The sequence below is a fragment of the Ochotona curzoniae genome, unplaced genomic scaffold (genome assembly GCF_017591425.1).
Source record: "Ochotona curzoniae isolate NIBS_2020 unplaced genomic scaffold, NIBS_Ocur_1.0 contig_1071, whole genome shotgun sequence".
In the NCBI taxonomy this organism is placed as follows: Eukaryota; Metazoa; Chordata; class Mammalia; order Lagomorpha; family Ochotonidae; genus Ochotona; species Ochotona curzoniae.
The window spans coordinates 7,764,567-7,825,514 of record NW_024464939.1 but is presented as its reverse complement, the minus strand read 5'-3'; the positions used below and the strand labels follow the sequence as shown (position 1 = coordinate 7,825,514).

Here is a 60,948-nt window from a genome sequence, read left to right as displayed (position 1 = left end):
GGTCACTAATAAACTTAGGCTTTGACCATCAGTCAGGGTCCACAGATGTTATTATCGGCTCCGTACACCAAGTCCATCACTGCGGGACAGCGACAGGAAGGGACTATCTCTGGGAGCTTGGAAGGTGAACCCAAAGAACTGTCTGTCCTGTTGGTCCATTTGATTTGACCAGGAGCAGAGACAGAGCAGCAGATCCCAGACGGGCAATACGGATTTAACAAGCAAGCCAGCCCCCTAGAGCTGATTGGGTACCATTTTGCTTACAGAAGCAAAGGCAAGGGAAAGGACTGAGCATGCGCTGAGCTGAGCTGGGAGTGAACTCATTTCTGACTCAGTGAACTACAGCAATAGGATATTCTACAGATTCCACCCAAGACAGCTCTGGGTAGCCCTCAGACCTGACGGCCAGCAGATCAAGAACTCTAGTAGAGGCACGTCAGGCACCATTTTGTAAACTGTGGCAAAAGCTTAGGACTGCAGGGGACAACACATGTGCTGAGCTCCCGAGAACTCACTGAGTTCAGAGAATTGCACTGGCCCCGCAGGAAAAATAATACCGACGGTGGCATCATATGAGTCAAAATAGGTCCGCGTGGCACTCAGATCTAACGTCCAACAGGTTCTGGCAAGACCAGCACCATCAACATCTAAATATATAGGACACCTGGTGTCTTCCCTAATCCTGGGACCTGCTTCAACCAGAAAAAGGTTGTACAGACAACAGTGCAGCCTCAGCACAGTATCACAGGAGGTGGAAAGTGGTGAGACCATGGTGGAAATCTAACATAAGAACCCAGACCTGCAACTCACTGGAGGTTGTGGCACAAGTGGCTGCAAGCAAAAAGTTGTGTACCAAAATTGAACTGTAGACCTGTCGGTGACACAGCTTAGAAACCTGCCCTAAATAGAAGACTGCTAACCATAAATACAATGATCAAGAGCAAAAGAAGACACAAAGGCAAAAGGAATATTACTGAAGACTCTCCTGCAAAGGAGCAAAACCCTATGCCAACCTCAGAGTCAACTGACGATGACAGAAAAAATGGGAGACATAGAATTCAGAAAACTGATTTTAAAGCTCCTGATCAACAATGAGAAGCACATATGAGAGTTCAAAGAATTTAAGGAATATTTTACACAAGCAATAGCAGCAATAAAGCAAATCAAGGCTGGTATATCAGAAATTAAGAAACCAGTGGAGCACATTAAAAGTACAGTGGAGAGTCTTCAAAATAGAATGAAGCATGCAGAAGAAAGAATCTCAGAATCGGAAGATATCTCCTGTCATCAGGGGGAAGCAAACAAAAAGCTGGAAGCAGAGCTGGATCAGGCCAAAAAAAGTATTTGAGAATTGAAGGACACTATCAAGAGACCAAATATAAGAGTTATGGGAGTCCCAGAAGGGACAGAAAGAGAAGCTGAGTTTGCAAATGTATTTAATGAAATAGTAAGAGAAAATCTCCCTAATCTGGAGAAAGAATTAGGAAACAAGATCTAGGAGGGACACAGAACTCCCAACAGGCCTGATCAAAAGCAATCTTCACCACGACATATGATCATCAAGCTCTCTCCAATTGAACATGAGGAAAAGATCCTGAAATGTACACATGAAAAAAATCAACTGACGTATAAAAGAATGCCAATTAAACTCACAGGAGATCTCTCAAAGCAAACTCTACAGGCAAGAAGAGAATGGAGTGACATATTCCAGACCCTAAAAGCAAAAAATTGTCAGCCCAGATAACATACCTTGCAAAGCTTTCCTTTGTCTTTGAAAATGACATAAACTTCTTCCACAGTAAAGAAAAGTTAAAAGAATTTGCCTCTTCCAAACCTGCCCTACAAATGATACTTTAAGATGTTCTCCACAGAGAAAGGCAAATGTGAAGAACATCCCAGTAATATAACAGAAGACTAAATCAATGAACAACCCATTCCTTAAATGACAGGACCAAATTACTACCCATTCATATTAATCCTGTATGTAAATGGATTAAACTCATCAATCAAATGTCATAGAACTGGATTTTTTCCCCATTTTTTAAAATTTTATTTTTGACAATGTTTACACATTGTCAAACATTGTGGCACAGGTGTTCAGGGGCTACAGGAAAGTGGGTAAGGCTATCATTTCCACATTCTTTTTCTGTGGCTGGGGTAAAAGGGGAGGTAAGGGGAGAAGCCCCCCCAGTCTCCCACCCATCCCAGGTCCCTGATGTGGGGCATGCTCTGAGATCCTTGCTCAAGTGGTTTTAATAATTCGTTCGGCACTTGTGAATTGCTGCCTCACCATTCCAAGCACAAAGAAATCGCTGCAGAATCCACTGGTTGACATAGTCCATCTTAGAATCTCCGTTTGCCCTGTGTTTCACTGCCAACATATGGCTGGAGTAGTTGATTGATTTATTTTGTCCTCTGTCTTTTCATGGTTAGGGATCTGAGTGTGGCAGTGCGATTGAGGTGAACCCAGACCAGGTTCTTGTGTGTACTTGCAAGTACAGGTCCTCGTACAGTCCATCGCCCCAATCAGCTGGTGGGTGCAACTGCTGGGTTGGTTCTGCTTCCAGCCCTGTCTGCCACTGGAACCAATGGGTGTTGCAGTCCAGCCTGATTGTGCCCAGCACACTCTTGGCCTGAACATAAACCAGTAGGAGCTGCAGCCTAGTCGGAGTGACCGGCAATGTGAACTGGATTTAAAGAAAACATCTATTTATATTTACAGGAGACATATCTCAGCAGCACAGATTAGCGGAAACTGTATCTCATGGATTTTGATTTTTTTAAAGTTTAATCTCTTCAAATAGATCATACAGTAGCATCATTTTCTTCAAGAAGTTTCTGATTTTCTTCAGTGACATATTAGTCATTCAGCAGCATGTTATTTAACTTCATGTTGTTGTTAATTTTTTCTTCCTGTTGCTTTTGTTTTGTGGCTTTTCATTTAAGGGGATTGTATAGTAACTGTGTAATGGAGACTGTCATATCCAGATGTGAGGATACAATGCAGTATGCATCTCTACTTCCAGACCAAAAATGAACTCTAAATGAAACTTGACAATAGAAAGCTGGACTCTCTGCCATTGTCCATGCCCGCAATGATGGACATATGACTGTTTATAAAGAACTATAGTATAGGGCCCGGCGCGGTGGCGCAAGTGGTTAAAGGTCCTCACCTTGCACGCCCAGGATCCCATATGGGCGCCAGTTCTAATCCCAGCAGCCCCGCTTCCCTTCCAGCTCCCTGCCTGTGGCCCGGGAAAGCAGTCAAGGACAGCCCAAAGCTTTGGGAACCTGCACCCGCATGGGAGACCCGGAAGAAGCTCCTGGCTTCGGATCGGCATAGTATTGGCCCGTTGCGCTCACTTGGGGAGTGAATCATCGGACGGAAGATCTTCCTCTCTGTCTCTCCTCTCAGTATATCCGCCTTTCCAATGAAAAAATAATAAAAATAAATATTTAAAAAAAAGAAAATAACTTAAAAAGCATATGTCTGATAAATAATTATAATGTAGAATATGCAAGGGAACTTCAAATGTTCATGAAAAATCATATTAAAAGATAAATTTATTTTGGTACAAGTAATTAAATCTATGCATAGAATTTCCACATTTTTCAGCAGAGTTTTACAGTAATGTTGAATAAAAACTTTTCAAATACAATAACAAATATTCAAAAAATGAGCACAAAATTTGAGTACAAAGATACTTAAATGACCAGTATGAAAACATGATCAATGTTACCAATCTTTAGGGGAATGCAAATGAAAACCATAACAGCATTTTATGCACATCAAAATGACTATCATTGAAATGAAAAGAGTAACAGTCTTAGTAAGGATACAGGAAAATTGGAAACCCTGTTCCCCACTTCTGCATCTTTTACAGGCACATAAGCAGGGAGCCAGATCAGAAGTGGAGCAGCAGGGACTCAAACCAGCGCCTGAATGGGATGTCTGCGCCACCTACGGAGGCTCAACCTACTACACCTTGACTTTGGTTCCTGTTCCCTTTCTGGAATCTGTCATTACAGTGCGAAAAAAGTGTTATACTTGGAGTTTTGATTTGGATTTTTCTAATGAGTATTGATGCTGATCATTTTTTTGAAACTCTTCTTGGGTATTTGTAAATCTTATTTGGATAAATGTTTAGAGTGAATCAGTGGATGGGAGATCCCTCTGGCTCTCCTTTCTCTGTAAATCTGCCTGCCACACAAAAATAAATGCAACTTCTTTAAAAATGGGAATAAGCGTTAATAAGGATACAGAGCAATCAGAATTTTCATACAGTATTGCCAGGAATATAAATTAGCAGAGTTACTTTAGAAAACAATCTGACAGTTCCTCAAAAGTTTAAACATAGTTACCATACGACCCAGTAATTTCATCTGTAGGTATAAACCTAGAAGCAATTTTGTCCACAAAAACTTCTATGCAAATGCTAATAACAGTAATATTCAAAACAATCAAACGATAGAAGTAACCCAATTGTTCCACCAGCTGGTAAATGGATAAATAAAATGTGATGTATTCATAGAATTGAATATAATTATCAATAAAAGGAAATGAAGTACTGATGCAAACTACAACATGGAAATATTCAATATAGGGTATTTATGTAACTGAATGTAGAATGTCAAGCAGTTGTTACATTGGTGTACTAAAAACCAATGGACTATAAAGCTTATGTCAATGGACTATGTGGTATGTGACTCATTTCTCAGTAATACTATTGTAAAAATATGACAGAGTAATTTAGTAACAACAAAACCGATTCCAGACAAAAGGAAATCTATAGGGAAAACAAAAAAAAATACAAATATCTGATAAACATAGAAAACAAATCACAAACTAGCAAACATTTAATAATATCAACAGTTAGATTACTTACTTGCGCATGGTGTAAACCAAGAGCTGGTAAATATAGCCAGCAGTCCAAGTCTGCTGTTTAGACAGACACAATGCTTTTGTAGTGCAGGAGCAGTCACATGGCTGCCCAGCGAGGCCTAAAAACAAGTAGTGTTCTTTCATCTCGGTATTTTGATCTTCGACTTCCCGTTCCAACACTGTGAGAAAACACATCCTTGTTGTTCAAGCTACTCAGTCTGTGGTATCATAAGTGGTTATCCCAGGAAACTGTTTATATAAAATTGATAAACGATATTTCATCACAATTGAAAATCTTTTAATTACTTTATTAAGAAAACAAAGACAGGGACCTGGCATGATAGCTTAGTGGCTAAATCCTCATCCAGGATCCCATATGGGTGCCGGTTTGTTTCCCGGCTGTTCCACATCCCTTTTAGCTCCCTGTGTGTGACTGGGAAAGCCTTGGGACCCTATATCCACATGGGAGACCTGCATCCTGGCTTTATATTGGCTCATCTTTGGCTGTTGCAGCCACTTGGGGGGTGAACCAATGGATGGAAGATCTTCCTCTCTGTCTCTCCTTCTCACTGTAAATCTGATTTTCCAATAAAAATAAGTAAATCTTTAAAGCAAAAGGGAAAATGAAAAGAGAATATGATACAATATTTCTAAGTTGTATGTGATTAAAACATTTGAACATTTGTATCCTGAGAAAATATAAATAATGTACAATTCAATTAAAGATACAATTCAAAAAAACACAATATTTAAATGAACAAACATTTCACATGTATTATCTATTATAGCTGATAAGCCCATGAACAAAAATGTATACATCATATTACAATTACAAATATATGTGTATCTACTAGCAGTCACAAAATATACTAGCAAAAATTAAATGTAAAAAAAAATTGAATGTAAAAATAGACCTGCAAATAATTGTCATTGTAAATATCAGTCCTTTATGCTCCTTATTTCCCAGAGCAAACTGAAGGAAACCAAGAAAGTCACAGAAGACTTGGGCATCTTAAACTGATTTGGTCTAGGACATTTTACAGAATGTTCTACTCAATCACAACAGAGTACACATTCTTCTCAAGGAGATGGACCATTATCTGATAGAGCCCAGATGCAAGATAATGAAATACAAGCAATAGAAATGTGTTTTATAACCAAAAATTTTAAATTAGAAACCAATTATAGCAAAAAAATGTAGGTAGTTCATACATATATGGATTTTCTTTTATTACTTTTAATAATAAATTCATTTTTTATGATGTTTATGTAGTTAAGGATGCATGCCCAGGTGGACCAATTAGGGCGGGGAGGGTCGAGCAGTGGAGGAAAGTGTATGAGACAACTGCCTCCATCTCTTTTTTGATTCTGACTCTTCTCTCTCCATATTCCCCAGCCTAGCATGCCTCACCCCCTAGTTTCCACTTATTGCATACAACAGTGGGGGTGGGTGTTGCCACTCAGTCCAGCTCAGGTCTCCCATGTAGATGCCTTGGTCTGATGCAGGCATGCCCTTCAGTTTCTCCCCTCTAAATCACCCAGTCTCAGCTCCCTTACCTACCTGCAAGTGCAGTGGCACAGTCCATGGAAGCCCCCAGAAGTCATTCCTCTCCATTGAACATTCTCTCAGCCACTCCCACTCCAAGGGGTCCCTACACTCACTTCCCCCCATGAATCTGCACCACTCCTGCATAGGGCTGGGGTGGTGTGTGCCAGCCCAGCATTCCCTGCCTTCTTCACATCTTAAAAAAAAAAATAGGCAACTATGTTGGCACACTGCTGTCAGAGACGCAGACAGAAAGGTCTTTTGTCTACTGGGTCATTTCCCAAGTGGGCACAATGGCTGCAGCTGAGCCGATCCAAAGCCAGAAGCCAGGAGCTTCTTCTAGGTCTCCCATGTGGGTGCAGGGTCCCAAAGTTTTGGACCATTCTCCACTGCCTTCCCAGGCTACAATCAGGGAGCTGGATGGGAAGTGAAACAACTGAGACATGAACCAGCACCCATATGGAATTCCGGTTGGTGTAAGGTAAGGGTTTAGCCACTGAGCCATCACACCGGGCCCTGTATGCTCTTTCTCATAAACCAATAAAGTGGACAAAGAAGTGATGAAATAAAATTTGAACTCTCAATTCATGGATAATCTGAATTTCCTGTGGCCAACTATAAGGTACAAATTTGAAAACCAAGTCTTGGCTTTATCTGTCATATTGTTCTGCAAAAGTCATGAATGGGCAGAAAATAATTTATATCATAGAAACAGGATTAGCAAGCCCTGAAATATATCTTTTTGATTTAGCTTTTTAGCCAGAAAATATGTGCTTTTGTGTTGTAACTTTCTGAAAGCAAAAATCAAAGTCAAGCCTTACTTTTTCTAATTTAGCAGATTACAATAGTAAAACTGATACACATACGCTTTTTATAGCAGTGTGTCAGCTCAAAGGATGGCTGAGAGCTGAAAGTTCCAACCAATCATGACCTCTGAATAGATCAATCGCTTTAAAAATCAGCAGCTTACTCATATAACTTGATTGGGTTTTGTTAAGAAGCTATATATTATGGCAAAACTACACATGGTTTATATTGCTCCAGGACCTTAGTGACAATGGTCCAGGTGAAATTCCACAAGGGTTGAATAGTGTCTGTCCAACGAACCATGGACTAATAAATCACAATGTGTAATCTCTACCTCCCCTCCCTCAGCCGTCTGAACTAGCCAAGGATCTGGGTCTTGCATTCAACAAAGTTTATAGCCACCCATTTATCCCAAAAGTCAAAGAAATATTGTCCAGCTCAAATTATTGCGATATGGAACTAGACCTTTATCTTCTTGACTTGGCATGAGCCTGGATATTTGATGGAAGACATCTTACACATCTCTCTCAGAAACAGAAGAAGAAAGTGGTCATAACTGACAGGCTTTGGAGTGCTGTCATCTGTACAGCCAAAAGCATGTAGGAGTCAGTCAGATTAACCCATCACAGAAGAATTATTTATATTCTGACTTCATAAGAATAGACATGTTAAAAAAAAAAGTTGAAAGAAAGAAAGAAAGAAAAAAAGACATTAGCCATCTTTGACCCCTAGTGGTTTTCACCAAAAACACCTTATTACTTTTTGTTAGGCTATTCAGGGTTTTTCACAGAATGGGTGCATGGGAACTCTCTGGAATTACACAAGGATGCAGACAACACACCTGATTCTCCTACCAAATGCTGATCTTATCTTTGAGGTTTGAAATCAAGACTTCACATTTTTAACAAAGACTGTATAATTTTTCCTTGTAATATCTGAGAATCAGATATGTGTTTTTTAGCTCTCCAACATGAGATCTTGAAAGCTAATGAAAATGGTTGCTAATTGGTGAATATTTTCTATTCAAACCTCACCTAAGTTAAACAAATAAAAAATTCATTGTGAAAACCACAAATAACATTCTGAGCAAAACTTCAAATGACCTATTAGCACAATTAATATAAGTGCTTTGTAGAAAACCTTTAACACTGCAAATTTTAAATTTAAGTTTGCCAGGACAGTCACTTACTATAAAGTGACACTACCTGCCATGGACCAGTTGTACCTAACTAAAATGCTGCAACTCTACAGGATGTGCAACCGGGAGACTTTGACAGGTAATTAGCTTTAATGGAATTCAAAGGGTGCTGCTCTTGTAATGGAGTTAGTACCTTCCAAGAAATCAGAGAGCCTGCCTCCCTCCCCTCTTCCCTTCTCCCTCTCTCCTCTTCCCTGTCACAGGAGGGCACAGTGAGAAAGCCACCATTCACAAACCAACAACAGTGTCCTCACCAAACACATTAGGTTGGCTCCTGGCTGTTGGCAAGCCAACATTCGTGTGAGCCACCGAGTCAACAATGGGAGCTAACACGCCACTTCATTCTAACCACCAAGCTGATTTTGTAAAATAGAAATCTCACTGAGTGTCTTGTCCAATATTGACTGTTTCTTCTTCAAATTCAATCTAAAACTTCCTTAAGAAACCACACTGGGCAGCCATAAACCTGCTTAAGATTTGGCTAATGTGAAATCGTTTAGCCATAATCTTTCTCAGACTGTCCAAAACTAGTTTTAGTAAGATGTAAATTTCGTGTTAGACTTCAGACTTTAATGCCAAGTTTTAGAAAGCGTTCACAAAATAAGGTTACTCCATTATCATTTTCTGTCTCTGTGATTGAGAACCACATTTATATTTTTTTTTTTTTTTTATTGTTGCTTACATTGTATTATGTAGTACAGTTTTATAGGCGCTGGGGATTCCCCCCACCCCTCCCATAACCCTCCCCCCATGGTGGATTCCTCCACCTTGTTGCATAACCATAGTTCAAGTTCAGTTGAGATTCATTGCTTGCAAACACATGCCTAGCATAAAGTTCAGCGTCTTATTGTCCAGATAAGTTCAGTGGCCTCTTGGGGAGACCTTCTATGGTCTGAAGATAGGTCTAACAGGGTAGAGATCCGGTCAGTTAAAAGCCCCAACAAGGCCTCAGTGTCAATATACAACATTATGGAATTAATTGACATAGTAATGGGTAGACAATATGTTAAAAATAATGCAAGTTCCATTCTTCGAAACATCTGGGTTGAGACAGTATCAATGACAGGTTCAGAAAATAACCAACAACCAAACAAAAAATTACAGGTTAAATCAAGGCAAACATGTGGTATCTAATCTTTTGGGATTCACTCATTTCCCTTAGCATTATAGTTTCCAGTTGTGCCCATTTAGCCACAAAGAACTGCATTTTGTTTTTTTTAATAGCTGAGTAGTATTCCATGGAGTAGATGAGCCAAAGCTTTCTTATCCAATCTTCTGCTGATGGGCATTTCGGTTGCTTCCATGTTTTTGCAATTACTGATTGTGCTGCAATGAACATAGGGATGCATGTTGGTTTGTCGTAAAACAGGTGTTTTGGATATATTCCTAGGAGTGCTATTGCTGGGTCATATGGTATGCAGATTTTGAGTTGTTTGAGTGTTCTCCAGACTGATTTCCATAAAGGCTGTACCAATTTGCAGCTCCACCAGCAGTGGAGTAGGGTTCCCTTTTCCCCGCATCCTCGCCAGCAAGCGTCGTTGGTGTTCTTGTTTATGTGGGCCAATCTTACTGGTGTTAGGTGGTACCTCATCGATGTTTTAATTTGGATTTCCCTTATTGCTAGGGAGCTGGAACATTTTTTCATATGTTTGTTTGCCATTTGGACTTGTTCCTTTGTGAAATGTTTGCCCATTTCCCGTGCCCATTTCTTGAGTGGTTTGTTTGTTTTGGTTTTTTTGGTTGTTTTGAAGTTCTTTGTATATCCTGGAAATTAGCCCCCTATCGCCTATATCGTGTGCAAAGATCTTCTCCCAATCTGTGGGTTGCTTTTTTACTTTGTTGATTGTTTCCCTTGCTGTACAGAAGCTTCTTAGTTTGATGAGGTCCCATTTGTTTATTCTGTTCTCAACTGCTATTGCTTTTGGTGTCCTTCTTAGAAAGTCGGAACCTACTCCTAGGTCTTGCAGGGTATTTCCTACATTTTCCTGCAAGAGTTTGAAGGTTTCTGGATGTAGGTTTAGGTCTTTTATCCATGTAGATTGGATCTTAGTGTATGGTGATAGATGTGGGTCTATCTTTTTGTTTCTACAGGCTATCAGCCAGTTGTCCCAACAACATTTACTAAAGAGGCCTTCCCACTTGCTTGAGTTGTCATTGGTCTTTTTGTCAAAGATTAATTGGCTGTATTTGTGTGGGTTCCCTTTTGGTGCTTCTATTCTATTCCATTGATCTTCTTTCTGTCTTTGTGCCAGTACCAGGCTGTTTTGATAACCACTGCTCTATAGTATGTCCAGAGGTCCGGGATTGTGATTCCCCCTGCTAACTTCTTATTTTTCAGGATGGTTCTAGCTATTCGTGGGAGAACCACATTTATATTAAAAAAGAAAACCGGGGCTTGAGTTTTCCTAGTTGATAAGGCTGTTTGAATATCTCACTTCATTGACCTTTTTTTGCTAGTTCATTGTTACTTTAAAAAGCACACTGCCTGACATTTCATTAGTGACTACTGCCATGTAAAGTTCCCACTCATCCGTCTACTACATTCAAAGCACTGCATGACACCAAATCCTTTAAAATTTAGCTCAATGGCTCAAGAATTTGTAAGGCAATGAGAAAAGCTTTACTCAGATCTGCATAGTATCATTTACCACCTATGGTTTGGAAAGGCCAGAAGTAGAAGAAAACTGCGGAGGAGAGGAGAAGGCAAATACTTAAAAGACTACTCCGTAGTAAATAGCATTGAGCACTTGTTTGAAGGCAGCAGCTCTGGGAGCTAAGTGGAGCTGACTGGCCATTACGCCCCCTCACCCTCTACACAGCAGCTTCCGCATCTGCAGAGAATAAAAACCAAACTTAAAACTCCACGATCCCACTCTTCTTTGTGATTTGCACCTAAAACTGAGCCCAGGTCAGGGAGGTAAGTACAAACGATGCTCATGTTACAAAAGAGCAAAGTGCCAGGCACCTCCCCGTCTCCAACAGTCACTGCAGGAGGCTCCTCCCGCGCAGCTCTCTCCGCACGCCACGGAGTCCGCCCACTAGGCCCGGAGGGCAGCGTTCAGGCCTGGGCAGCGGGCCTGGCAGCCCGGAGCGGAGTCCCCGCGTCCCCGTCCGATCCTCGCGGCCACGCGCGCCCCTCAGGCGCTGGCCGACGCCGCGCGCGAGCGCGAAACCGGCTCTCCCACGCTGCCCCGCCCGCGCGCGCCCCACCTTCCCTCAGAAAAATGCGTTTCTAGGCAACGGCAGGCCGCGGCGTCACTTCCTGCCATTTAAACTCGGGTCCCCACCCCTCGCAGCCCCTTCTGGTTCCCACTGCCCCTTCCCTACGCCGGGAGCTTAGTTGGCGCGGCCCGGGCTTTGGGGAGGGGGCGGAGGCCCGGCGCGCCGAGCGGGCCGCGAGTCTGTGAGAGTCCGCGCACCTGTTGTGCGCAGCAGCCCGGACCCCTAGGTGGCGGTTCTCAGCCGCCGAGCCCACCACCGGCACCCCCAGCACCACCCCGCACGCAGGTGGTCCCGAGCGGAGCGGGCGAGCGGAGGGGCGCCGAGGCCGGGCCACCGCGGCACCGGGACGCGATGGCGGCGGCCGAGCCCGCGAGCTCCGGCCAGCAGGCGCCGCCGGGGCAGGGGCAGCGTCCACAGCCGCAGCCTCCGCAGCCTCCGCAGCCTCCACAGCCTCCACAGCAGCCCGGGGGCGCGGGCGGCAGCGGGGGCGGTGGTAGTGGTGCCAGCGGTGGCGGCGGCAGCAGCAGGCACGAGAAGAGCCTGGGGCTGCTCACCACCAAGTTCGTGTCGTTGCTGCAGGAAGCCAAGGACGGCGTCTTGGATCTCAAAGCGGTGAGCCTGGGAGGCGGGAGTTGGGGGGGCGGACTGCAGAGCGTGTGGCCTGAGGGGAAGCCCGGCCCCCCTCGCCGCGTGGGTCGTGCGGCGTGGTGTGGGCGCGCCCCGCGGGCACCGCGGGAGCAGAAGAACCCTGGCCATGTGGCTTACGGACGCCGGGGTCGGGGAGGGCAGAGGGTCCCGGTTCACCTCCCCCGGCCGCCTACCCCGGGCGCGGCGCGCGGGGGGCTCTCGACAAAGAGCCCGGGAGCTCGAGGCCGCGTGCGGGGCCGCGCTGCCTCGGGACGCCCGGAGCGAGTTCTGCAACTCGGCGTCCACCTGTGGCGAAGGCTCGGCGGCGGCCGGGCGCTTTGCCTGCAGACACCCTGGGGACTCGGTTGCTGTTGGGATTCTGCTGTTTAAAACCGAAGGCCCAGGGTGCTCTCTGTTGCAGACGAGGAGTGAACTTTGCATAGTCCTCATTAAAATAATGATTACAATAATACCCCCACCCCCTTTCCATATATACTTCCTTTCAGCACTTTGGTGATGAGCAAAGCATATTTGGTTAGTGAATTAATTCGGCGTCCAGGAACGATTTCAAAAAGTGAGGATGCTTGGTAAGGTTCACCCAGGCAGGTGGAAGCGCTCAGTGAAGTCCGTACAGTTTCGCGAGGACGTGGGTTTAGTCCTTGGCCACAGCCTGGAGTTTGCCAACAACAACGCGCATCCGATTCTGCTTGGTGCTGCAGAATGATTTAACCGTCCGCGTGGAATTTGGAAGGATTCCACAACTGAGGGAGAGAGGCAGACTGAGAATATGGATCCGTGTGAATGTGACCAATTGAACTAAAAAAACCACCACGCCAAGTTTAAGGACCGTCGCTTTACGGGCAAACAAAAATGTTACTACTGCACAGGTGCAACCGTCCCTGGGGAAATTGGCCCCAGCACTCAGGGGAGGTGCCAACCTCTAGGCCATGCCCAGTTACAGAAATCGCACCCGAGGAGGGGCACCAGGCCCACCACCGCTGAGAGGAAGGCGGCACCAATTCCGTGACTTCCCGGGTAACTGAGCAGAAAGTGTACCTTTCGCAGCGCTCTGCTCCCCCTGGAAGTGGTGGGTGAATGAATTGTTCTGCTTAATAGAGATGAAGCACATATTTGGGGAAGTAGTTTCTGCTATCTTGATATAATTTTGATATAAATCTTTTTCCCGCCTTTTCAAGTTCCTCATTTTTTTCCCTTCCATACTTCCTTTTTCCCACTCTTTCCAAAAGTGCTTTATGGCACATATTATGCTGTGGGTAGTGAATTAAAATGGATTGTTTGAAAAATTTCTCAAGAACACTTAAGGTCATCCGAGAAAATCTGCAAAACTCAAGATCATAGACTGCTACTTAAAAACATAAAAGTTGCGGTATAGATTTTGAGTTTAATAGGGAGGTGTAGGGGGATGTGTTTTAGATAAAAAAAAAAAAAAAACAACTGAATTCTGGGACTGAACTTGGAGGGCTTCTGCCTCAGTACGCTTCCAGCTGGGACTGAACCGTGGCCATGCTTCGCTTGCGCCAGTTGGACTGGAGTTTGATCTGTGGAAGTCCCTGAGGGGCGAGTAGGGTGCAGTCTACTGTTTCCTACAGAGGTGAATCTGTCCCGGAACTTAAAGATTCCTGCAGTAATGTCTCATCGTATTCCATGACTTTCTAGAAGATTTGTTTGGAGTGCCATGCTTTTTCTCTGAAGAATGTATATGCATTTTACTTAGGTATTTCTCATTGAAAGGTCAGGGAAAATGGAATTTAAGTTTCCCTAGGTCCGAAAAGTCTTTTGAAAGCTGCGCAAAGCTGCGTGGGCTTGGTGCCTGGTGGGAGGCCCACGGATGGATATGGTGGAGCGTACACAGAGGAAGGATGACATGGTGAGCCAGGAAGCTGGGGGTGGTTGGACCAAAAGTAAGCTTTTAGAACCAGTCCTCTCCAACCATCTTTCCAAGGCACACAGCCAGAGACCCAAGGACCTCCCACCAGACCCAGCCTGGGATACCACAGAGGTATCACATGCATTTCCATTTTCATCAGACAGTCATCAACTTAGAACTTGGGATTTAACAATCCACCGGAGGGAGGGAGCCATACCCCAGGCACATCTTAGCAGATTCGGGTTTCTAATGTAGACTACTCAAAGAAAGAACAACCTCACTTTGGCTTTTAGTGATTTTTATTTTTAATATCACTGATTGAGGGCATAGCTAAACAAAGCAGGTGAGTCTTTATAAAGCTGTTCTGGAATAATTTAACAGTTAGGAAGGACTAGAAACACATTGGAAGTGATTTGAGGAAATTTTTCTCTAATCCCGCCCCACTTCTGTTGCACTGTATTCTGATTTGCAGCAGTGGAGGTGGGATGGTGCCTTTATTTTCCCTTCCCTTCCTTTGTCTTCTCTCTTTCCTTTCAGGTGAATTGAGAAATTGCGTTTTGATATACGGTTTGCCAGTTTATGCAGTTAATGTGGTTAGTATTTATGGAAATCTTACTATATTTCAGGTATATTACATCTGCAAACCCATTTTGTGCTCTTGCCTGTGGAAGTTTTTGAACCTGATATCACTATTTCACGGTTGGGAAAACTGCTAGGTTAAATAAGCAAGACAGGTTTAGTAACTTTCCAAGTATCTTATAGTAGAAGGAGCCAAGATTTGAAGCTAGCCAGCCAGGACTTTCTTCCAGGTCCCCCATGTGGTGCAGGGACCCAGCGTCTGGCCATTCTCCATTGCTTTCCAGGCCGTAATGGAGTTGAACCGAAAGTGGAGCAGCTGCAAAACAAACTGGTGCAGATTTGGGATACTGGTACTACAAGTGGAGGGTTAGCTTGCTCTGTGCCACTTTCATTGGAAACTCAAATATACAGAGAGGAGGAGAGGCAGAGAAGATCATCTGTCCAATGGTTCACTCCCCAAGTGACTGCAGCGGCCACAGCTAAGCCAATCTAAAGCCAGGAGCTTCTTTCCAGGTCTCCCCATGCGGGTTAAGGGTCCCAGGGTTTTGGGCTGTCTTCAGCTGCTTTCCCAGGCCACAGGCAGGGAGCTGGATGGGAAGTGGAGCTGCCAGGATTAGAACTGTGCCCTTATGGGAATTCCGTCACGTTCAAGGTGAGGACCTTAACCACTATGCTATCATGCTGGGCCCATCAGACCATGAACTTTTAAAAGCATGATCTAGAGTCTTGTATGATAATTACCTAAGTCATCAGTTATCTGAATGATATCTGGATTAGTCTGTGTCTTATGTCACAGGTTCCTGATTTGTACCCATTTATGATAACCTAATTGTCACACATTTTGGAAGAAATAAATAATTTAGCCTTACAATAAACTGGTTCTTCTTAATATTCTACTTAATACTTGTTAAATTCTTTATTTAGTGGAGAGGTAGGTATGTGATTACAAAGTAAATTGAAAGTATGTTGTAATAAAAAATTTAAAAAGAATGAGAAAGAGAAGGTAGGAAACATTGTAGTCTTAGACTGTATATACGAAATACATGCAACTTACAATGATTCTTAAATGCAGTTAGCTTAAGCAGAGATAGATGAATTGGGTAGGCTGGACTCAATTGCGTGCTTAAAAATCCCAGGAGATTTCAGTCCGTGGGTGTGTATTGTAAGACTTGGAAACAAGGCTTTGGCGGATACTTGCGCAGCCATGCTCATAGTGACATTTACAGCAGCCAAAATGTGGGAGCACCACATTTCTGTCAACGGATAAAATATGACGTAAACATACAATAGAAGGTTTTTCAGCTTTAAAAAGTGATATGGAAATTCTAACATATATTATAGAACAAGTAAGCTGTAGGGACATGCTAAATGAGATAAGCCAATCATAAAAACAAATACTGTATGGTTCCACTTAGATGATGCATATGGAGTGGTTAGATTCACAGACAGAAGTGTATTTGTATATTTGCGAGGAGGAGACAATGTCAGTTGATGAGTGATCCTCCTTAAAGTCATACATTGACATCTTAATTACCGGTGCCTCAGAGTGTAATGGTGTCGACAGGACTTTTGCAAAGGTGATGGAGTTAAACGAACCTTTCGGGGCAGGCCCTCCTCCAGTGTGTTGAGTGTCCCTTATGAGAAGGGAGAAAGTGGCACACCCAGAGAGTCCCCAGGGATGTCCTCACACTGTAAAGACCCTGATGACACAGCGGGAAGGTACTGTCTGGGTTGAAGGGTCTCAGAAGAAGCCAGATCAGCTGGTGCCTGGGCCTTGGTCATCCTAGTTGCCAGAACTGTGAGAAAACACTGATTTTTAAACCAACCCACTGTGGCACTTTGTTGAATAGGGGTAGAGTTCCAGTTTTGCGAGATGAAGTATTGTGGATCGAGTTAGTATAGCTGAAGTGTATATCTGCTATGTGTATTTAGCACTCGAAACCTGCTTAGAATGGTGCAAATTCAAACCGCTAACACTAGCGGAAATGCCAGCAAGGATGTGATGTAACAGGAAGTCTCATTTATTGCTGGTGAGAACACAAAATGGCAAAACCACTTTGGAATCAACAGGCTTGATCATATCATCTGGTATCATGCTTTTTGGAGTTTGACCAAATGAGTTGAAACTTATATCTATACAAGCATTCATAGTAGTTTTATTTGTGATTCTAAAACTTGGAAGCGACCATGGTGTCTTTTAGTGGTTGACCAGATAAACTGCTACTTCCAGCCAGTATTATTCAGTGCTAAAAAGAAGTGGGCTATCAAGCCATGTGAAAACATTAAGTACGTATTATTAGGTTGGAAAAAGTTCATCTGGAAAGTCTACATACTGTAGGGATTTCTATAATAGAGGCACTGACCTGTGGCACAGTGAGTTAAGCCACCACTTGGGATGCCAGAATCTGGTGTCCGAGTGCCAGCTCTGATCCTGGCTCTTTCACTGTGATCCAGTTTCCTGCTCCTGTGCCTGGAGAAGCAGCAGATTGGGTCCCTGCTACCCCTGGAAGAGGTGGCTGAAGATTCTGTTTCCAGCTTTCCGTTTGAACTAGACCTAGCTGTTGTGGCCATTTAGGGAATGAACAGCAGATACTTCAAATGGAAAATATAAAACTGTAGAGACAAATACCGGTGATTGCTGTGGCAGGAAATAAATAAGGATAGAGGATTTTCAGGGTAGCGAAACTGTTCTCTCTTGGACACGTGTCATCAAACGTTTGTCAGAGCCCACAGAATGGACACCAGCAAGAGTGAAGCCTAGTGTTGGGCTGTGTACTGTGGCTGAATCAGGTGTGAGCGTAGGTTCATTGAGTCTGACATGCTGAGGTGGGTGTTGACAATGGAAGAGGTTGTGTGCCTGTGAAAGCTATGTGGGAATTTCCTGCACTTAATTTTTCTGTGAACCTAAAGCTGCATTAAAATACAGTCTGTCAGTGATACCTATATAATGCTAATCTGAATGCATGTATTCCAGGGCTTAGTTATTAAATGCAATAGATTGAGCTCAATGGAAAAAAAAATACCGTACAACACTATTAAAAATCATTTCTAGTAGCTGCTACTAAAGAGGTGGCACTGTTATTAATCCAGGTAACAAAACGACAAAGGAGTTGTTATAGCTCCATTTTGCTAAGAAACTGAGGTTAAAAGAGGGTAAAAGATCTACCCAGTATATACTACAGGAAAAATAGGAGCTCAGTGTGAACCACCATGCTAAGCCAAAGAGGGACGTACTGCTGCAGTGCTGTCTTTAGTGTTCTTCTGAAAGAGAACGGGAGGAGGAAACTTGTCATTCTCATTTTCTAGCTTTCCAACAACATAATGTACTAATTCTGAACTTCTGATTCTCATCAGTGAGCAATGCTTTGAAACTTTTTAAAAATAAGGATTTATTTATTTTTACTTGAAAGGCAGAATTGGGCCCGGCGGCGTGGCCTAGCGGCTAAAGTCCTCACCTTGAACGCCCCGAGATCCCATATGGGCACCGGTTCTGATCCCGGCAGCTGCACTTTCCATCCAGCTCCCTGCTTGTGGCTTGGGAGGGCAGTTGGGGACGGCGCAGAGCCTTGGGACCCTGCACCCTTGTGGGATACCCGGAGGTTCCTGGATCCTGGCTTTGGATTGGCATAGCATCGGCCATTGCGCTCACTTGGGTAGTGAATCAGTGGACGGAGGATCTTCCTCTCTGTCTCTCCTCTCTGTATATCTGACTTTGTAATAAATAAATCTTTAAAAAAAAAAAAAAGAAAAAGGAAAGGCAGAATTATAGCATGGTCAATGTCCTTGAGCAATTTAGGAAGAATCTAGAGAAAGTTCCTGGAAGGCAGGGGTGGCATAAAAGGCTAATTCTCCTCCTGTAGTACTGGCATTCCATTATGGGCGCCACTTGCTGTCTCAGCTGCTCCGCTTCGATGCAGCTGTCTGCTCTGGCCTGGGAAAGCAGCGAAGGATGCTGCCAAGCCTTGGTCTCCTCTATCCTCATGGGAACCTTGGGTAAAGCTCCTGGCTCCCAGTTTCAGATTGGCTGAGCCATTCAGGGAGTGAACCAGTGGTTGGAAAATCTTTATCTGTCTCATCTCTCTCTGTAATTCTGACTTTCAAGCAAAATAAAAATATATATATATTTTAAGGTTTATGGAAAAACGTGAATTATGAGAATACTCATACATTTCTATTTTTTGTCACCAAAATTAACTCCATATTTGACTTGTTTTCCTGTGACCTTTCAGAGTACTGTCAGTCTGAGCCTCAGTTTCCTCATTTGTAAAGTGAGAAAAGTTACTACAGAACTGCTACCCCGAAATGGCTAAAGTCCTCGCCTTGTATGTGCTGGGATCCCATATAGGTGTCGGTTTTAATTCCAGTGGCCCCACTTCCCATCCAGCTCCCTGCGTGCGGTTTGGGAAGGTGGTCAAGGACGGCCCAAAGCCTTGGGACCCTGTACCCGCATGGGAAACCCAGAAGAAGCTCCTGGCTCCTGGTTTTGGATCAGTTCAGCTCCAGCCATTGCAGCCACTTGGGAAGTAAATTATCGGATGGAAGATCTTCCTCTCTGTCTCTCCTTCTCTCTGTATATCTGAATTTCCAATAAAAATAAAATAAATCTTAGGGAAAAAAGAAACTGCTAAAACGTATTTTTGTCTCAAAGCACGTATAGTACTTGGTACATAGTAAATGTATGTTAGATAAACAGTAGTTAACAGGGAAGATCAATATTGGGGATTCTGTATACACTGATTTAGCAGATTCAAAAAATGTGTGATGATATTGATTTTTGTTCAACTTCATAAAACTAATCACATTGATTTCTCATCTGCTCTTTGTAATATTTGACTGCTATTGTAATTTTCAGGTTATTATTTATTTCACTTTATTTGAAAGGCAGAAAGGCAGGCTGAGACCTGCCATTTGGTGCCATTAGTCCTCAAATGCTCCAAAGTGCCGTGACTGCAGGGCAGCTGCGCAGAACTTGGTGTGGGTCTCCCATACGCGTTGCAGGGACCCAAGTACTTGCCATCGCCTGTTGCCTCCAAGGGTGCGCTTTAAAAGGAAGCTGGATCTCCCATCCAATACTAACCAGGCCCGACCCTGCTTAGCTTCCGAGATCAGACGAGATCGGGCGCGTTCAGGGTGGTATGGCCGTAGACCATAGATTGTGCGGTAGCTTAAATACTGACGCTTCTCCAAAGGCCTATGTGTTTGTGTTTTAAGACTTGGTTCCCAGAGTCCAAAACGCAGCGACATGTTTTCACTTTCTAAGTTAAGAATATTGACTACAACCAATTACTTAGAGATTTACCTATTACTAGTATATTCTTGAGGATACAGGGTCCAAGTGTCATAAAACCATGCTTATCCAATTGGATTTCACCCCATCACTGTGTTTTCAGACAAGGTGAAGATTTTATCATTATTAATAACATTTCCTACTGCAAGATATGCAACCATTTTGGTTGGAAAATTTTCCAGAATGGGCCATAGCTGTACTTATCCTCTTAAACTGAGAATACTGAATGCGTTTTACTGTTTCAGTAACTCAAGATATTCATAAATTTCACACAGTTTTCCTAGTTACATAGACACTTTATCAGATATCTCTTTTCTTTGGAATACTTTCTGGTGACTTGAATAAGACAGTTAAAGTTTCTCTTTAAAAGTGTATGCACTGTTTATTCAAAATAAGAATCAGGGAAAAACCATAAAGCCTATGTATTGCAAAACACTGAGTATAGAAGCGGGTAGTTTGCAGCAGCTAAACCACTGAAGGCTTTACAAGACATTCCTTTGGGGTACGGCTTTGAGAGAGTTGAAATGCTTATTATGTAGTTGGAGCTGCTTCTGGAAGGAGCCTTTGTGTCTTTCAACTGCTTTTTTTTTTTTAATTCTTTGGTATTTAATTTCCTTGTTGATTTTATGGTTCCTGTAGACTCAGTGAATGCACACTGTGGCCTCTTCAGGATCTCTTTGGGTCCCCACCTTAAGTAATCTCCTTTTTCCCACACTTGTGTTTTACAACACTTGTGTCATTTTTTAAAACCTCATAAAGTGTTGGCTACAATCCTAAAACCTTATGTGTGTGTGTATTTATTTTCTTCTTTTTCTAATAAATCGACAAGTAGAAATGAGAACCATTGTATATGCTCCATAGGAAACCTTCAGTGGCCAGTGTTAGTTGAATTACTCTGTGCAGCCACATAATTTGGAACGTTCGGTTGTGTACTGAATTTATCTGAAATGTTTAAAAATCGCGTAAGTCCATCTGAAACTGTTTTGCCACAAATTAATTTCATGAATTTAAAATTAGCATTAACTCCTACCTAGATTACTAATCAATTTTCTAAGGCTGTTTCCTGTAAAACAGGAAGAACTCCTGCTTTAAAAAGTTGTTTGAGCACTTGATGATATCTTAAGATCCTATTACATATTTATCCTAATTATCACCTTATAAAAAGTTCTTACTGTGGATTGAAATCTAACATGCTACCTACTAATTACCATTCGCAGTGTTTCACATTGGGTAATCATTAGCCCAAGCTTTACCATGGAGTAGATCAACACAACACTTCATGGCACATTTGTAGATGAGCTTACTCAAGTATTTTGTTAGCTAATTTTGAAACCTCTCAATGCATTTTTTTTGTTCATTTTGAAGGGCAGAGTTAGAGATGGAGACAGAGATCCCTTATCTTAATTCCCCAAGTGGCCACAACTGCCAGAGCTTGGCTTGTCTGAAGCTGGGAGCCAGAACTTCTGGATCTCCCACATGGGTGCAGGATCCCAAGGCTTTGGGCCAGTCTTCACTGCTTTCCCAGTCAGTAAGCAGGGAACTGGATCAGAATTGAAGGAGCTGGGACTCTAACCCGTGCCCGTATGGGATGCCAGATTACAGGTGGATGACAAGCATGCTACATCACAGTGCCAGCTCCGTAATTTTAAAAACTTTAAAGCGGAGACCGATCTCTATTTGCTGGTTTACTCCCCAAACGCTTGCAGCTGCCAGAACTGGGTTCGGGCAAAGCCAGGAACTGAAACTCCCAGGAGGGGAACAGCAGCTCAACTGCTTGAGCCATCACTGTTGCCTCCCATGGTTCCTTTTAGCAGGAAGATGGAATGAGAATTAGAGCCAGTACTTGAACCCCAGTGTAGTGATATGTTAGGAAGGCATTTTAACCACCTGGCCAGTTGCCCACCTTTGTGTTTTGCTTTTTCCATCCTTGTGAAATTGTCTTACAGGCAATTGTGGTAGCTTACAATGGACTCCTTCCACTTGCAGCTAATTGGTTTTATGTGTTTCTGTTGCACGTGTTTGATTTTAGGTCCTGAACCTCCTCGTTCTATTTTTTTTAAAGATTTATTTATTTTTATTGGAAAGTCAGATTTTCATAGAGGAGATAACAAAGAGGAAGATCTTCCATCCACTGATTCACTCTCCAAGTGGCCATAATGGCCAGAGCTGAGCTGATCTGAAGCTAGGAACCATGAGTTTCTTCTGGGTCTCCCTCACGGGTAAAGGGTCCCAAGGCTTTGGGCCATCCTTGACTGCTTTCCCAGGCTCCAAGCAGAGAGCTGGATGGAAAGTGGAGCAGCCGGGAGACAAACTGGCGCCCATGTGGGATCCTGGTGTATGCGAGGCAAGGACTTTAGCCATTAGGCTACCTTGCAGGGCCCCGCTGTAATGTTGAGTTCAGACTTATGGTCCCAGAAGAGAGTAAGACAGCTGCTTTGCAGATGGAGAACCTGAAAGTCAGTGCTGCTTAGAACCTGGTGTCTACTGTTGGCCTTTTGGAACACAGTGGCCTGCTCTGTCAGAACATCACCCCTGAACAACTGAGACTCAGCTAGTCCTAACTTAGATAAACTGCTGCGTTATCTCTTCCCTTTCTTCAGAGCACTGGGTTTTACTGGATTTGTTTGTTGAAGTAAAGGGGTGAGGCTTTGTGGTTCTTCATACTGTCTCTTTGCTGCCCTGGTTTTCTTGTCCACCTCTTAAAAGCATCGTATGCCTTAACTTTGTCCCATCTGTTTGTAGAATTTAATATTGGGAGGGGAGAATTGTTTCTTTCAGATGGTTATTTTTATTTATTTGTGACAGTTAAATTCATATAATAGAATTAAATGCTTCCTTTACAACTATACAGATCAAGTCCTGTTAGAGTAGCTGTCACTCTCTTAAATAAACTTGACACAATACATGCACATGTGCATCTGTTTCACAGCTACATTGGCAGGCAAATAAAATAGGAAGGCCCTTACCCCTTGTCTCTTGTGCATACCCCTCCAGGCTGATCAAAAGCGCACAAGGATGTTGATGGGTTCCACTTTAAATCCATGATCACCAACCTGAAAGTGTTAGCAGTGTTGCCCAGCATTCTTTCCCCGCTGTCTGCTCTCTAGCTCCTATACATAAATATTTCACACCTTGTCTGTTCAACCATCAGTCATTTCCATCACCAGCCCACTCCCCACTTCAGTAGTGATGAGAAAATATAAAGCAGCCATAAGGAACTATCTGACTTCTCTTCCTACTTTATCTTCTGTTGCGCCTGTATCTGTACTTGGATATCAGTACTGTTAATATCGATGGCCAGTTCCTTAGCTTCTCTGGTTTCTATCCCCTGGCATGTGATTTTTAGCAGTTTTTCCTTTTCTGCCATGTTTTTAAAAACCTCTATCTGTACAAGAGTGAAACTACAACAGCAAAAAAACTTCCGGGATACTCCTCGTACTCCTCAATACCCTGCAAACACTGCTGAGTTTCCTCATTCCTCTTTGAAGTCTTTCCGAAGAGCTGTCCACTTGGCTTTGTTCTCCTCTTTCTTGAAATGTCTCCGTTAAGACTTTGGTCTACATCCCTCCACCAGAAGAGCTGTGGTCAGGATCTCGAGGGATCTTCCCAAGACAAATTCACTGATCCTGGTTTTTTGTTTGTTTTTAAATTTATTTATTTTTGTTAGAAAGATTTACAGAGAGAAGGACAGTTAGAAAACTCTCCATCTGCTGGTTCACTCCCCAAATGGTCTCAGTGGCCAGAGCTGATCTGAGCTGAGCTGATCTGAAGCCAGGTGCTAGGAAATTCTTCCAGGTCTCCCATTTGGGTACAGGGTTCCAAGGATTTGGGCCATCCTCTGCTGTTTTCTTAGGCCACAAGCAGTAAGCTGAGTGGGAAGTGGCGCAGTCAGGCCATGAACCAGTTGCCAATGTAGGATGCCTCACTTGGAGGTGGAGGATTAGCCATTTGGGCCATTGCACTGGCCCTACACCTTCTTAAATTTGTCTCCACAAATGGTCACATCAGGTAGGGCTGTGCAGGGCCTAAGCTAGACCTGAGTCTCCCACAAGGGCGGAAGAAATCAAGTACTTGGGTCAGATGCTGCCTCCCAAACAGATTAGCAGGAAGTTGAACTGGGTTTGGAGATGGACTTGATCCCAGGGATTCTGATATGGGATGAAGGCTTCCCATGCCACTGGTTAGTTCACTGTACCTTACCCTGTGCCCTCAATGGTCAGTTCTGGTGACTTGCCCTAACGGCAGTGCATGGTATGGTTTTTCTTAGACTTTGCTCCTTTGAATGCCAAAACGCCACCCTTCTTCTGCTACTTCTGTGCATGAAGCTCCTCTATTCATTGATTGTCAATAATGACTGTCGGGCCCAGCGCGGTGGTGCAGTGGTTAAGGTCCTCGCCTTGCACGCCCAGGACCCCATATGGGCGCCGGTTCTATCCCGGCAGCCCTGCTTCCCTTCCAGCTCCATGCCTGTGGTCCGGGAAAGCAGTCGAGGACGGCCCAAAGCTTTGGGACCCTGCACCCGTGTGGGAGACCCGGAAGAGGCTCCTGGCTTCAGATCGGTATAGCATTGGCCGTTGCAGTCACTTGGGGAGTGAATCAGTGGACGGAAGATCTTCCTCTCTGTCTCTCCTCTCTGTATATCCACCTTTCCCATAAAAATAAAATAAATCTTTAAAAAAAAATAATGACTGTCAATGAATCCCTGCTCGTTCCTTACCTCTCAGGTGAATCAGGGAGTTCTGTCTTGTGGCCTACAATGTCTGTTCTCTGATGACTACTGAATTTCTGCCACACATGAGGGCCTCATCCCTATTTCACACACTTGCCTATGCAGTAGTCTTGATTTCTTCCCTTCAGTATCAGAAAAATGTGCAGGGTCAAGTTCCTGATTTCCAGTGGCTCACCCCATTCAACCTGTAATAGTCCCTGTTGTGATTGGTCAACTCAAAGGACTGTGGAATCACCCTGGACTCCTCTCTGTCAGGGCCTGCCGCTTGCTGACCTTCAAAAATTTACTCAGAATTTATCATTTCTCAGTACCATTGTCAGTACCCCTCCATCCAAGCCACTGCCATGATTTTGTGGGTTTCTGCCATTGCCTTCTCACTGGCCTTCTTTCTTCCACTTCAGTCTTAGAAGAATTTTCTCTATACATTAGCAAGAGAACTGTTAAAAATATGAACACCAGGGCTGGTGGAGGCTCACAGGCTAATGTTCCATCCTTTTTGGATACCAGTTTTGGTCCTGACTACATTTCCAGTTCAGCTCCCTGTTTATATGCCAGGAAAGCAGTGCAGCATGGATCAAAGCCTTGGGCCTCTGCACCCATGTAGGAGACCCTGAGGAAGTTCCTGCCTTTAGATTATTAGCTCAATTCCAGCCATTGTGGCTATTTGGAGTGTGAACCAGTGGATGGAAGACCTCTCTCTAGCTCTTCTTCTCTCTGTAAATCTGCCTTTCCTATAAAAATAAATAAATCTTTAATAAAACATCTGAAGTCCAGTCATCCATAGGCTCAAAAATCTTTCAGGGACTTTTAATTGATGGGAACAAAAGCTGGTGTCTTTTCCACAACCCTCAAGGTCCTAGTTATCTCTCTGACCTTATTATCTTTTTCTTCCCTAGGCCCCTCAACAGTTTTCTTCTCGTTGTCTTGGGCCCCACTGGCCTGCATGGCCTTCCTTAGGGAACTGTCGGGATTCACTGTTAAGAACCTTTGTATTGGATGGCCCTTTTGTTCAGAATCTGCTTCTACCTGATGTTTAGAGGAGTCACTTGATCCTTTCAGTTCAAATAACACATTGTGAAAGGGCTCTGCTCTGAACATCCTGCTTAACATAGTCGCATTCATCTTACCTCTAAACATAATTATTTGCAAAATAACTGTGTTTCTGTCTTTGAGGACAGGACTTTGTTGCTGTTGTACCCATAAGGCTCAGAACCAAGCCTTGAAAGAAGTATGTGTTACATGAATTGGTGAAGATGATGGAGGTGGTGGCAGTGGTGGGGATTCATGACTTCATTTTAATATAGTTGAAAATCTCAGGTTATTTAATAAAGCTTAAAGACTCACACATTTTGTTAAAGGATTTATTTATTTTTGAAAGAGAATTTCAGAGAGAGAAGGAGAGAGACCGTCCGTTTGCTGGTGTGACAGCCAGTCATTACAAATTGGCGGGAGTAAGGCTAGATCTTCTGAAACAGTTTTGGGACATGTCCATAAGCTGACCTTTGCCATAATCTTGGGTTCTTGGACAGCCCTGAGACGGGAGGGAAAGTGCTCATCACAAGATGGTATCTCATTCCAGAATGAGATCTTGCTTTTCTTTTATGGCTCAGTCAAGAAACTGATTGCCCCAAATTGGTTTCTATACGTGGAATTGAAGGACCTGTTTGCCTGGTTCTGTTGTTCCCTACTAGGCGGGATGCAGCTCTTACTGATTGGATAGTTTAAAGTGCATGATGCTTAAACTGGATATCTGTTCCACACCACTACAGCTGATTGCATAATTTGTATTGTGCACTGATGTAACAGTTGATTGACTGATTTGTATCCTGTGCCAGTGCTCTCAGTTAAGTGGATGATTGCTGCTTAAGAACCCCTGAACAAGGTTGATTGGGGCTGCTGCCCTCCTCCATGTGTAATGGAATGGGACGGTCTGCTGGCTGGTGAATAGACTCTTCGAGCTTTCAAGAGTCTGCCTCTGACTGATTTCTGGGATAGATTTGGTCAACGCGCAACATTAGCTCATTCCCCAAATGGCTGCACATGGCTGGAGTTGGGCCAGTGCAGAAGCAGGAGCTTCATCTAGGTCTCCCAAGTGGGTGCAAGGAACCAAGCTCTTGAGCCATTCTCCACTGCTTTCCCAGGCACATTTGCAGGAAGCTGGATCAGAAGTGGAGCTGCTGGGACTCAAATCTGCTTACAGATGGGATGCCAGTGCTGCAGGTGGAGGCTTAATCTGTATGCCTAACACCAGCCCAGAAAACTCCAAGGTTTTTAAAATAGCACATAAATCGAGTAGTCGGGCCCGGCTGCGTGGCCTAGCGGCTGAAGTCCTCACCTTGAGCACGCTGGGATCCCATATGGGCGCTGGTTCTAATCCCAGCAGCTCCACTTCTCATCCAGCTCTCTGCTTGTGGCCTGGGAAAGCAGTCAAGGACGGCCCAAAGCCTTGGGATCATGCAACCATGTGGGATACCCGGAGGAAGTTCCTGGTTCCTGGCTTCGGATTGGCATAACATTGGCTGTTGGGCTCACTTGATCTTCTCTGTCTCTCCTCTTTTCTGTATATCTGACTTTCCAATAAATACATAAATCTTTAAAAACAAACAAAAAACCAAAAAACAGAGTAGTCAATGTACTTACAAACTGAAATCTTTTCCAGGATCCTCTTTCAACCTCTATTTGATGATGAACTGTTACTAGCCCACATTTAAGTATTAACTGTGTAGCACACATTGTACTAAGAGTATCCAGCCTAATCCCACAGTTCACCTTTTCGGTATATGTTATCATTCTGTGTTATAAAAGAAATAAAAGAAACTTGATGAGTTTAAGGGACCAGCTGAATGTAGGAAGTAGTGCTGGAATCTAATCTTTATTTGACCAGCTCCAGAACCTAACTTCTCAGCAGTGATGCAGCTGCTAAAAGCCTCATGGGGATTCTCTTTAAGGGATTTGATCTATTTATATTGGTCATTTATGTTTATGTGCTTAAATATAAATCATGTGTCACTGAATTCAAGAATATAATGTTGTGACTGGTAAGCAGTAATAAGCCTAAGTCAGAGACTTAAAAGATTTTGAGCCAAAGGTTCAATGTCATGGTACTTTGCGTGATGATGTAGGACAACGCTGGCAGTGTAGTTTGTGTAAGCATGTTGGAATAGCAAAGCCAGTGGGTTGTTGCTGTGTTGTGAATGTTTTTATGTGTAAGTAAGTAGATACAGGAACACAAGGCTTGGAAGAAGGAAGAGCCGGAGTTGTTTACAGTCCCTCAGGGGTGTTCAGCAGGTGGTGAGGCGCTTGGTGCCTGGGAAAGGCAGATCAGACTTGCTAACTTGCTGCTTTGGCTGTTGGGAGGAGCTCCTTTTGTATAAAAGTCTTGAGGCCCTGGGAGGCCTCATTACCAATCCTGTGAAGTTAAAACTCTGCTCATTAATTTAGATAATGTGCGGACAAGTTGTCAGCATCACAAATGTGTTTTCCGTGGCTACAATTAACCTTAAACTGTAGGTCCACATTCAAGATAGGTCATTGTTAACTAATCTATTCTGAAAAAAATTTGTAGGGTGGTGAGTTTTTACTGGGGAACAAATGTAAGAAATGTGAGTGAAAACTAATTAGAGGAACTTATATTCCTGGAATTTGTTCATAATGTGACAGTTTGTAGTGTCTTTGTTGATTTTACTTGATATGCATGAATTTCCATGCAACAGTTACTAGTACAATTTTGTTCTATGAATTTTTAATTATTTTTATTTATTTATTTGAAAGTCGGAGGGAGGAAGAGAGAGAGAGATCCTCTCATTTTTACTTCCTGCAAATGCCTGCAAAGAGCCAGGGCTGGGCCAGGACAAAGCCAGGAGCCCAGAACTCTCAGGGTGCCCGCCTGGCAGCAACGACCCGTGTACTTGAACCATCACCTGCTGTTTCCCAGGATATGCACTGCAGGAAGCTGCATAGGAAGGGGAGTGGCGAACTGATATGGGATGTTGGTATTCCACGCACTTTCTTCAGTTTTGTGCTGCGATGCCTGCCCCTGTACTCTTGAGTTTTGGGTTTTTGTTGTTGTTCTTGTGGTTGCTTTTTATGCTTTATCTTGGTATGGCTTGATTCATTGCTGTTTTCATTGAGTTTTAAAAATGTAGTTATTTCAAAGTATTACAAAAAGGTATATAATAAAGAATTTCTCTCCCAAGGATCCTACTTGCCAAAAAAAGCCAATTCCGAAGGAAACATTTTTTTTAGGTTTCAAAAAGTAAGGACTGCTGTCATTAGGTGAGAATATAAACAGAGAACTCAGATAGGAAGCGACACGGGTAGAAATCATTAGCTCTTCCTCCAGCATAGTTCCTAAGGTGCCATGCATTATTCTTGTTGTGTTCTTTTATTTTTGTGAGCTTTGTGTCATGACCTTCACTTTTCTTTCCCATTCTAACATCTGCTACCTTTTAAATGGAATAATTTCTTTGGTAGTTGCAATGTTCTGAACATACCCAGCTATTGTTCTCAAGCAACTGACGGGGTCAAATTTGGAATTGGGCATCCATGCTGTGAGCTTAATAATCAACCCTTTTTGATTTTAAAATATGATTTGTTTTTTATGTTTGCTTTATTTTCCTAAGCAGGCTGCAGATACTCTGGCTGTCAGGCAAAAAAGAAGAATTTACGATATAACCAATGTCTTAGAAGGAATTGATCTCATTGAAAAAAAGTCAAAAAATAGTATCCAGTGGAAGTAAGTTACAATTCAGCATGCAATTCTAAAACATTGTTTTTCCCCATGATTTTTCTAACATTTGCCCTTTAGATCCTATATCTCAGCCTCTCCTTGTTGTTTGGACCCTGTATCCATCAGCCCTGGCTGAAGTGCCCCCTTGTTCTCTGCTGTCTGTTACACTCTTAGGGTAGGGAACACATCTGATTTTCTCCCTCAGGTTACTCCTTTGGCAAACATTAATGCTGCTTTGAATTGTAACTTCTCTGAATGAATCGTCACCCAACTAAAAAACTCCTGCCACTAAGGACTGTATTGCACATAGAATTGTGTACCTTTAAATTCCTGAGTGGAGTAATTAATGTTTTAACTGTTGCATGATTGTCTATTTGGATGTGTTCAGTTGTCCTCTTTTTATTATTATTATTCTTTTAGCTGAAATTTCAACAAAATGTTAAATGCAGTGCTGTATTTCATGAGGTTGCCAGTTTTGACTGTGTAGCTTTGACATCTTTTTGGCACCTGCATCACCAGCCTGGTCTCCCAGGTGACGGAAAATGCTCTGGAGCCACTGTGAACTTTTTTTGTAATTCATTTGTTCTTGTCAATATATTTTATAAGCAAATATTTTCATAAAGATCATGTTTAAATTTTCTGAGAATTTTAATCTTGAGTTTTAGAAAAGTGTAAAGATTTCATTTCATACTACTGTCTTATAGAAAAATTAAGTGATATAAAGATCTGATTTGGGAATATCAATTTTTACATGTTTTTAAGAGGTGTCGGTGCTGGCTGTAATACTAAAGAAGTCATAGATAGATTGAAATTTCTTAAGACTGAAATTGAAGATTTAGAACTGAAGGAAAGAGAACTTGATCAGCAGAAGTTATGGCTCCAGCAAAGCATCAAAAATGTGATGGACGACTCCATTAATAATAGATATCCTTTCAAATAATTAACACATGTACATATAGCGATCTGTATGCTTATAATATAACTTTTAGTCTGAAACCCAGTTACTTTATTCAAATGGTTCTAGAGTTAAGTTTTGTAAGTAAATATAACATTTCAGTTTTTATTTTATTTTTATTTTAGATGATGTTAACATAGTTGATCACAGTGGGATGAATCAAGGGTTAGGGAAAAGTGGGGTATGATAATTGTTTCCAAATTTTCTATTTCTCCTAATTGTTTTTCAGTGTTGGGGGGGGAGGATAAGAGGAGAAGCCATACCTAGCCTCCCAGCCACCCCAGTACTACCCAGGGATGGGGAATATTTTAATTTTGTTAATACTTCTCTAGTGAGTTAGGCCAATAGTTTGAAGATTTTACCTGTTTATCCATTAATTCCCAGGTTTCATTTGCAGGGGAAAAAGATCAGGTAACTAATCTATTCTTTGATAAAATGAAATATGCTAACTGAAGTGCTTAGAAGGGTCATGAACATTAGAACTCTTAAGAGTGACATCTTTTTAAATACTAATGTTCAGTGTTCTAAAGTGGTAAAAATTTATCAACTTTCAAGGTTTTCAAAAATTAATTTTGATCTGATGAGGCAACACTCTGGAGTCTAGTCAGTCCCAGGTCCTTTTGCTCGGTCCTGGCCTGCAGATAGCTTCCTGTGGCAGGCAGGAATCCCAGGTTTGCATATCTATCATATTGTGTTAACACTAAAAATCTTTGAATTTCTTCTAAACCACTTTGTCTTTTAGATACTTGAAATTCTCCTGGCTTGTGACTTGACTTCCACTCTTAGGAAAACTTCAGCCACATTTTCACTTATACCCATTTTAAACTATACATGGTTTTCTTTTTCATATTGTCATGGATTTGGTGAATAAGTTCCTGGTCGCTTTCTAGAAATAGAACAAATTCTTGATGGTTTGAGAACTATGCATGTTTTCTTTTTCTTTTCCTTAAGGATTTAATTATTTCTACTGGAAAGGCAGATCTACAGAGAAAAGGATCTTCCATCCACTGGTTTACTCCCTAAATAGCTGCGGCGGCCAGAGCTGAGCCAATTCGAAGCCAGGAGCCAGGAGCCTCTTTGCGGGTCTCCCACATGGGTGCAGGGTCCCAAGGCTTTGGGCCGTCCTCCACCGTTTTCCCAGGCCACAAGCAGGGAGCTGGATGGGAAGTAAAGCAGTCAGGACAGGAAATGGCGCCTCCCTGACATCCTGGTGCTTAAAGGGGAAGGATCTGTCAATCGAGTCATTGTGCTGGGCCCCATGTAGGTTTTCAAGCTGTGCCCTGTAGGGCCCTGAGATTCAAAGACCACTGAACCTAGTTGATCTTAGACTCTGGTGTTCAGGTTTACAGGATTCTGGCCATTCCCAGTTCCTCAAACCATAGTGGTATATTACACAGATACACACACACACACACACATGCACACACAAACACGGTACTTTAAGAGCTCCTGGAAATATGGGATTAAAAGATGTTTATTTTGGTGCAAAAAATGGAAAATCATACCCAAGTTTTTATAACATGTATTTTTCATTAGTTTTTTGGAAATCCTTCAGGAATGTTATACATGCACACAGACATGCACGTGTGTATATATACTACATACTTGATTATCTGTAAATTTTTTGAAAGCCTGAAGGGACCTTTCTGGAGGAGGGCAGTTCTTGGAGAGTATCAAAGGCTCAGTGTGGAGCACACCTTGGGTACTTTGACAGAGTTTTCCAGGGCCACAGCCCCCTCTGAATTTGACACCCCAGGAAGCAGTATTCTCTCTGCCTTCATTGCCAGGCCAGATACCAGAGGTTCCTCCTACAGCTTGGAATCGACCCAATTACTCTAATTCTTAAGTGTTCCCCCTTTAATTCCTTGCTTATGTGAAAACTCCACTTGGGTTTTGACTTAATGCGTTCTCTTCCTTCTGTCTCTTGCCTTCGACCGTGCTGGAGTGTCTCCAACACGTGCCTGTGTGACGGAGACATACCTGCTGTCTCCAGGACCTGAGTAATGTTTTCCTCTTGGTCTCCGGTTGTAGCTGACCTGGACTGAGTGTCTCATAAAACATCATAATGACACAAGATGTTCAGTGTAGGCTTTTACTCTGCACTCCTGTGTATGGCCCCTTATCCATTTCCTTCTCTCAGAAGCCCCTGCCTCCAGAAGGAATGCACTATTCTCGCTCCCAACGGTCTGCAGGTGCCACAGTGATCAGAATTGGAGCAAAGGGAGTCTGATTGCTTCTGCTTTTCTAAACTGAAGACTTCCTGCCTAATTTGATCATGTATGGCAACCCCTTCAAACATTTGGCTATTTGGTTATTTTAGCCTTCATATATATTCATTTAAATGTTTAAGCCTTGATACAAATGCTGTTCCTTAACTCTTATGGCAGTACATTTTCCTATGTAACTCATGAAGACATCTGTAATTGCTTTAATGGTAAGTACTGTTAGACTTTTTCTTACGTGTTTTCTTGGGCCAACCTATTAACTGTAGAGGGATTTAGAATTGGCACATTTACCCAGCCTCTGTCAGCATGTAAAGAGTTGGAGACATTTTTCTCACTCTTCAGTGTTGTGTGTTGATTGTTACATTTGTTTGTGTTTTCATGACAACTGCTTTTAACAGCTTTTCATGATGTCACCTCAATTGGCAGGCATACGTTGAGTGTGGGAGGGGAGAGAAAGCGAGAGGGCAGAGGGGAAGGGAAATTAGAGCTGGACTGAATTGAGTTTCACACTCAGTGACCACTGCGCGTGTGCTGGCCCTCCGGGGATCCTGAAGGAGCAAGGACCTAGGTTGCTGCTTTCCATAACCAAAAATTTCTCCCAATCCTAGTCCAGCCTCTTCATTTTTCTTCTCTTGAAGTGACAATGTTATGTATTAATTAAAAAAATGGGGGATAGTAAATTCTGATAACATTAGTAAAGTCAAAAATACGTAAAAAAAAACTAGTAAAAGTTTACATATATTTATATTTAATTGTATGTTCTACCAAAAGGACAGCCCTGTGTATTAAACACCACCCCCCCAAAAATACCAAGAGCTCTTGTCAAGTGCAGACTGACTTTTCATGTTAGCCTATGTTAGAAATACACGTTAACTTACTGTTTTATTTTCCCATAATTCCCAAGCTTTCTGAGGATGTTGGGAAATTTCTGTTACCTTGTTAACTTGGACTTCAAGAATATATTCCCGTGCCTTCAAGATTTCATTGTCTTACTTAGCTCTAGTGTCCTAACTAATTTAAGTAGTTTAAATATTTCAAGTAAATGTTATTATTAAACTGAAGTGAAAAATCACTTAACAGATCACAGCTTTTATAGGAGGCAGATATAAAAGCAAAACTATTCTGAACTGTTTTTGTGAATGAAAACAGTAGAGCTAACACTGAATGTTTACCGTGTTCTAAGAGGTACTAAAGTTAAGTTATCTCATTTAATTGCCATTTTGCAGAATTTAAAACCAAAGCTAAGTTCATCTACCCTGGTTTTTAAACCTAGGCATTCTGTTTCCAGAACATTACTCTTGCCATGTTTCTCCATATTTTTTATTTATGTTTTTGACCAGGTGATACACTTTTGGCTATTCAGGCACCTTCTGGTACACAGCTGGAAGTACCTATTCCAGAGATGGTAGGTATTCTGTGATTGGTGTAAGCAGTTTTGAATTACTGCACATTACTTCTTCGAAAGTTTTACTATTGGATTTTTTATATCTTCTGTACTTTAGAAGTGACTAAGCACATCATTCGATGTTTTCATTACAAGTAGTTTTTGTTTTGTTTCATTGGAAAGCTAGAATTACAGAGAGGGAGAAACAGAGGGATATTGCATTTGCTGGTTCACTAAGGGCCAGGGTTATACCAGGCTGAAGCCAGACACCAGGAACTTCATCCAGGTCTCCCATGTGGATGCAGGGGCCCAAGTATTTGGGCTGCCCTCCCACTGCTTTTCCAGGCATGCTAGGCTGGAACTGGATGGGAAGTGGAACAGCAGGGATTCCAACAAGCACCCATATGGAATGCTGGATGTAGAGGCTATGGATCATCCTACTATTCCACAATACTGTCACCACGTTTTTGTTGTCTAATTTGACTTTATTGCAGCCAGAGGATATCGGGGAGAAATAATGGCATTTGTAATAATATTTTAGCTTTCATTTTTTTTTAATATTTTCTTTTTTATTGGAAAGGCAGCTTTAATAGAGACAAAGATCTTCCATCTGCTGGTTCACTATCCAAGTGGCCACAATGGCCTGAACTTAGCCCATCAGAAGCCAGGAGCCTTTTCTGGGTCTCCCATGTGGGTGCAAGGTCCCAAGGCTTTAGGGCATCCTCTGCTGCTTTCCTAGGCCTCACACAGGGAGCTGGATGTGAAGTGAACAACTGAGACATGACTGGTGCCCATATGGGATCTCTGTGTGAAAAGTGAGGATTTAACCACTGATTCATCCCATCAGGCCCTGCAATAATCTTTCAAAATCAATTAAGGGTCTGGTGTAGTAGCCTAGATGGCCCAAAGCCCTGGGATCCTGCTCCCATGTGAGAGACCCGGAAGAAGCTCCTGGTGTTGAATGGGTTCAGCTCCAGCGAGGAGTTAGCCAGCAGATGGAAGATCTTTGTCTCTCCTTCTCTGTGTAAAACCTGTCTTTCCAATCAAAAATAAAATAAATCTTTTTTTTTTTAAAGATTTATTTTATTTTGATTGGAAAGGCGGATATACAGAGAGGAGAGACGGAGAGGAAGATCTTCCGTCCGATGATTCACTCCCCAAGTGAGCGCAACGGGGTGATGCTATACAGGGCTGAAGCCAGGAGCCTCTTCAGGGTCTCCCACGCGGGTGCAGGGTCCCAAAGCTTTGGGCCATCCTCGACTGCTTTCCCAGGCCACAGGCAGGGAGCTGGAAGGGAAGCGGGGCTGCTGGGATTAGAACCGGCGCCCATATGGGATCCCGGACGTGCAAGGCGAGGACCTTTAACCACTTGCGCCACTGCGCCGGGCCCAATAAATCTTTTTTAAAAAATCAATTAAAATGACTACATGTATAACTTACAAAAAATCCTGACTGAGGAAAAAGGTTCAACGTAGAAGAATTGTGAGGCTGGCACAATAGCACAGTTGACTAATCCTCTGTCTGCAAGTGCTCGTTTGGGTCTCTGCACCCACACTGGAGACCCAAAGAAGCTCCTGGCTTTGGATCAACTCAGCTCTGGCCATTGCGGTCATTTAGAGTGAACCAGTGGATGGGAGATCCTTGTGTCTCTGCATCTCCTTCCCTCTGTATATCTGTCTTTCTAACGAGTTAATCTCAAGAACCTTTCACTAATTTTTTGCTATATGTTTCATGATTTGTCTTCAGATTCAACTTTTCCAAAACTGAAAGTTCTAACCCACCCTTGCTCCCCCCAAAAAAGGAGTCCAAAAAGATAACTATATTATTTGACCTTTCACCTCATTTTATTAGTTTGTGTTTAAGCATTTATATTATATATATTAGTTTAAATATATATTACATATATTAGTTTAAATATTTATATTACATATATTAGTTTAAAACCTTGGGATGGAAATTACTTTCTTTTATGCTTAAATCTTTGTAGCCAAAAAATCAGTTATACTTGCACTCACAGAATGGAAACAAGTTGTACTTTCCTACTTTTGGTCTCTACCCTTCTATTTTGACTTTGTGATTTTGTGAATTTGGTTAGTCTTTAATAAAAGCTTTTTTTTTGTCTTGTTTCCAGTGTTTTGAAGTAGCTAGAAATGTTAATATTAATTCATAATGTTTATGCCCAATAACTTCAAAGGGTCAGAATGGTCAAAAGAAGTACCAGATCAATCTAAAGAGTCACTCAGGACCTATCCACGTGCTGCTGATAAATAAAGAGTCCAGTTCCGCGAAGCCCGTGGTGTTTCCCATTCCCCCACCTGATGACCTCACACAGCCTTCATCTCAGTCCTCCTCCACTCCAGCGACCCCACAGAAACCCCCTGGGGCCGCTCACCAAGTGCCTGAGCAGCCTGCCTCTGAAAGAAGTCCGCATCTCCAGCAGACACCTGCTACAGACATACCTTCAGGTAGGTTCCAGGCCTGTGCCAAAACTTAGGGGAAAATACGAAGTGTGTTAAAATGAACTGGGAAGTCTTCCTGAATCTGTCATGTTACCCAACACAGGAGACAAAATAGTAAGAGAAGTCAAAAATATCTAGTCAGATAAGATGACATAGCTGAGACTGTTAACAGTGAATACTGAGCAAGGGAGAGATGGCTATGCAAAAGGTGACTGCTTCTCTTTGGATTCTGTTTCTGGGGCTAAGTAAGTCAGATTTGTTGTTTTTTCTTTATTATTTAGATATATCAGCTTTTATCTGTGGTTCACTTGGTGAGGATCTTATATTTCTTAAGTATAGGATAAGAAATTGAAATTATAACTACCTTCACAAAACAGCATTAAAAATAAATATAGCACATGTGGACTTAGGCCTCTTTTTTGACTATTAACCTCTTTGCTGAGAAACTTAGTTTGTGAGTGGACAAATGGTTGCAGCTCCCGATCATTTAGGATATCTTGCTTTCTTAATTATTTCATCTGCAAAGTGACAAAAATGGGGAAGGTGGACAGATAGCCAAAACACTAAAAGCTGGGCAGTAGGAGTAGGAACCATAACTGCCAAATTCATAAAGGTTTCCTTGGCATGTGTTTCTTCCGGTTCTGGTGGGCAGGTATTTAGCTAGCAACTCTTGATTGCAAACAAGGAGCATGCTAGTCCCTCAGTGCTGAAAGGTGGATGGTGTTAATGTAGATGACACAGTGCAGGTGGTTAATAACTGTAAGGTACATAGTCCTCATTCTTTACCTATGGGGTGTGTTTCCTTGCTGCTCCGCTGGCAGTTCAGTAGTTAACCACTTAACGAGAACTGAGCAGTTAGCTTCCGTACATGATTTTATGTTTGGAAACTGAGGAAAGTAACCAGTAACCTGGAGGCAGATTTGAGAAGGCTGGAGTATCAAACTAATGAGTTAGGATATCAGCCACTAATCCGGTGAAAATTTCTGAGCAGGGAAATAGAGCAATTAGAACTGTACGAGCAGAAGAACAAAATGAATTAGGACAGAAGATGCTTTTGGCTGTAGGAAGTAGAGATCAGAGTGAGTGGAAACTGAATATTTGATGTTTACAGTTACGCAACTGTGGGAAAGCAACGGAGGGATGACAGAGCATATTGAGAAATAACTTTTTAGGCAAAATAAGTAATATTTAATGTGTGTGATCTGGAGAGAAAGGTAATAGGAATGGAAAAGGATGTAGTTTTAAGATTTGGAGACCGGGAAAATTAGACCCTACGCTTTCTGACAGTGAGCTTCTTGGCAACGAGGATTGGTCTAAGTCTTGAGTTTGAAAGCTTAAGTAATGCCAGTAACATTCATGAAAATGATCTTTCCAGAATGTTGTAGTTAACTTTACATGGCAGTCAAGCTGCCAGTGTTTCAGTACTAAAATATGTAAACAGAAATGTAACTAAATTTTATATTTCTACTTTCAGTAGGATCTATTAGTGGAGATATCATTGATGAGTTAATGTCTTCTGATGGTAAGTAATTTACAATTGTACTTACTTGATGTGTACAATGTTGTTTTCCTAGAAGTCACAGGTGACATAATTTGACACTGTATTTTTTAATTGCTTTACTATGATGATTCATGAAAAAATACCTTAAAAAATACCTTACAGTAAATAATACTCATGCTTCAGAATTTATTTTTTCTGCATTTCAAGGAGAAAGAATCCATGAGGGGCTACTTATCGCCTTTAGTTAATAAACTTCAAATGTAGTCCCAAAGAGTACAGTAAGATAATATGTCTAAATGAGTAGATCTGAAACCCACTTTTGTGAAGACTCACACCGTGGCATATTTCAGACTGCCACTGTGAAATCACAAAACTTCTAACTTTAGCCATGTCAGTTTCCAATCTGAAAAAAATTCTTAAAGTAACTACTATCTGAGTAATTTGTCTCTGAGCTTCACTTTGCTGTTGCTTCTTGGATTCAGAGTCCTGGTTCTGCTAACAAATGAAGCAGAGACCAGCAAGTGTAATAGGAGTTAAATTAGGTACAGTAACCACTTAGGGATTTGCCATTTATGGAAATTAGCAGACTTCGGAAATCTAGTGCATACTTCGGTTTTCAAAGGACAGACTTGTTGGTTAGTGTTTTAAAATCATGAATACTGCAGTGACAAATTCAGCCACGCTAGGATCAATCATCAGTGTACATATTACTTTAAGCAAATCTTTTAAATCACACATAAAACAAGTCATTAATTTGATCATTTCTTGGTATGTCGCAACTTAATTTGGGTTGATTCATTTGAGCATATTTTATGTTAGAATAGGATTACCCATATAGAAACTATCTTTAATATTGAATTTGTTTATTTACAGTGTTTCCACTCTTGCGGCTTTCTCCTACCCCAGCAGATGACTACAACTTTAATTTAGATGACAATGAAGGAGTGTGTGACCTGTTTGATGTCCAGATACTAAACTACTAGAATTCATGGAAACTTGGGACTCTTATCTACCTCTAACTGTGTAACATTTAGACTTCTTAATAACCTAAGTATTTAATGAATGTAACACCTTTTTAGTTCACTGATTCTGAAGTATTCTTCCCTAATACTTTTCTTTTACTTCACAAAACTTCAACCATGAAAACAAAGAGCTTTACTATTCAACCTTACCCCCATAGGATCCCCGTGTGATTCTCTGGGATTTCAGTGCTTTTTTTTTTTAATCTGTATTTTTGTTTTTTGGTCTTTTTTTAAACCAATTCTAGATCTTTGTTTTCTTCCTATGAGAGGAAAGTTAAAACAGACTTCAGGTCTCTGAAAGCAAACAAGAAAGTTGGCCAAAGGCCCTACACTTGTTTATCTTGTATGGTTACTGCCATGACTGTCTGTACTTCTGTGTCTTTCAGGCCAGACATTCACTGCCACTTATAAGTGAAGGATGTAAGTGAGGATTTCTAACTGTTTCAGTGAACAGATTTTGTGAAGTGCCTTCTGTTTTAGCACTTTAAGTTTATCTGACATTCCACTTTCCTAGGTTTTAGGAAAGAGCTGTTTATGTAGTTTGTTTTTAAAATGTGCCAATGCCTGTACATTAACAAGATTTTTAAAAATAAAATTGTATAAAATATTTAATTTATTGATTTTTTTGGGGGGGGGAATTACATTACATCACCACTGCATTACAACTGAGCCATTAATCTTGTAGCTTCATCAACATTTACAGGTTCATTTTCATGACTCTGCTGAGGAATCTGAAGGAAGAAAAGTATTATATTAAATAACAAAATGATTTGCTTAAATTACCCAACTTAATCTAGTCTGTCATGTCTTTGGAAGCAGAATACTACTCAGACTCATAGTTTTAGAGTCTAAGCATGACTAAATGTGCTGCACATACCATAGAAGCAAGTATACTGAAAGCCAACAATTAAAATTTATACTCAGTGTATAAGCTTTGGGAATTTGTAGATTAGCCATAAGGTAAGCAGATGGTTGCAACTTACCAGCTCTTTCTGTAGAGGTTCCAGAGAAAGGCCCTTTGCGAAGTGTGCAAGTTCCTTTTGAATATTTATAAAAGCTTTATTCACTCTGTTCACTTTGTCTTCATTCACAATGTTTATCTTTAGAAAAAGAAAAAAGACATTAATCCCCCAAATAAAATATGTTCAACTCTTATCTTAGATCTAAACTCCAAATTCATGCTGAAGTTGCTACAGTTATGTGAGGGAATTTTAATTAAAAACAAAAAAAACTTTACTGTTTTAGAAATTACATTTATGGGCTGTGCTGGTTCACTTCCCAGATGGCCATAATAGCCAGGGCTGGACCAGGTGAATTCAGTAGCTTCAAATTCCATGCGAGTCTCCCCCATGGGTGGCAGGACTGTAGACTGACAGCACAGCAACCAGAACAACCAGAACTTGAACCCGCACTCATGCGATGCTGGCATCACAGGTGGTCAATTAACCAACTGAGCCACAGCACTGCCCTCTACACTGCTTTCTGAGACAAGTACTTGACAGGCTTTTCCAACAAGGATGCCCATTCACACAAGAGCAGACGCTATCAAAATGAAATAATGTGCCTAAGTATACCAGACTTTGCCTCTGTTCAACGTCTCTGCCCTTGACTCTTCCCTCTGCCTAGAAGACTGCTGCTTCCAACAGTTCTTAGCTCTTCACAGTGCTGGGACTTGGCTTCAGTGTTGACTTCATTTGAAAACAGTCCTGTATGACACTGTCCTCAGTTCCCTCATATCCTGCCAATACTTTGTTTCCTACCTCGCTAAGTGCAAAGTCATAAAGCTCCATCAAGAAGCTTAACCCAGGTCCCGGCGGCGTGGCTTAGTAGCTGGAGTCCTCACTTTGTGAGAGTCAGGATCCCATATGGGCACCAGTTCTAATCCCAGCAGCTTCACTTCCCATCCAGCTCCCTGCATGTGGCCTGTGAAAGCAGTTGAGGACGGCCCAGAGCACTGGGACCCTGCACCCGCGTGGGAGACCTGAAAGAGGCTCCTGGCCCCTAACTGGCTCAGTTCCAACTGCTGTGGCCACTTGGGGAGTGAATCAATGGACGGAATATCCTCCTCCTCTCTATCTCTCTGACTTTCAAATAAAAATGAAATAAATATTAAAAAAGAAAAGTGTTAAACTTGCTATAGCAAGCCTTACACATTTGCATTTGGGAGCAGACAACCAGCATGGTTAGGGTGCTGCCTGGGATGCCCACATCCCAGGAGGAGTGCCTCAGTTCAAGTATGGCTCCATTTGTAGCTCCTACTAAAATGCAATCAGGGAGACAAGTCGGCTAGGCCAAGGAACTGGGTCCTTGTGACCAGGCAGGAGACCTGGGCCGAGTTACGAGGTCCTAGGTTTGTCCTAACCTAGCCATGGCTGCTGTGCACATTTGAAGAGTCAACAAAAGATCACTTCCTTTCCCTTGAACTTTTTAAAAGATTATTTTTATTGCAGAATCAGCTATACAAAGAGGAATATCTTCTGTCTGCTGATTCACTCACCAAGCGGCCACAATGGCTGGAGCTGAACCAATCTGAAGCCAGGAGCCAAGAGCTCTTCTGGGTCTCCCATGCGGGTACAGGGCCCCAAGGCTTTAGGCCATCCTTGACTACTTTCTCAGGCCATAAGCAGGGAGCTGGATGGAAAGTGGGGCTGCCAGGATTAGAACCGGTGCCAATATGGAATCCCGCCGCATGGCGAGGACGTTAGCCACTAGGCTATTGTGCCCAGCCTGCGTCTCTAGAACTTTTTAATTAAGAACTTTTTTCTTACATATTTATGGGAGATTTTGTTTCATTTCTTTAAAACAAATTGTTAAAATATCTTGAGTTTTAGAAAAGACTAAGAACTGTTGTATTACTTAGCTTTTTTATTTACTTTTATTGGAAAGGCAGATTTACAGAAAGAAGAGGCAAACAGCTGTAACAGCCAGAGCTAAGCTGATCCAAAGCCAGGAGACAGAACCTTTTTCCTGGTCTCCAACAGGGGTGCAGGGGCCCAAGCACCTGGACCATTCTGGGCTGCTTTCCCAAGCCATAAGCAGGAAGTTTTATCAAGAGGAGCAGCCAGGACACAAACCAGTGCTCATCTGGGATGCTGGCCCAAGAAGAGGCCCCAGTTTCAAACAAAAGCATCCATTTATTCAGTTGCTTGAAGAGTAGGCTTTCCGGGTTCAGTGCGGTAGCCTAGTGGCTAAAGTTCTTGCCTTGAATGCACTGGGATGCCATAGGAGCACAGGTTGATGTCCTGGCTGCTCTGTTCCCATCCCAGCTCCTTGCTTTGTGGCCTGGGAAAGCAGCTCCCCTGGGGGAGACCCCTAAGAATTTCCTGGCTCCAGATTGGCTCAGTTCAGACAGTTGCCACTTTGTGGAGTGTACCAGTAGATGGAAAATCATCTCTGCCTTTCTCCCTTTCTGGAAAATCTCACTTTCCAATTTCAAGAAATCTTTAAGTTCGCTTTGCCTGTAACCAATGAACACAGAATGCTGAACTCATACGTACCTTCTTAAGGCTGGTAGTAACTGGTTTTGCTTTATTTTTAGCTTTGAAGTTATTTTGGCTGGCTATGTGAAATACATTCCTGCACTTCTGTCCTCTTAATTTGTTCTTGGCCATTGTCTAGGAAAGAAGAAAAAACTCAGTTAAAAAGTTGGCTGCATGTACTACTAGGTTTCCTACACTTTGCAAGCCATTGGGTGTACCCCATCAGGATATGTGGGCTGAATTCCTTAACAGCTTCACAATCGTTTCTTTCTGCAGCATCTGATAGTATGTTCCTTCCGTCCCTCTGTGCTCCTCTGTATTACTAGTGTATTCTAGTTCCTAGCACAGTTTAGCAACTAGCTACTAATTCATGCTCCTTTTTCTCTGCTGTGCACCATCAAAACCAGTCCTTAATCCTACAGTTCTTCCACCCTCATCTTGTGAGGCTGTCCCCAATGTATCTGCCATACAGAAAACAGGATGGCTTACTGCCGCGAACCCTTTACCTCCACTGGGTTAATCCGCGGGTTGGCGAATCTGCAAGTTTTATTGGAGCAAACTCTTTGGTTTTGTGTTGTCTGGCTATGTTTTTTTGTTTGTTGCTACAACTAAAGCTTGGAAAGTGTTAAACAGTTCCTGCCTGGCCCTTAACTGTTCACTCCTGCTGTCAGCTGTCTCCTCGGTGGCTGTTTGCCGTGCACTGGGTGAAATCTGTTACAGAGCTTGGTGGCTTCTCTGAACGCATAAGGGACAACACGCTGTGTTCTTAGGTACCCTACATCTAACTTAACATCTGTCAGATACCTCCAGTTACTTGCCTGTGACATGGCAGTAGCCAAGCTGTTTTTAAAAGGTTTATTTTGAGAAAGATATGCAGAGAGAAGGGGACATGGCAGAGATCCATCTATTAGTTCACTCCCCAAATGGCCACAGCCACCCGAGGCTCTGCCAGGAGGCAGGATTATTCACCTTCGAGTCTCCCACGTGTGTGAGGAGCGCCCGCTGCCCTCCGCTGCTTTCCCAGGCACATTGGCAAGCAGTCGGATGGATGGCAGAGCAGCCCAAACTCCACCGGCGCCGCAGGTAGAGGCCTAGCCTGCAATACCACCCTACCCCACCGCAGCAGCCCCAAGACAACCAGCCACCTCTTTTTCTTGGGACCTTCTGCTCTCATTGTGTTTCTTGACTGAAACATATCCTGTTTCAAAGTAGCCTCAGAAATATATGGAACTAACAGCAATACTCTGAGCCCTAACATTTATTATAGAAAATGAAGCAACAACATGTACAGAAAATACATGATTAGGACAGAAACATAAGCTACAAATAAAAACTTGTATTAGCTTAAGTGCCAGTCGCTTATCTAGCATTCATTCCTCACTGTTGGCTGTGGTAAACAAATGACAGAAAACAGACTTTGATATGGGACTCAAGACATAACTAGGCGTTCCAGGCAGCGCACCAGGAACCCCCTACTTGGAGAGGCAGGGAAATTCTGGGACAGAGCACGTGCACAGTGACCCTCGAGTGCACTGCCCCACCCGGGGTGCCGGCCAAGGGATGAATGCCAGCAAGTACCAGGGTGTCGGCCTGGGCCTTAGGTAAGCCTCGGGGTCCAGCAAGGCCACGCGGCACGCCAGAACCAGGCTTCCGGGCCACAACGGCACCAACTCCGCGCCCACCACAGGAACCCTCACACCGACCCCCGGGAAAAACCCCTCACCAGACCTTCAGTTCCAGCCGGCGGCAGCTCGAGTTCCAGAGACACCAACTGCACTTGCACCGTCCAGGAAGTTCCGGGGAGGGACCTGCTGGCGAGCTCGGCATGGCGGCGTGGTCCCGCCCACAGGGGAAGCCGCGTCCACAGCCCCGCGTCCACAGCCCCTCGTGTACGGCGAGGTCCGGCCCACAGGGGAAGCCGCGTCCACAGCCCCGCGTGTACGGCGAGGTCCCGACTCCGTGCGAAGTCCCGCTCACAGGGGAAGCCGCGCCACAGCCCCTCGTGTACGGCGAGGTCCCGCCCACAGCGGAAGACGCGCCACAACCCCTCGTGTACGGCGAGGTCCCGCCCACAGCGGAAGCCGCGCCACAACCCCTCGTGTACGGCGAGGTCCCGCCCACAGCGGAAGCCGCGCCACAGCCCCGTATTCACAGCGAGGCTCCGCCTCCGGGCGAGGTCCCGCCCACAGCGGAAGCCGCGCCACAACCCCTCGTGTACGGCGAGGTCCCGCCCACAGCGGAAGCCGCGCCACAACCCCTCGTGTACGGCGAGGTCCCGCCCACAGCGGAAGCCGCGCCACAACCCCTCGTGTACGGCGAGGTCCCGCCCACAGCGGAAGCCGCGCCACAACCCCTCGTGTACGGCGAGATCCCGCCCACAGCGGAAGCCGCGCCACAGCCCCGTATTCACAGCGAGGTCCCGCCTCCGTGTGAGGTCCCGCCCACAGGGGAAGCCGCGCCCACCAGGCAGAGCGTGGTCCCAAGGCACGGCTGAGTCCCGCCCATAGCCTCACCTACATTGAGGCCACGCCCACAGCTCTGCGCGCACAGTGAGGCCCCGCCTCCATGTGTAGTCCCGCCCACAGAGCAGTTCACGCCCCTTTGGCGTGGTACCGCCCCCAGGGCCGCGCCTTCCCTCCCGCGGGAAGCCGGAAGCAGCGAGTGGCATAGTGGCGAGTGGCGGCGTCCCGTCAGTAGCAGGCTCTGTTCCCCGGGCGGGTCGCGCACGGAAGCCCCGGGCCTCTCTCCCGAGCCCCGAAGGGCGTTTCTGGGTGAGCATCCTGCCGGCCTCTCGCGACCGGGAGGTGGCACTGCCCCGCTGTAGGACAACCGGGAAAGGTTTGTGAGGAGGAAGTCCCCGACCCAGTTTTCATTCTGTCAAATCACACACTTGCCTTCTTGGAAGAGGAGCCACTTTTATAATGAGTTGTTTAATTATATTTATGCTCATCACAGAAAAAGTAAGGGATACAGAAGGAAAAAGGAATGCTTGTCTGTGTGCGTTCCTTCAAATTTTGTGTTTTAATTTTTTTTAACATTTATTTTTATTGGAAATGCGGATTTGCAGAGATAGAAAGGTCCGTCTAGGTTCACTCCCCAATGGCCAGAGCTAAGCCGGAGCTAAGCCGATCCAAAGCCAGGAGCCAGGAGATTTTTCTGGGTCGCCCATGTGGATGCAGGGTCGCAGTCTTACGGCCATCCTCCACTGCTTTCCCAAGCCACAGTCAGGGAACTGGATGGGAAGTAGAGCAACTGGGACATGTACTTGCACCCCTATGGGATCCAGGCATTTGGAGGTGGCAGATTGTGCAATTGAGCCATTGCACCAGGCCCTCAGATTTTTACTTAAAAAAAAAAGCAACTCAGTGTTGCGGGGAGCAGGCATTGTAGCATTGCATGTAAAGCTGCCGAGATCCTGTCTGTCTGCTCCATTTCCAACCCAGCTAATGGCCTGGGAGAAACAGTGGAAGATGGACCAATTGCTTTGGGTCGCTGCCACACACTTGGGGGAAGCTAGTGCCCCTCACTTCAGCCAGCTGGCGAGTGAGCCAGCAGTTGGAAGATCCTCTTTCTTTCTCTCTCTCTCCTATCTTTTCTTTCTGCTGTTACTGCTGCTCTGCCTGTTATGTAAATAATCATTTTTTAAATCAGTCTTTCAAGACGCCTCAAAATGATAATAAAAGTATAAAATGTATGAAAATAAAATCAAAGCAATTTGGAAAGTGAACGGTGGGTGGCCTAGCTTTCTGTCTCCCCTCTTACTCTGTCCCTCTGCTTTGTAAATAAATCCTAAATAATAGTAAGGATCAAAGCCTCAGGCTTAACACAAAGGAAAGAAGCGTATAGTCTGTCATTTGTATGCATGTATAAACCAAATGAGCCATATGTTGAAGAAAAATAGTTGCAGGATTCCTTGTCTTTAAAGATAGGTCACGATTCTAGCTTTTCTGTCTTAAATATGAATAAAAAAATGTATCAATGGAGAAGAAGACCCACACCTTTTGGAAACCTTGGCTTCCTTACTGAGATTCAGTGATGCAGAGCCCTTCACACAGATCTCAAAGAACTGCCTTGCAAGCAACTGAACAGGTAATCAAAGATAGTTCAGGGGAAGAAAAGACAGTGAGGACAAAGCAAAACCATGTATAGCAGAATGCACAGCTCCCTGCTGGCACAGAGCCTACCTGGCGTCAGTGACATGCCAGGATGCATTAGTTTCCGGCTTCATCTCTTAACCATCCCATTTCCTTGAATCTGATTGGCTCTGTGGGAGCGCAAAGGAAACACAGGTTTCTTTCTCTCTCTCTTTTTAAAAGATTTATTTTATTTTTATTGGAAAGTCAGATATACAGAGAGGAGGAGAGACAGAGAGGAAGATATTTAGTCTACTGATTCACTCCCCAAGTGGCTCCAGTGGCTAAGCTAAGCTGATCCATAACCAGGAGCCCAGAGACTCTTCCAGGTCTCCCACATGGGTGCAGGATCCCAAGGCTTTGGGCTGTCCTCGACTGCTTTCCCAGGCCACAGGCAGGGAGCCAAATGGGAAGTGGAGCCATAGGAACATGAACTGGTGCCCATTGTGGGATTCTGGCATGTACAAAGTGAGGACTTTAACTGCTAGGCTACCACACCAGGCCCCAGCTTCCTTCTCTTAAAGAAGCATAATTATCTGAAATGTTTGTGAAGATAAATGATGATTCTTGAAGGAACAGAAAAACCATGTGAAATGCACAAACCTATATTACTTATGAAAGGGTGCAGCTCTGAATTCTGAAAACATTCATGTGAAAGTTACTTTCTGATTGTTACAGAGCAGAAATCAGTGAGCTGCAGCCCAAAGCCTAGTTCTGGACCACTGCTCATTTTTGCAGAGTTAAGAAGGTTTTTAAAACAAGAGAAAAGTTGGGAGCAACGCAGTAGCCTAGTGGCAAAATCCTGTGCATGTGCTGGGATCCTGTACAAGTGTCGGTTCCTGTCCTGGCTGCTTTACTTCCCATCCAACTCCCAGTTTGTTGGCTGGGAAAGCAGTGGAGGATGGTCCAAAGCCTTGGGACCCTGCACTCACCTTGGAGACGCAGAGGAAGGTCCTGGCTCCTGGTTTTGGAATTTCTCAGTTCCAGCCATTGCGGCCACTTAGGGAGTGAGCCAGCAGATGGAAGATCTTTCTCTGTTCTTCTGTGTATTTCTAATACTGCATTCTAATATCTGCATTTCTAATAAAAATAAAATTTTGAAAAGGGGAAATCAAAATAAGAACAATAGGTGATAGCAATTTTTAATTATAAATTAATATATCAGTGTCCATAAATAAACATTTCAGCAGAATGTAGCCATATGTGACTGGTGATGTGGCACAGCAAGCTAACCCTCCACCTGAGGCACTGTCATCCATTTGGGATCCAGTTAGGGTCCCAGCTGCTCTACTTCCTTTCCACTTTCATGTTTATGGTCTGGGAAAGAAGCAGAGGATGACTCAGGTCCTTGGGACCCTGCACCCATGTGGGAGACCCGGAAGAAACTCCTGGCTTCTGGCTTCAGATCAACTCAGCTCTGGCTGTTTTGGTCAACTGAGGAGTGAACCAGTGGATGTCTCTCTGTCCCTGCTGTTCTCTGCAAATATGCCTTTCAGATAGAAATAAAGTTTTTTTTATAAGATTTATTTATTTACTTATTTGGAAAGGCAAATTTACAGAGAAAAGGAGATAAAGAGAAAAAGATTTTTCATCAGCTGGCTCATTCTCCATGTGGCCACAACAGCCAGAGCTGAGCCCATCCAAAGCCAGGAGCCAGGAGCCTCTTCCAGGTCTCCCACATGGGTGCAGAATCCCCAGGCTTTGGGCCGTCCTCAACTGTTTTCCCAGGCCACAAACAGGGAGTTAGAAGGGGAGTGGAGCAGGTGAGATAGGAACCAGCACCCATATGAGATCCCAGTACATTCAAGGTGAGAACTTCGGTCACTAGGTTACTGCACCAGACCCAGAGGATAGCTATATTTTTATGCTGTACGTTTGGGTTCCTTTCCTTATTTGGTTAGCAGTGATTTTCATGGTTCTGGATTGAAAATGGGAGTTACCAGGTGCTGTTATCAGCATCTCTCTTAGGAAGTGGAGAAGGGAAATTATTTAAAATTAAGGAAAAATGTGAGCTTCCTTGGAGACCAGAGCAATGGCCAGAAGAGAGTGTGGCAAAAAACTTTCTGGAAATACAGGCCAGGAATGCCATGGCCATAGGAACAGGTGCCTACAGGCCCTGCCTTGCCACAGAGGGCTGTGCTCTTCTGCCTTCCAATGAAGTCTGCCCTTTGGCATTGAGCTATCAGCAACTACTGTGATCATTTGAAGACATGGGACTCTGATTTATATGCTAAGTTAAGGAGTGAATGCTTGGAATCATATTTAATTTGATTTAAAATTCTAAGTGTTATGATATCTCCAGTGCAGTTATACTATAGTATTTAATTGTTTAAGCCTTTTAATGGTAAGCAAACAAGTGAACAAAAGATGGATATCTTCTAAAACCTTCGAGGAATCGAGTATGTAACATCAGCAAAGCCTAACCCCAGATGTGGACATGTGATATTTATAGGAGGAGAAAGTTTCATATGGATGGAGGGTAGAAGGGCATAGATGCTGTGAATGGGCTAATGAAGGGCCTTCACAAACTGTCCATTACTTTCATTTTCCATTAATTTCAAAGTTATTAGAAATTTACAGGGAGGGGCTGGCCCGGTGGCCTAGTGGTTAAGGTCCTTGCCTTGAACGCGCCAGGATCCCATATGGGCGCCAGTTCTAATCCTGGCAGCTCCACTTTCCATCCAGCTCCCTGCTTGTAGCCTGGGAAAGCAGTCAAGGACGGCCCAAAGCCTTGGGACCCTGCACCCGTGTGGGAGACCTCGAGGAAGTTCCTAGATCCTGGCTTTGGATCGGTGTAGCACCAGCCATTGCGGTCACTTGGGGAGTGAGTCAGTGGACGGAAGATCTTCCTCTCTATCTCTTCTCCTCTCTGACTTTGCAATAAAAATAAGTAAATCTTTAAAAAAAATGTATAGGGTAAAATTAAGCCATTTTTTTCCTGACCCATTTGGGATAAGTTACTAGCCAGTTGCTTCCTCATCCCAGCAAACTTCAGTGTCATTTCATTTGAATAAGGATGTGTTCCCACATAACAGTGCAGCCATCAAATGTCAACTGAAGAATGTGGGCACACTGTTACATCTAACTCACACTCACAATTCACTCTGTGATGGATCACTGCGATAAAATGGTCCTGTTCAGGAAAAAGCACTGCATTTTGTTGTCCTGTCATTTTTTTTTTAAAGAAGAGATCTATTTATGTATTTGGAAAGTCTGAGTTAGAGAGAGAGAACTTCCATCCACTGATTTACTTGCCAGATGGCATGACCACCACTGCTGGGCCAGGCTGAAGCTAGGGACCAGAAGCTTCTGGGTCTCCCCTGTAGGTAGCAGGAGCCCAAACACTTGGGCTGGCTACCACTGCTTTTCCCAGGCCATTAGCAGGGAGCTGGATCAGAAGCGGAGCAGCCAGGGCACAGATCAGCATCCACACGTGATGCCAGCATCACACTTTGTCTGTTGTGCCACAAAGCTGGTCCCTACTCCTTCTTCCTTAGTTAGCTCTTACCTGGACCAGTGCCTCAGCCTTTCCTTACTTTTCTGGCTTGATAGTGTTGAAAGTAACAGTTTAATGACTGATAGGTTTTATCTGTTGTTTTCTCGTGATCAAATTAGCAAATGTCTCTCCCCTCCCTTTTTGTGGGGTAGAGGGACAGAAATATGATGCAAATATCTCTGTGAACTCTCATTATGTCCTATCAAGTTGTACAAGAATTTTATAATACCCTATGATAGGAAGAAGTTAACTTTGATCACTTGATTAAGATATTTGCCACGTTCACCATAAGTCATTCTTTCTTCTCTTTTTATTAGTATTTCTTTTTTTAAAGATTTATTTTTATTATGTTTTTATTGGAAAGGCGGATATATAGAGAGGAGACAGAGGAAGATCTTCTGTCCGATGATTCACTCCCCAAGTGAGCGCAACAGCCGATGCTATGCTAGTCCAAAGCCAGGAGCCTCTTCCGGGTCTCCCGTGCGAGTGCAGGGTCCCAAAGCTTTGGGCCGTCCTGGACTGCTTTCCGAGGCCACAGGCAGGGAGCTGGATGGGAAGTGGGGCTGCCCGGATAGAACCGGCGCCCATATGGGATCCTGGGCGTGCAAGGTGAGGACCTTAACCACTTGCGCCACCGCGCCGGGCCCTATTAGTAAGTATTTCTCAAGGAGTGGTCTTAGACTATGCAAATATTCCCTTACTCACCATGCTTTAATGTACTGGTTTTGGTACACTTCATATTTCTTTGCTGAAATAATTATTGCCATGATAAGTGCCTAATTCAATTTTTTAGATATTTCATCAGTCTTTTAGAATCACAGTTGACATTGTAAATAAGAACTTTCTCCTCCCCCCCCCGATTTAGTTCATTTGTTCAATTATGCATTTATGGTAGGGTGGCTCATAGGTTAGTCTCTTATGAAATAGACTTTTATTATCACAGTTGATGTTCACACTCTAAGATGTGACCAAGCATTCACTTGTCCTAGATTTGATGAGGCAGTCACTAGTTGCCCTGTTTTGACTGGTTCTCATCATTCTTTGATCTTTTTGTTTTGGTTTGTTTTCTGCACAACAAAGCATCCCGGTAGCGTTTTGGAGCTGTACTTCCTCAGTCCTAGAAACAAGCACTCATTCGTCTGTATAGCTTGGCTTCTGTGGATGAAGAATTACGTTTGGAAATCAGCATCTGAGATTTGGATGTCTCCAGGCCTTCTCAAGGGCAGAGCTTACTCACTGTACCATATGTGTCCATACTCCTAGTCTACCTACATACACTTCAGTGCATACTTCACCAACTATATTATTTTATATATTCACACCGTGAGTTAAGACTCTGTCCAATTCAATTAAATCCCATAGCATTCATTTTAATTTCTGCTTTTCCATGTTTGTCATCTCATTCTCCATCAGTGAGAAATCTGTCTCAGGTTATCCTAAATGGAAGAATACTCTAAAAGTTAATGAACAGGGCCTGGCGCAGTAGTCTAGTGGCTAAAGTTCTTGCTTTGCATGCGCCAGGTACCATGTGGGCACTGGTTCATGTCCCTGTGGCCCCACTTCCCATTCAGCTCCCTGCTTGTGTGGCCTGGGAAAGCAGTATAGCATGGCTCAAGGCCTTGGGACATGGCACCAAGTGGGAAACCTGTAAAGAAGCTCCTGGCTCCTGGCTTCGAATTGGCTCAGCTCCGACCGTTCACTTGGGGAGTAAATCAGTGGACTGAAGATCTTCCTCTCTGTACTCTTGTCTTCTGAATATCTGACTTCCCAATAAAAGTAATAAAAGTAAATCTTTAAAAGTTAATGAACAGTATCTTATTGCATGTCGAATAGGCTGTTTGAGGTTGAGATAATATTACATTTTACAGGTACTATTTTTCATATTGACATCATTTCATCTTAAATTAAGGCAAACATATGGTATCTAACCTTTTGGGATTGGCTCATTTCCCTTAGCATTATGGTTTCCAGTTGGGCCCAATTAGCTACAAAGAACTGCATTTTGTTCTTTTTAATAGCTGAGTAGTATTGCATGGAGTAAATGAACCATAGCTTTCTTATCCAGTCTTCTGCTGATGGGCATTTCGGTTGCTTCCATGTTTTTGCAATTACTTATTGTGCTGCTGTGAACATAGGGGTGCATGTTGGTTTTTTGTGTAACAAGTGTTTTGGATATATTCCTAGGAGTGCTATTGCTGGATCATATGGTATGCAGATTTTGAGTTGTTTGAGTGTTCTCCATGCTGATTTCCATATTGGCTGCACCAACCTGCAGCCCCACCAGCAGTGGAGTAAGGTTCCCTTTTCCCCGCATCCTCACCAGCAAGTGTTGTTGGTGTTCTTTTATACCTTACTAGGCAGAACACAAAGATTAGTTACTCCTCACTAGGGTATTGAGGATTTCTCTGCACACCTCTCCTAAAACTGTTCTGCACCTCAACTTTGATATATGTCTTATTAGAGTTATAAGCCAGTCTAGACTACCTGAAAAAAAAAACTAGGTTCAGCAAAATTGTGCTTCAATGCTATAAAATGCTAAATATTACAATGAAAATAGACACGAGACAGCTGAATAGTAATCTATAGCCATTTTAAGATGTATAGAACCTGGTTGTATATAAACTAAAATTGAAATGTCAATGAAGTAGTCACAGGATGTGGTTAAGAACTTGCATTTTTTTTAACATATTGGTTACTGGTGGGTCTCAGGACGGGGCGTCTCATGCCTGGATCCTGGACAGCCGCCATGGGCACAGCCGCCATGTGCTGAGCTGTCCCCGGGCCTGCTGGGTTCCAGGGGCCGCTTCCTTCGGGATGAGTAGACCGAGGGGGGGAGGCCTCCGGGACTGGGCAGGCCCGGGACCCACCCGCCGCTTTCATGGGGCGGTGAATGGGATTTGGGAGGGGCGCGACCTTGGGCCTGGGTTATTTAAACCTCCAGCAGCCTCCTGGCAGCTGGTGGGTCTCAGGACGGGGCGTCTCATGCCTGGATCCTGGACAGCCGCCATGGGCATAGCCGCCATGGGCACAGCCGCCATGTGCTGAGCTGTCCCCGGACCTGCTGGGTTCCAGGGGCCGCTTCCTTCGGGGTGAGTAGACCGAGGGGGGGAGGCCTCCGGGACTGGGCAGGCCCGGGACCCACCCGCCGCTTTCATGGGGTGGTGAATGGGATTTGGGAGGGGCGCGACCTTGGGCCTGGGTAATTTAAACCTCCAGCAGCCTCCTGGCAGCTGGTGGGTCTCAGGACGGGGCGTCTCATGCCTGGATCCTGGACAGCCGCCATGGGCACAGCCGCCATGTGCTGAGCTGTCCCCGGGCGGCCAGTGCGCCATTTGGTGCTAGACTCTGCCTGCTGGCCTCCCGGCCAGGGAGCTCTGGGGATTTGGTCTTTGAGTTGCTGCTTAATTAGCTCCAGGTTGAACCCATGTGCTTCTTGGACCTGAAACAGGCAGTAACTCTTCCTCTGTAAAACTTGTAATCACTAATAATGCTGAGCACCAAATACCAGTCAGGCAGAAGCTAGGGTGTGGGGCTTGTCCTGCAAAAGTAGCTCCAACAGTTGGCCAATGTGTCAACTGGTAATGGAACAGAGTAGATTAGGCACGACTGAACAAACCTTAGCCCACAAGTAAAACTAGAAACCAGGAGGGAGCAGAGGTCATGCCGAGCTAGGCTCTTGTACCTGCTGGTCTGCGTGAGCCAGGGATGCTAAGCCACAGTGTCTAAGGCAGAGGTCGGGACAGGTGAGGAGCTATGCCAAGCTGAGTCAGAGCATCCATTGGCAGGCAAGTGATCTATGGCTGGAAACAGACCCAGTTGGGGAGCAAAGGGGAAAACCCTAGCTGGGCTGAGGTTCCCACCAAGAGGCCATGGCCTGGAAGGGGGCTGCGTTCTGATCTGGAAACAGTTGTAGTCTCCCTTGGCACAAGTGTGGACTGGGATTGGATGCACCGAGACGGGCCGGACCCCGACTCCCCCTGGTGTTCTGGATGACCAGGGCAGATGTGGGATGGAATAGGCAGGGTCTCAAACCCCTACTGAGCCATGTGTGAGCCATATGTGGGTATGGACAAATCATGACTGGGCTGGAACATCCAACAGCAAGAACCAGATTGGGTGGAAGGCCAGTCAGGAAAAGCCACAGTTCCTGTTATTACAGGAGGTGGACTGAGTAGGGTTGGCTCATGGACCCACTGGTAAGCATGAAACCTGGCATTGGGAGAGGTTCTGATGGAGGAGCCTGGGCAACTCCTCTGGCAGGACACAGACCCGGCAGGTAAACGCAAGAAACATGATAGGAAACAGCCCAGAAAAGGCCATGGAAAGCTACCCACTGGCATACAATTGGCTGACGTGGGGGCAAGACCAGGCTGAATCTGTCCACGTCATCCACTGGCAAATCCAGGCACCAGTGTGGGTCGACCTAGGGTCGGTCGCAACAAAGACTAGTGCACATTATGGAATGCCGAGGTGAGGTTGCCTGTACCGGAAGGGACCGCAGCGCCCTACCAGCCTGAGAACAAGAAAGGAAGTGGGCAGAGCTGGCAGGGGAATAAGGGAGGGTTCCTTTGCAGGACAGCTACTTCCGCAGGAGAGCATGGGCTGGGATGGGGGCAGACCAGACTAGGCAGAGCTACCACACCTGTGCTCCTCATGCGGACTAGATCAGGGAAAAGCCGGGCTGGGCGGATTATTCCTACTGGTGCAAACAAAATTAAAGTGGGCGAGGGTTGTTTGGGCTTAGACGCAGCATCAGCTGGAATCTGGGAGTGGGAGAGGCCTGGGAGGGTAATAGTGGGCTCATCCCTCTTGGGTTACCACTTCCACAGGAGGACATAAAACTAAGATAGCTGCTGGGGTGGAATGGGGTGTGGGACAGACTGGATTACTGCTACACTTACTGGCAAACCAGGGTAGGGGGTGGGCCTGGTGGGGGTTATTGTGGGTCGCTCCAACCTAGGCTGCAGCTCCCGCTGGTTTATGTAAGGGCCAAGTATGTGCTGGGCAGAACCAGGCTGGACTGCAACACCCATTGGTTCCAGTGGAAGTCGGGAGTGAAAACAGAACCAACCCAACAATTGCAACCACCAGCTGATTGGAGCAATGGATGGTGCCAGGCCCTGTACTGGTTAGCACATACAAGAAGTTTCTTTGGAGATCTTCCTAATCTAAATGCTGGACTCAGAACCCTAACGAAGAAAAGAGAGAAGACAGAACAGGTCAACCAACCATCTCAGCTATGATGGACTATGTCAATCAGTGGATTTTCCAAAGATCTCATAGTGCTTGGAGTGGCAAGAGTGACAGTGATTCATAACTGTGGCAATATCAAAACCACTTGAGCAAGAACCTCAGAGCATGCCCTACATCCGGGACCTGGGGAGGGTGGGAAATTGGGTGGGCTTCTCCCTTAAATACCCCCCTTTAAATATGAAGCTAACAATATGGAAAACATACTAGTATTATCCACTTTCCTGTAGCCCTTGAACCTTCTTACCCTAATTAACTATGTAAAGAATGTCAAAATAAAATTTATTAATATTAAAAAAACATATTAGTTACTATGTCAATTAATTCCATAACATTATAAATTGTTGCTAGTGTTATGTTGGGGCTTTTAATTGATCGGGATGATACTCTGCCGGCCAGACCAGAGATGGTCTCCCCAAGAAGCCATTGATGGTCCTTCAGACCAGAGATGGTCTCCCCAAGAAGCCATTGAACTTATCTGGACAATAAGATGCTGGACTCTATGCTTGGTATATGCTTGCAATGAAAAATCTTAACTGAACTTGAACTGTGGTAATACAACAAGGTGGAGGAATCCATCATAGGGGGAGGGTTTAGGGCGGGGAGGGTGGAATCCCAGTGCCTATAAAACTGTCACATAATGCAATGTAATTAATAATAAAAAGAAAAAAAAGTAAAAAACAAACAAAAAGTTAATGAACAGTTAAATTAAAGGGTAACTTTTACTTTGGTACAAAAAAATTAAAATCTGAACTTTTATTTAAAAATTTTTTGAAGATTTATTTCTTTTTATTGCAAAGTCAAATATGTAGAGAAGAGGAGAGACAGAGAAGATCTTCCATCCACTGACTAACTCCCCAAGTGGCCACAAAGGCCAGAGCTGAGCCAATCCGAAGCCAGGAGCCAGGAGCTTCTTCCAGATTTCCCACATGGGTGCAGGTTTCCAAGGCTTTGGGCCTTGACTTCTTTCCCAGGCCACATGCAGGGAGCTGGATGGGAAGCTGCCGGGATTAGAACTGGTGCCCGTAGAGGATTCCAGTGTAGGCAAGGTGAGGACTTTAGCCACTAGGCTACTGCGCCATGCCCAAACTTAAAAAAAAATAAGCATCTTCACCAGTTTTTGAAGTTCTACATCTAATCAATCTTCCCTCATTGTTAGTATCTACATTCCATACCCACACATCACCCAGGTGCTCTCCTCACCCCCAGAGGCTCCCATCATGCACATGGGATACTGCTCTCTGAGTCGGTGACTTCTCCACGCCACTTAGACCTGACTTTCTCTGAGCTTATGTGCTATCCTTCCTCTATCTTCTAAAACCTGCTCTCTGTTAGGAGTGAGGAATGAAAGGAAAGGTGGGCAGAAGGCAAGAGGAACAAGAAAAGCATATTTCAGGGGATTTTATTCTACAGGCAATGAAGACTTCTTCCCCCGTCCCAGCACTACCCACTTAGAGACCACCTCCCCCCCATGCTTCTTGAAGGGATGAGCTTTTGTCTTGAAAGCGGCTTAGAGGGAGGGACAGTTGCAAGCTGGAAGCCAGGATGTTGAGGCCCAGGGAAGACCAAGAAATCCTTTGTGGACTGCAGCTGCTCTGGCTCCTCCGAATATCCAGTGCACAGAGGAACGGGCACCAACGTTATGTGCAGTCTGTATTTCTGTGTTTTTGTGTGTGAATATGGGCCAAATAAATAGTTAAGCTATGTCCAGTGAAAGCTGTAATACTTTGAAATGTATTTCATACATTTTCATGATTGATTTTAGAAATCAGAAATATTTTTATTTTAACCTTTCTGAGTAAGAGACACACATGTGCTTAGAACATGAATGAACATTTGTAATAGTCTGCATAAGAAAATATATGGGATCTTCTGATCTTCGATGCAGATAAAAATCATAGAAATATTTGGAGAATAAAAACCAGGTAATAAAGAGTTGGTTAATGCCTGACAGTAAAGGGAATGTGATTCATGAATCAGACTGTTGTGGAGCTATACAAGGGAAGTCATATAGTTTAGTTTGCAGTACAGATTTTCCATCCTTGAAAATCATATTGCTGATGTTGGTGTTGGCCTGTCATGCATTCCGCAGTCAGCAGCTCTATAACTTCACGATTCCTGGATTTCCACTGAGGGTTCTATATTGTTACTATATAGAAGGTGTAGCAAAGTGTTTGCCGAATCAAAGAAAACCCGAAGTATAAAAAGCAGACAAGAAGGTGTGATGCGGTAGCCTAGTGGCTAAAGCCCTTGCCTTGAATGCGCTAGGATCCCATATGGGTGCCCATTTGTGTTCCAGCAGTCCCACTTCCCATCCAGTTCCCTGCTCGTGGCCTGGGAAAGTAGTCAAGGACAGCTCAAGGCCTTGGGACCCTGCACTTGCATGGAAGACCTGGAGTAGGCTCCTGGTTCCTGGCTTCAGATCGGCTCAGTTCTGACTGTTGCGACCACTTGCGGAGTGAGCCAGTGGATGGAAGATCTCTGTCTCTCTCCTCCTCTCTGTGAATCTAACTTCCCAATAAAGTAAATATATAAGTCTTAAGAAAAGAGTTGAATGCTAAGAATGGTTAAGTACATATCACGAAGGCAATAAAAACATCCGAAGAGTATGTGAAGTCCTTTTGCATTTTTATGGTGCTTAGTGACAATGCAAGTAATGGTTAACAATTAAAGGAATTACAAAATATTTAACAGGTGCCTGCTGAGAACTCAGTGAGTTGGCAAGGGCAAGGAGGGCAGTGTGTTGTTCAATTATAATTTGACACTCTAAACTCCAGCAACATTTTAAAGCAAAACAAGGCAAAGCAGACAGTGTTTTGAAATTGCCAAGTTACTCCCAGGCTAACTGCTCAATCATGACTTGTTTTTCAGTTGCGAATTCTATGTTCCATGCCTACTGAGGTTAGAGCACACAGTGTGGAGTGTGTTTTTGTTTTGTGTAATTTGAAGCATCTCTGTTGTGTTGAGATATTACTAAGAATGAATAGACACTGACGTTATGGCACTGTACAAAAATACCAAAGACAGTTATTTCAGAAGCATTTGACTCCTTAAGAACATTTTTCTTTCTTTAGAAAAGTCACAGAGAGAAGCAGGTGTTGGTTTTTGCCATTAAATGACTGCATTCCACATCACAGAGCCTAGGACTGCCTCCGAGCCCCAGCTCCTGACTCCATTGCTGACCACCAAGGGAGGCTCTGGAAGGCGCAGTTAGGGCCCTAGTAATTGGCTTTCTGCCACCCCTGTGGGAGACAGGGATTGCGCTCCTGGCTCCTGGCTCTGGCCCCAGCTCAGCTCTTGCCACTGAGGGCATGTGAAGCGTGAACTACCAGATGGACACTGTCTTTGCCTCCCAAATAAAAATGAAAATTTTAAAAAATTCAGTGAAAGCAAAAATGCCAAAGAGTCTTTGTAAAAATCTGAAAAATTCAGTAAAGTGTAAGGGAGAAAATAAAAGCAGCAATTACAGCATTCTGATCTAACTCCCCATCAGAATCCCTCTCTTTGGATGGGTATAATAGCTTCATCATTGGTATCCCTGCTTTCTTCTTGGCCTGATTTAACAGCCAGGGAATCTGTACTGAAATGTTAATCACATCATGTCATTCATCAGCTCAAAACTTCCCAGGTCAGCACATCTGTCAGAATCACAGCCAAGTAGCAACTGTGGCCTGCCCAGTCCAACCTGATGGCCTGCACTGTGACAGGTGTGCCCCGGCTTCTGGGTGGCCCCTGGTCACTGCAGGCATGCCCCCAGACTTCTGCCTTTCCGTCAGGAACACTTGCCTCCCAAATATCCCCAAAGTTCACTCTCAGCTTCTTCAGGTTTTCTTTCAGATGTTCTCTTTAAGACATCCTAACTGGCTCCAGTATTAAATCTTCCAATATTTTTGCCTCCTTATTCTGCTGTTTCATATCTCCATATAGTGTATTATATGGTAGTTTTTTTTTTAAGATTTATTTATTTTTATTGGAAAGTCAGATTTACAGAGAGCAGGAGAGACAAAGATCTTCCATCCACTGCAAGATATTTAAATAAATATAAGTCAGTTCCATTATAAAGCATTTTTTAAATTTCTCTGTAACATTTTTTTCTGGGCATACAAACAATGTTGCATATTATAAATTGAAGTTTTTCTTTAAATACAATTTTATATTCTATACAGACAAGTATATAGGGTTAGGTACAGCTTGAAAACATATAGTTTTTTTAAAGATTTATTTTATTTTTATTGCAAAGTCAGATATACAGAGGGGAGGAGAGGCAGAGAAGATCTTCCATTTGATGATTCACTCCCCAAGTGGCTGCAACTGCCAGTGCTACACCAATCTGAAGCCAGGAGCCAGGAATTTCCTCCAGGTGTCTCACGCAAGTGCAGGGTCCCAAGGCTTTGGACCATCCTCAGTGCTTTTCCAGGCCACAAGCAGGGAGCTGGATGGGAAGTGGGGCTGCTGGAATTAGAACTGGCGCCCATATGGGATCCCAGGTGCGTTCAAGGTGAGGACTTTGGCTGTTGGCCACTGCACTGGGCCCATATGTAATGATTTTAAAAACATTATACTGATGTACATTGCTTCAATTTTCTTATTTTAAATTAGATATTTATTTATTTTATTGGAAAGGCAGAGTTACAGAGAGAGAAAGAGAAAGAGAGGAATAGAGAGATCTTCTATCTGCTGTTTCACTCCTTGAATGTCCCCAGTGACTAGAGCTGGGCCCATTTGAAGCTAGGAGCCAGGAGTTCTTCCAGCATTCCCATGTGGGTGCAAGTCTCCCCTGCATTAGGCCTTCCTCTACTGCTTTCCTAGGCTGTGAGCAGGGAGCTGGGTTGGAAGTGGAGCATGCCAGACTGAAACTGGGACTCATGGGATGCAAGCACTGAAGGCACAGGTTTAACCTGCTCGACTATGGTGCCTATCGCCAATTTTCTTTTTATCAGTAGCATATCTGTTGATTGTAACTTTTTATGTTATGAATACGCTCTAGTGAGCGTCTTGATGTATGACTGCTCAAAACAGAGTTGAGTGTTTGGCATAGGAGTGAGGTTGCAGCTTGGAGTGGCTAATCTCATATTGGAGTATCTGAAGTTTAGTGTCAGTTCTGCTTCTGATCCAGCTGTCTGCTAGTGTGCACCCTGGGAGGCAGCAGGCGATGGTTCAGACAGCTGCTCCCTGCCGTCCGTGTGAGAGGTCCAAGATGGAGTCCTTTTTGGCTCCTCATTGCGTCCTGGCCCACCTCGGCAGGTTTTGGTCACTTGTGGAGTGATCCAATGGGAGGAAGACTCTTTCTCTGTCTCTCTGTATTTCAAGTAAAAAACATAAAAATAAACAAATAACAATTTAAACATTATTTATAGTTTCTAAACTTTTTTTGGATAGTATGTCCAAGAACAAGATCTAAGGTTATGAATATTTAAATTTCTTGATTTCAGTTACCAAATTCTTTCTAAAAGATGATATAGTTTTTGTGTTTGACAATAGTTTCTGAACATACCTATTTCATCATATTCTAATTATAGATTATTAATAATTTTTTTAGAAACTGAAAAT

The 60,948-nt window shown here is 43.7% G+C and overlaps 2 protein-coding genes across 3 annotated transcripts; one reads left to right on the top strand and one right to left on the bottom strand.

Annotated features, from left to right (window-relative positions):
* Positions 1-12,006: 12,006 nt before the first annotated feature.
* Positions 12,007-39,637, top strand: E2F5 (E2F transcription factor 5). 2 transcript variants are annotated; one of them, XM_040993717.1, is made up of 8 exons: positions 12,007-12,267; positions 29,391-29,500; positions 30,257-30,418; positions 32,840-32,883; positions 34,015-34,079; positions 36,253-36,523; positions 37,995-38,039; positions 38,892-39,637. In XM_040993717.1, the coding sequence occupies exons 1-8, from the start codon at positions 12,007-12,009 to the stop codon at positions 38,999-39,001; spliced, it is 1,068 nt and encodes a 355-aa protein (XP_040849651.1). In that variant the 3' UTR covers positions 39,002-39,637. The 2 variants fall into 2 exon arrangements, with proteins under 2 accessions (XP_040849651.1, XP_040849640.1); XM_040993706.1 differs by having other exon boundaries at positions 37,992-38,039.
* RBIS (ribosomal biogenesis factor) lies at positions 39,636-44,358 on the bottom strand. The gene is made up of 4 exons (XM_040993733.1): positions 44,248-44,358; positions 42,538-42,654; positions 40,024-40,140; positions 39,636-39,771 (listed from the first exon to the last, which is right to left on the bottom strand). The coding sequence occupies exons 1-4, from the start codon at positions 44,344-44,346 to the stop codon at positions 39,700-39,702; spliced, it is 405 nt and encodes a 134-aa protein (XP_040849667.1). The 5' UTR covers positions 44,347-44,358; the 3' UTR covers positions 39,636-39,699.
* Positions 44,359-60,948: the final 16,590 nt, after the last annotated feature.

Excerpts from the sequence above, each read along its gene's own strand:
- E2F5 (XM_040993706.1), top strand. The coding sequence starts at position 12,007 with ATGGCGGCGGCCGAGCCCGCGAGCTCCGGCCAGCAGGCGCCGCCGGGG. Across the intron at positions 32,884-34,014 it reads CATCTGTAATTGCTTTAATG|GTGATACACTTTTGGCTATT; the intron begins GTAAGTACTGTT and ends GTTTTTGACCAG. Across the intron at positions 38,040-38,891 it reads TGAGTTAATGTCTTCTGATG|TGTTTCCACTCTTGCGGCTT; the intron begins GTAAGTAATTTA and ends GTTTATTTACAG.
- RBIS (XM_040993733.1), bottom strand. The coding sequence starts at position 44,346 with ATGCCGAGCTCGCCAGCAGGTCCCTCCCCGGAACTTCCTGGACGGTGC. Across the intron at positions 42,655-44,247 it reads GCCGCCGGCTGGAACTGAAG|ACAATGGCCAAGAACAAATT; the intron begins GTCTGGTGAGGG and ends CTTCTTTCCTAG. Across the intron at positions 40,141-42,537 it reads TTACTACCAGCCTTAAGAAG|ATAAACATTGTGAATGAAGA; the intron begins GTACGTATGAGT and ends CTTTTTCTAAAG.